The sequence below is a fragment of the Hesperophylax consimilis genome, chromosome 15 (assembly GCF_061612785.1).
Source record: "Hesperophylax consimilis isolate HC1 chromosome 15, BYU_Hcon_1.0, whole genome shotgun sequence".
Lineage (NCBI taxonomy): Eukaryota > Metazoa > Arthropoda > Insecta > Trichoptera > Limnephilidae > Hesperophylax > Hesperophylax consimilis.
The window spans coordinates 6,811,626-6,883,714 of record NC_142850.1 but is presented as its reverse complement, the minus strand read 5'-3'; the positions used below and the strand labels follow the sequence as shown (position 1 = coordinate 6,883,714).

General features: G+C 34.3%; 2 protein-coding genes across 2 annotated transcripts; both read left to right on the top strand.

Annotated features, from left to right (window-relative positions):
* The first annotated feature begins 19,433 nt into the window (after positions 1-19,433).
* On the top strand, positions 19,434-31,528 carry LOC149417241 (B2 protein-like). The gene is made up of 2 exons (XM_089640173.1): positions 19,434-19,584; positions 31,070-31,528. Exons 1-2 carry the CDS (start codon positions 19,534-19,536, stop codon positions 31,421-31,423), a joined length of 405 nt encoding a protein of 134 aa, XP_089496299.1. The 5' UTR covers positions 19,434-19,533; the 3' UTR covers positions 31,424-31,528.
* A 3,400-nt stretch (positions 31,529-34,928) lies between these two features.
* On the top strand, positions 34,929-62,548 carry LOC149417240 (small G protein signaling modulator 3 homolog). The gene is made up of 14 exons (XM_089639966.1): positions 34,929-35,086; positions 35,237-35,395; positions 37,218-37,348; positions 37,765-37,922; positions 38,918-39,128; positions 42,801-42,931; positions 44,918-45,150; positions 45,784-46,031; positions 49,011-49,143; positions 49,248-49,395; positions 50,510-50,788; positions 51,608-51,750; positions 59,869-60,029; positions 61,051-62,548. The coding sequence occupies exons 1-14, from the start codon at positions 35,018-35,020 to the stop codon at positions 61,244-61,246; spliced, it is 2,400 nt and encodes a 799-aa protein (XP_089496092.1). The 5' UTR covers positions 34,929-35,017; the 3' UTR covers positions 61,247-62,548.
* Positions 62,549-72,089: the final 9,541 nt, after the last annotated feature.

The window sequence follows — 72,089 nt, the reverse complement described above, 5'->3', positions numbered from 1 at the left end:
GGGTAACCGGATAAATCATCACAATGATAATTCATCACATCTTCAAAAAGTTATATAAAGTCATGATCATCGTTATATCATAGTTATATAAAGTCATGATCATCGTTTCATCACTTTCCATGGAAAGTGATGAAACAAAAACTTTATTATCTGGGTTATGTAGGTTAGGTTAGATTAGGTTAGGTTAAGTAAAAAAAAAAATTTCATCGTTTCTAATGACTTTATATCACTTTTTAAAAGTGTGTTGAATTGTCACTGTATTGAGTTATCATGGAACCCTTATAAGTATAGTTATCGCACTTGTATCCTGGAGTAAACAGTTCAAAACATTCGAGTATATTCGAGAGCACTCCACAACATTCCATAACACCCCGGAACATTCTAAAATGTAATTTTCGGGAATAGTCTGGAACGTTCAGGAATCATCCTGGAACATCCCAGATCATAATGAACTAAAAACGGGATTACAGGCCGTTTCCTAATAAACTTTTAGTAAATTTGTAATCGCGACAATACATTGTTTTCTGTAAATAGTATAAAACAAAGTCACTATCCGCGTCTGTCTGTTTGTGCCCTTAGTTATTCTAAACTATGCAACGGAGTTTGATAGGGTTTTCTAAAGTTTATAAATATAATACATTGATATTATGTTTATTGAAAGTAGAGAAAAGTCTAGCAACACCGGGTACACGTCAGCTAGTTAATAAAGCATCTTATTTTTGGACAGTATAGATTCTTCAAACGAAATGAAGTAGCGAGCTCTAATCCACTGTGGTGACCTGAAAATTTCAGACAGAAAAATATATTTAAATGACGGCTTCGTACAAACATTGCTGTAACTATCGATGTTTTTCTAATGGGTTGAACGTTTGGAAGCATATCATTAGGTTGTTGTAACTGTTGAAATGTTATTGTTTTTACAAAACTTGTCAACTCAACTTATAACAACAATGCGTTAAACCAATGATCGTGGCAAACTCAAAAGAAGCTTCGTGCAACAAACAAGTCGCACATAGTCAACGAGCCATTACAAAAACCAATTTTTAGAGTGCTTGGTAAATAACATTAAAATATATCTTTAACAGTGGCGTTAAAGTTACCAGCACGCCTGCCTGGGCAATCGTCGGGTGGTTCGACCCAGGGCCAAAAATATGAATATATGCCCAGGCCGTGAAAATTATTCATGACGTAAATTGAGTCTTGAAGTGTAAACCGATAGAGCAACCCACCAGTGTATCTAGCAAGGTGGATCGGTAAAGGATTTATCGATAACTTGTCACCGTTCCCGAGCACGACCGAAGATCGCTAACATACAAACAACAGTTCACGTCGAATAAATTGTGAACACTTAGTCGTTGTGAACGGTTTTTTTGTTTATTGGCGATCTGCAGTCATGCTCGGGAATGATGACAAGTTACCGACATTATCGATAAACCTTTTTTATTGTATCGCGTTACCCTGGTCCTTAAGACGGTTTTGGGAAGCTCAACTTCCCATGTCTCTGAAACCTGGACACCTAAAATAAGTCAAGGAAACTAGAACAAGATTGGGAGACCTACAACAGAATTGAGAGACCGAGGATAAGGTAAGGAGACCTACGTCAGAGATGAGACCTGGAATTGGGTCAGGAGTCGGGAGACCTATACCAGAGTCAATAGACCTAGAACAGGGTCGTTAAAACTATAATGATATTATTTTTATAGTTGCTTTTCGTATCACCATTAGATAACGTGATGACATTTGTTTGAATGCAGTTATACAGTAGGTAAGTACTTGCCTGTACAGAGTTGAAACATTTTTTTGTAAAACAGACTTTTATTGAAACAATAGACATAATAATATTATGATAGATTCAGTCACGGTTCAGAAGACTACTGGTTTAGTTAACTCATTCATCAAAGCTAATTGTTTATTCATGCATGTCTTCCATTCGAACCAACACTGACTTATCCATATATTATTATTAAGTGGCATTATAAATAAAAAAATATTGAAATAAGTGTAAATGCAGGAAAATTAATTATTGCATTAATGGACTAGCAGTCCACAAAGGAGTGCTGGTACCTACCCTGATGTATGGCAGTGAGGCATTGAAATGGCAGAGGGAGGATGAAAGCAGATTGAATGCTACAGAAATGCGAAATGTGGACATCCGCAGAGAATGCAAGGACATATAATATATGACACAAATCTGAATGGTAGAAGAAGTAAGTGACGCCTGAGGAAGGCATCGCAGGATCAAGTGAATCAGATATTTAATACAATGTTAGGAGTCAGAATAATACAATAGTTTCTATGAAACGATGTATGAATGTGAATGAGGCAAGGCCGAGTTGTTTGGCCGCCCCTCCTCTCTGCCTACCGCTGTGGAGAAATGGCGTGATGGTTAGTTAGTTAGTCTAATGATCCATCGCTACACCACTGATAATAATTGGGTTCACTTGTGTCACGAGTGTAATTTAAATGATTCCCATTTTTTGCTTTAAAAAATAGCGCGTCATGTTGTGGCTGTGAACGCTTCCTTGTGCATAAGTAGGTAGGTAGATACTGGTTTATTATTATTTTTTTTAAATATATTGACTTGACGACAATATAAGTGATATTGCATCGTTATAAAGCAATAAGCCATGAGGGAACAACTACATATTGTACACGGTGCAATTAGTTTTATTGTACCTACGTGCAAATTATGTCGGTGTAGTGGATGGTTTAAAAAATATATTATTTAATAATCACATATATCGTTTTTATTAGGAAGCTGATTAAAAACATAAAATAATAGACATCCACGTGAAACGAACGTTGTCGAATTGAATCGCTACACAACCAATATATTTAGGTATTATAGTGTAGACATAGATTAAAAAAACTAACACTGATTAAACTTAAAGTAATTCTTGTGCTGTATTGTGTTTGATACAGCACAAGAATTCAACTGCCAGGAGCAAGTGAATCCATGGTCTCCTCGTTATACGAATGTTGTGGGGCTGAAGGAAGTGGAAAATTAAGAATGATAGCTAAAGCCATTTTAAGAAAAGCTATTAATTAATTGGCCTCCGTGGATAGGTGGTTACGATCCTTGGCTACGAATCCTCAGGTCACGGTATCAAATCCCGACGTGCACAAAAAACTTTTTTGAATAATTTGTGTTGTTTCGATTTTTATTCATTTTTAATAATACATTTGTGGCACATTCCAGAGCATTTGATACTTTCAGTATCGGCCTAGTGAAACCACCATTTAGAATCTAAACATTGCTTGAAATGGATTTAGCCGTGTTTGGTGACCAGATCTGTATAGCCAGGTAGGTACTTCTCCACCTTCCTCTTCGCCAAGTTCTTCCCCACCCCTCTACCTTCATGCCTTCTGCCTCACAACATACCCCAATTTGGGAATGCCACAGTCTTACTGGATCAAGACGTTTGTGAGTAGTTGGGACTCTTTTACGGTACTACCCACATAAAACAAAAAAATACATTAAAATCGAAAATACAATTCTGATTATGGGTCTCTAACCATGGCAAAAAATCTCGAACGATAGCTTAGGGGTCATGAAATTTTACAGCGTTTTCTGTCTCGAATTTCTAGGTCAAAGCAACTTTTTTCCATCATAAGCTAAAGAGCTCTGAAATTTCGATTCTTCTCTGCCAGTTTTCTTAGATATTCAAACTGAAAAATATAGTACCTTCCTAACTACTTATCAAATAAAATCGGCTTCCTTTGTTAAAAAAAAAAACATTAAAAAAACAGGTACAGACGTTAATTGATCAATGTTTGTTCATCTCACAGTTGCTTCGTTTGTTCAGAACGTTGGATAACTTCAATGACTTTAACAAATCAAATAGCATATTTTTCACTAAATAACATTCGGTCACTGAAAACGTATAAAATAACATATTGTTTCGATTTCGCAGGACTATATAGGAGTTGTTTATCTCCGATACATATAGAAAGATTACTGGTTGTAATTGTAAATTTTTCGATATATTAAAAAAAAATTTACGGTTAAAAAATATAAGATAAATAATGATTATTTTTAAAGATAAACTAATGTGTAAGAGACAATTTTTTTTCATAGCACAAAGGATAACATTGAAGCAATAATTATTAGCCTAAAATATGTATAAAAATTGAAAAAATCTTCCAAGAGATAATATATGTCGCTGACGGGAATTGAATCCGCAGCTATGATTGCCAGTCAGGTGCTCTACTAATTGCACCACGTCGGCTTATTCAAAACCCGCAAAAGTATTCAATGTATTTCTCATTCAACAATTATTACATTTTTTCACTAGAAAACAAGCAAGTTTATTTTTGTAGGAAAGGCATTGATAACGCTAAATGGGCCACTAGATGGCGCCGAGACATATTGCATCTTCATTTATTGGTGAAATTTTTTGACTTTTAATGTTAAACTAATGTTTAAGAGATGAGTTTTTTTTGCGTAGCACAAAGGATAACATATTATTTTTAAAAATATATTAGCCTAAAACAACTATATAAATTGAAAAATGTTTATTACTATAATATGTACATCCATTTTCATTTTTTGACCTAGTTGCGCTATCTCTTAGGACGGCTAGTAGCCAATTTCAAATATTTTTATTAGTCTGACTGAGGATTGAACCGTCCTCCCCAGAGACTGGCTCTTAAATGTATTTATTTATTTTTTTATAATATAATATTGATTACATTTTATGATTTTGACTGTCCAACTAGGAAGGATTCCCGTTTCAGGACAGTCAAATTTACAGGTTTCAAGTTATCCTAGACGAATACAGGATTTAAGACTAGCTAAAATAAGTATGTTAAAACGAAGATACATAAAAAGATACATAGAGGCGTTCGTGATTTCAAATTACATTTTTTAGTATCATTTCGGAATCAGTCCTGCCTAGATCCAACAACCATTTTGTCACTCTTGGACCGAAGGATGACAATTCACACAGTTTCAGCTGAGAGGGGATTTTATTATATATTTTAGGACCGAGATATGGGAATATTTTTTAATAAGCCGCTCTGTTGCTTGTTGGAACGGAAAGGTCATTCCTTCCCTTACTGTTTGTTTGATGTTTGTGTTCGGCTGTTTTCATTTTGTTTTTATTTGATGTGTACTTTTAAAACGTTAAAAAACGTCTATTTGAACTAAGAATTGAAACTTCCTACATAGAGATTGGATTCAACCGCTCTAACTGCGCCAAATCACGATTGGATAGGACCGACATTTATTTCGTGTATTAACTGCTGTAATGTCATCCAATTTCAGTGAAATTCGTATGTGTACGTGTGTGTGTGATTGCCACCATTGATAGAATGCATTGTCATCAACAAAGAGTCGATTTTCAGCTCGATCAGGTGTCGGCAAGTGGGTAGGTTTTCAGCTCCAAAATTATTAAAAAATACTCCCAACGGACATTACCATTCATTTATTTTTCTGGGAAATTAAAAGTTTACAATGTGGTTGTTTAATACGTGTGCAATTTACTTAACTAAATAACCAATTATAGATTTCTTCATTATAAATTAAACAATTAAACAGTATATTTCACAATGAGCAGGTATGTAAAATTATATAATTACATCAAGAGAAACTAAATAATATACGAGTACATCAATTCATGATAATATATAATTATACAATTTGTAGTTTGGTTTAGTTGGGACATGAATACTTTTTTAATACATTTTAAATATATATTTTTTTGTAATTTATGTGAAACCTCACAAGAGGTCCAACCGTCTGGAACATGTGAGACTATAGCATCCCCAATTGGTGCATGGATGAAGGTAGTGGGGAGGGGGAGGAGATAGACAAAATGAAAGTGGGGAAGTACCTGGATATTCAGATCTGGTCACCAAACACGGCCAAAGCCATTTCAAGCAACGTTTCAATTCTTAATGGTGGTCTAACACCATGGCGATACTGAGAGTATTTCCCATTCTGGAATGTGCCGAAAATATACAATGTATTAATTTAAATGAATAATTTGTGAAATAACACAAATTAATCAAATAAAATAAGATTGACCTGCGACTTCCAGCTTGCTAGTCGAGAGCCTTACCCTTCGACCACGGAGGCTGTCTTATTATATATTCTTATTAATTTATTTTTTTATATCAGCCTTAATGGCAAAAACACAGTTAACAAAAATATTATAATTTATAGACCTATGGCTGTAAAAAAATGATATATTTATCTAATTTGCTTTGAATTTCAATGTCATTTTCATGATTCGATCTGTGCTAGTGTTACGATAATTATATTTTCTAAAAATTGATATTTAATTTCTTAGTGATTGTTCACGGATACGAGCTATTAAATTTCTTGGAAGGGAGATATGAAAGTAAAAAATATAAATTTAATAATAAATTTGAATAAATGCACGTAGGAACTGGGATAGAGGTTATCGAGAAATATTCTCAACTTTCATAACATATTTTCAGGATTTCAGTCTCATATTTAGATAGTGTAATATCAAGTGCATTCACCCATATTTTTAAGATAATCCCAAGTTTATTTTGTCTCCGCTTGGAATGTTTAAAATTAATTGATTTTGTTGTTTCCTTTGATGAACGGATAACTCATCAAAATGACAATTCGACACACATATAAAAAGTGTTATAAAGTTATGAAAAGGGATGAAACAAAAACTACTTTCAATAGTTACATGTGTAACCTATTTAACCAATTTTTTGTTTCATCACTTTTAATGACTTTATATCACATTTTAAAGGTGTATTGAATTGTCATTTTCAGGAGTTATTATGGAACCGTTTCCTTTGTAGAATGCTTTATTTGACTAAAATGACTAGTCCTCTAAATTCACCAAATATAATGGTTCCATGATAACTCAACACAGTGACTATTCAACACACCTTTAAAAAGTGATATAAAGTCATTAAAAACGATGAAAAAAAATTTAAACCTAACCTAACCTAACGTAACCTACTTAACCCAGTTAATGAAGTTTATGTTTCATCACTTTCCATGACTTTATATAACTTTTTAAAGATGTGATGAATTATTATGTTGATGATTTATCCGGTCATTAATATAATATTATGCATATTGGTACAAAATATACAAAATGAATTACATTGGTATTTTTATTATTACAAAAATCCGTGTTCCAATTAAACAAAATTGGTAAATTATTGGTGATCATTCTACGGCAAAACTGACCGGAATCATTTTTTCTTACTAACCAGAGAGGAAGATGCTCTCAGTGTTAGTTTCATGATAACTCCTCAAAATGACAATTCAACACACCTTAAAAAGGTGATATAAAGTCATTAAAGGGGATGAAACAAAAACTAGGTTAAATATTTACATATGTAACATATTTAACCTAGTTTTGGTTTTATCACTTTTCATAACTTTATAACACTTTTTATAGGTGTGTTGAATTGTCATTTTGATGAGTTATCCGTTCACCCTTAGTATTATCGTGTAAAAACACCATTCAGAATTGAAAAGTTGCTTGAAATGGCTTTGGCCGTGTTTGGTGAACGGATCTGAATAGCCAAGTATTTCCCAACTTTCCTCTTCCCATCTCTTTCCCCCCATTATCTTCAGCTTCACAGCATACCCAATCGGGGATGATACAGTTTCGCTGGCTCCAGATGGTTGGGAGCAGTTGGGACCTAAAATTTCATAGATACAATAAGTAAGATTTTTGTATTATATATTTTAACATACATAATTTGACACATATTTGACTTATATTATTTAACCTACCAGTTAACATTTACTATATATGAATCTCATGTATATGACATGTGTATATATATTTATTTAACCTACCGGTTAAAATTTACTGTTTATGTATCTCATTTATATGTGTATATATATATTTATTTAAATATATATTTATATTTTATTTATACGTATCTCAATTATTTTATGTGTATATATATATTTATTTAACTATATATTTATTTAACCTACCGGTAAACATTTATCATATATGTACCTCCTCTATATGTTAAGTTAGTTACATATTATTTTCATAAATCATTTCTTTTTTTTCATCACAATAATGCATTCATTACAAGACCTAATTGTTTGCTTTGTTATTTATAGATGTTCTTAACTTATATTTTCGATAAACTTGTCGAATTCCGCCTCACGCTTATACTTATTAGCAAAACAAATATAAGTAGCATATAATATAAGTGGTTTCCACTTAATTACTACAGAAACAACTACCTATTTGGCATGTTTACATCTCCTCCGACTTAAGTGATTGTTTCCATTAGTACCTAATGAAGTTTAAATCAAGTGTCTTTTTTTATATACGTGTGTGAAGCAGAATTCGACAACTATACCATATTTTCTATTCTTTGCTCTTTTACATACTCATAAGGGCTGTTTATTAACTAAACAATTCTCATTCAGATATCTTTTCAACTTGAAATATACTTTACTTATATCATATAACTACCCATAATTATTTACTATGTACCCCATATTTTTCTTTATTAAACTACATATATATATTTTTTACATATAAGTATATATATTTTTGGCACTCCAATACTGTGTTACTTAAACAGGATCTCATTTTGTTTTGTTGATTACATAAGCTTTTAACTTATATTTACTATCCTCTTAGCTCTTTATTACTTTGACAATTCAAATTTATCATGTTATAGATTAAGTCTTATACTATAAGTTATATTATGTTAAAGCCGAAAGGCATTAATTATACAAATAAATAATTAATATTCTTTAGTTAGACTACTCATCACGTTCAACTTTGATTCAAGTCGTGTCAAAGGTCAGAACAAAAGAGTATTATTTATTTATATTTTAATATGATTAATAGATCGAGGGTGTTCTAAGACATAGTTTATGTCTTTTGCAAAAAAACAGTATATAACCAAAACATTGCAAAAGCGATAAATAAAACTACATAAAATTGGATGGCATAATAAATAGTATTTAAGGTTAAAGGTTCAATACTGCTTGGTTCATTAGCTTGTTGAAGGACATGTGGAAAGTATCCACATTTTAAATCTTCCCAGGAGCATTATCATTGGTAAGTTAGTTCTGCACCTGGGAAGAAACAGAAGCCTGTGTTGGCGGCCTCGCGTAAAATTTTCCGGTACATAGAATTCTATTTCAGCCAGAATGTCTAGTATTGATAAGAATTCATAAGCTAATAAGCTATCAGCAGCAACCAAGGCTGTAGATACCCAGCATTCCCGAGATAAATGGCGTTAGAAATAGTCATGGGTAAAAACCGTACTCTCTCATGGTATCGTAAAAATTTATATTGTTTCATTATTGTAGATAATATTAGCGATTCTTAAACGAAAATCTGAAACAGAAAAATCTTAAAAAGATACGGTTACATCTAGAACTCGAACCTAGATGTGACCGTATCTTTTTTTGGTATTTGTTTTTGGGGTGTTATGCCGTGTTGCGCTAACTCCTTCTTTAGCCAACGTTTCGGACAGCATTGCAGTGTCCATCATCAGGGCAGATGTGTTATTTGAGGTTGTGTTAAAATGAAAGGAGCTGGCAACACGGTATCACAACCTCATACATAAGCTTACATTTTACACTAAACACGGCATAACACCCCAAAAACAAATAACAAAAATACTTTTGGCCGTGAATATCTTAAATCATATGTATCTTTTTCTGATTTTTCTGTTTCAGATTTTAGTTCAGGAACTGCTAATATTGTCTTCAATAATTAAATATTACAATTTGAGGTTTTACTCACTAAGTTATTCCAAAAACCAAAAATTATTTTGTTTTATCTCGAACATTAGTACATACATAGACTGTGTCTTGGTTTGTATAGCGTTCCATCCCCATTGCTCATACCTACGGATAAATGGCGTGATTGCTAGAAATAAATGTAAATGCACATCTTTTGTTAATTTCAACAAGTATTTAAAAAAATCTATTCTGGAAGAGCTAGGCATTCACAAGTAATATGTTATCAACATCTGCCTGCAACGTATTCTAAAATAATTTGGTCATGTTGCTTGCCAAACTAAGAACTCAAACCAAGAAGCAGAGGAAGATCACCAGTGTGTTGGAGTAACCAAGTCGGTGTCTTCTACTCTCCATGCAACGCAGGACCACGAGGAGTGGAGGAAACTTATCCACCATGGAAATTGGAGTAGAGGTTACGATCCTCAGTAATAAAAAAAGACTCAAGAAAAATTTAAAAAATAGCTTCAGAGACATCTCAGTAAACAAAGCTCCAGGATTTCTCCAGTAAGATCACAATCAAACTAGAAGCTGTGTAAAAAATATTAGTGATGATATTCGTAAGCCTACAGAATGTGGAAGAAAGTATGAAGGAATGCTCTATTTCCTTACAGAATAGGGTGTTTGGGGTTTTTCTCGTGGTAGCTCTTGAAGTAATTACAGGCCGACTGTTCCCCTTGTTGGCCAAGCAGGCATCGATAACTCTCTCCACTTGGACCTTGTCCGCCTCAACGGGCACCTTGACGAGGGCCACGTTGGATTTGGAGACGCATTCTCTTGGTGCTTCATCAGCTTCTCTTTTTACTCCTCGGTTAAACCCTGGAAACAAACAGAAGAACATAAATTTAACATAAAGAACTGAAGAAAAAGCAGGAAGTTGGCAAAAGTTTTTCCCAGGGGTGGATAAAACTCCCCAGAGAAGCGATTCCGGTCGTACTTAAGGAAAGTCATCCGAGAGAATTCGCTAATTTTAAGGTTAAGGATAATAATGCTGTCATCCGAAAGAATTGAAGTCAACGTAAATGGAGTTTATAACTTTATTTGAGCGTTGGCATAAACTAGAGCAATTGAGATAGATCACTCGCTCTGGTTTATGCCAAACATAAAATAAGGGGGGAAAGGTGTATTCGTTTGGTAAGGATAATGAATGAGAATCCGCCCTTTTTAGTCCGGTTTTAGCACCACTGATATGCTCGAACGTGTGTAAGGATTACGGTAGATTATCCTTAAATCTGTGTGAGAAATATTTAGGATGCAGGTGAATTCTTCAATAATTAATGTTTTTACTGTCTGTATCCGTATTTTCTCCAGTAAAAACAAAATAAATAAAAAAGCTTTTATAATTCGGTATGCAGGACCCCAGGTTAAAATGACCTCTTTATAATGATGAAACCTGATAACGGATGTCATCATCACGGCGCTACTTCTTTGTCTGGTTGGAATTTTGGCGTTCACCACAAATTTTCTCTATCGAAACCAGTCGACAACCATTCGTCTCCAATCATCGGGTCTTCCCATCTTGCTCTAATCTTCTTCCACTAACTTGGTCAGACGACTTTTCCTCGACTAGGCACACAATGTCAAAATTTTAATTGGAGGAATTTGTTTATTTTATTCTGTAAAAGGGCTGCTAACTTGACAATAGGGCAAGATGTGTTATATTTATATTTATTTTATGTTATATCAATATTCTTTCATATTTAGTTTAACAGTTTTACATAATTTCATGCTATAAAAACTTTTTGTAAGTTTTGCTAGCTCACTAGGATATTCTGTTCTTATAATTTGTGTAAAAGCCCAGTTGGGCGTAAAACCAAATCAAATATATATTCTAATGGCTTTGTAGCTGAATAATTTACTATCGATATTCCTAGAGATATCGATGTCGATCCTAGGCACTTTTTTTAGTTTAGTATAAACACTGAAGTTTTTTTGGCCAAATTGAAAAGATATATATTTTTTTTAATATTTTGGTTTTATTATAAAAGTTCCAGCATGTTGTGAGATGATGATCATAAGGCTAACGTCGTTGTTTCACAAGAGATGTCTTAAATCTTTTTTTAATTATTTGTCGTTGACTTTCCGCGAACCGACATTATTGAAATATTTTTCCTTACAAACTGCATGATTATCAACAAAGTAGGTACCACATACGCCAATTTTAAAGTAAATAATACCCAGAATAATAAATTGTTTTTTTTATTAATCCTAAAAATATTGGATGTAACACTAAGCAGTTTGCACATCTCATTATGAAAATTTTAAAGTTTTTTTTTTAATGAGGGTGAGAAATTTCCAAACCGAACTCTTAAAAATTTCCTAGCGCTCAATGCTAAAATTGATCATATTGCGGAACTCTTCGTTGGATGAACCTATTCAGTGAGTAAAATTAATTTATTTTTGACCAATATTATCATATAATATTATAAATATAATGTTTAGTTTATAATTATAATATTATACTAATATGATAATTATTAACAAAACATTATTATATTTTATGAATTTTGTTGTCAATCCAATTTACTCTAGGAATTAAACACTAAACAACAGTGATGATTACTAAACTACGTAAAAATGTTATTAATCATGGAAAAGTATCAATTAAGATAATAAGAACTTGGCTTATACATAATGTGGTATGTTTACTGTAATTATTAATAACGGAAGGTATGTAGATTATACAACATCGCAAACAACTTTGCCATTAGCATTTTAGTGAGGCACTTATTCGCACTTTGAAGATTACGGTTATTTATTCATTCATTTATTTATATATTATACGCCCATAGGGGCATTTACAAACATGTGATAGTATGTACATAATAATTCAGAAAACAAAAGTAATATTTACATTTAAAATTAGATAGAACCCATGCAGAAGAGTGGTATTTTGTTAAACTTAATTGTTGTTATTAATGAGGTATGTTATTATAGCCTTCTTCCAACTATATTACGAAAGTATTGTCAACTTCGTACAATGTAAGCACAAGTGAGTATGTAGGTATATAACGATTCAGTCCTGATATTATTGTTGGAATTATAAATAATTTTTGATCGAGTTGAGACGGAAGTGGCGACCTCTGTTATTTTCAAAAAGAACCGTTGAAGTTTTCAAACAGCCTATCCGAAGAGAAATGGTAAAAAAACACTCTTGCACAATTTTCCGACCAATTTTCCCGCAAGATTTTTTTTCATAAAATAAAAATTGAAATGGAAATGGAAAATTTACAAACTAACCAATGAGTTTGTGTAAAAATTTCGCGACCAAAATTTTTCCGATTTTATTAAAATTTTCCAAGATTTTTTTTTCAGAAAAATAAAAATTTCTGAACATTGATAATTTTCAAACTTCAAATAATATTTCATAAAAATTTCAGCACCTATTACTAGCGCAAATAGAAGCCAACTTCATGTACGACGATTTTCCTGATTTGCTACCAACGGATTGCCCGACATTATTTGTCGAAGGAACCGGCTATTTTTGGAATCTGTTCGTTCGGAAAATTGTCCAAAGAAGCGAATCTAGCTGTCCATATTGGATTCCTGGTACCTATCCTGATGTATGACAGTGAGGCATGGAACTGGCAGAAAAATGATGAAATTAGATTGAATGTTGTAGAAATGAAATCTATGAGACGTACGTGTGGTAAAACCATGTATGATCGTATGAGAAATGTGGAGATCCGCAAGGCTGTTGTAAGCGTAATAAGTAATACCAAGAAAAAGACGCTTAGATGATTTGGGCATGTAGAGCGAATGAGCGAAGAGAGGAGTGTAAAGAGAATATTATATGATGCAAATGTGAATGGTAGCCGAAGTCGGGGACGCCCGAGGAAGACATGGTACCATCAAGTGAATCAGATACTTGAGTCGGGCCATGTCAAGAGTCAGAATAATAAAATAGTTAAATATTGAAGACAATATTAGTGATTTTTAAACGAAAATCTGAAACAGAAAAATCAGAAAAGGAAACGGTCACATCTGGGACTCGAACCCAGGACCCTTGTCTTTCCGGGACAATGCTCTACCAACTGCGCTAATGGGACCCTATTCCCCTCGGTCACTTTTAACTGTATCATACTTCGAATAAGAACTACCAACATTGTCTTCATTTTTTCACCGCACATTTTTATTGGCAACTATCTTTATGTATGATCGCAAGATTCAACCCGAACTAAATGCAATCCAGACAGCGTCTTTTAGATAAACCTATCTTATTTTTTATTTTTAATGTGCGACATCTGTTGACTTTTCTGCAAGTCTAGAATGAATATTTATTTTTCGGAATAACTTTATTGAGTAAAACCTCAAATTGTAATATTTAAATATTGAAGACAATATTAGTGATTTTTAAACGAAAATCTGAAACAGAAATTGTCCCGGAAAGACAAGGGTCCTGGGTTCGAGTCCCAGATGTGACCGTTTCCTTTTCTGATTTTTCTGTTTCAGATTTTCGTTTAAAAATCACTAATATTGTCTTCAATATTTAAATATTACAATTTGAGGTTTTACTCAATAAAGTTATTCCGAAAAATAAATAATAAAAGAGTATTTATGAGACGATGTATTCATGTGAATGAGGCAAGAAGTGTATGATGAGTTGTTTGGCAGTCCGTTCTCTCTGCCTACCCCTACGGGGAAACGGCGTGATGGTTAGTTAGTTAGCGTTCGTTCGGCATTTATAAAATTCAAAAATTTGAGCTTTACCTATGAACAAAAAAATTATCTAAAATGATGTATTATATAATAGAGGTTATCTTAAAATTTTAGAGCTCTCAAATCGATTTGGTTAAAAATTGCTACTAAAATGCACAAATGATGCTCAATTTCGGTAAGCTATCGACATAAACCTAATGCTGTAAGATACTGCGCAGAAAAGTTCCACACTGAACTGCGCTGCAGACCGTTACCTTCCTATAACGAACTTCATTTTCTGCGCAGGGTCTTGCAGCACTCGATTTATGTCGATTGCTTACCGACCCGTGGAATAACTGGCTTAGTAGAAATTAGTTTTAATTCTTCCATTGAATTTCAAATGAACGAAGTTATACAACATGCGTATATTATATAGGCATTCACAAATGTTTTTTTTTTAATTTTGAATAGAATAATATTTAAATAAAAAAGTATTTTTTCCACAAAATAATTGCTGTTGTAAATACAAAAGGGCAAAACTCTACGATCAGAGAACTTGACTAAATTAAAACTCTACGATCAGAGAACTTGACTAAATTGGACGAAGCCCTTCATAAAGCCGCCTGCAGAGCCAAGCAACAAACATATTTTTCTGAATGTTTCGACATTGAGATAAAAAATATTATTAATATTTGGATATAAGGGAACATTTGCACAGATAATAAAAAAACATTTTACATATTGTATTATGTACCTACCTTTAAATCATTCCATTGCTGAAAAAATGCTTTTCTATGCAGGGTGCACGGAGAAAAATGAGTATTATTAATGTATTAAGAATCTCTTCATATTGAAAATGGGATTGCAGGCGTTAATGAATAAATTAACAGGTTTTCTGATTTTTAGTAAATTATAAATGAATTATGAAAATCGTAATATTTTTGCATTTCGTCATTATGCATCGGTATGGTTTAAGGACAAATTTAAAATAGAAATGCGTTCCATGTAGATTAGAATTGAAACCAATGTCGGACCATTAGATCGAGACAGCCAATCAACATTGCTTACTTTTTATCTCTTACACTGCCTGACTCGTATTTGTAATTCCGTTTGACTTTGAATTGAACTGAGAGACCTAATTTACATATTTTAAATTTAAAACGATCACGAAACACATCCACATCGCATTTATTGTGTTCTTAATAATTATAATAATTTTATTATTTTTATAGCGCCTTTTTCACCTAAAATCTTCTTTGTTCCATAGTTCTAGCCCATTTAGCACGCGCTCTGTCTCTCTTACACTAAACTTGTCTGACATCGTTTAACGCCATCCATTGGAATTTCAAAATGATTATGAAACACATTTTTTTATCGGAAATTTAATTGGCCTAATTGATCAGACTTTTGGATAACGAAACATGCCCACATCGCCTGTCTTGTGTTCTTCTTCACTCTATGGTTTTTGTAAAGACAATAATAATAGTTATTAACCCAGTTACAATAAAACAGAATACACGGTGGTCAAGAAATTTGATCGCTTCTTCAAGATCTTCCTCATCTTCCTCTTCTTCCTCATCTATTTCATATCTATGTTCTTTAATGCTGTCTTTGTCTTTTTGTAACATTGCCGGAGCATTCGGGTCTAATTCACGAGACATAACTAATTCTGTTTGGCGTGCTGGAACGTCAACACATTTAAAACACTCGTAAAATGGTTTTATTAACAAGCAACAAGCAACAGATTAATGTTCCGTCTGCAGCGGAATGTAGAAAAAGACGGAATAAGTGCCAAAGATTGTACGGAATTGGCCACAACAACAAATCCTATGCGTTATAATATTATAGCTCAAGTTCATTCTATAAATCAATACTTTGCAGCGTGGTGCAATGCATTTGCTTCCATATTGTCACCATGCTTTGAAAAGGTACCAAGAGTTCAACGTGTTGAAGAAGTCTGGAATGGTACAAGAGATGTTGGGTTTTATTTTCAATAATTTCAAGGTTTAAAGCACTTGCGATTTAAATGTTTATTTTGTGTACCGGAAAAGTCGAGACACTAGTTTTATTAACAGAACTGTTAACATTTAACTTAATAGCCGACATTCATTCACAACATTACCACGATATTCAATAAATGAAATTTAACAATCACCAGTGACAAATTTACAATGTTTTCAAACAATCAAAATTGACAACGAGCAACAGATTAATGTTACGTCTGCGGCGGAACGTGGAAAATGATGGAATAAGTGCGCAAGTTTGTACGGAATTGGCCAAAACAACAAATCCCAGGAGTTATAATATTATAGCTCAAGTTCATTCTATAAATCAATACTTTGCAGCGTGGTGCAATGCATTTGCTTCCATATTGTCGTCATGTTTTGAAAAGGTAACGAGAGTTTAATGTATTCAATAAGTCTGGAATGGTACAAGAGATGTTGCGTTGTATTTTCAAACATTTCAAGATTTAAAGTACTTGCGATTTGAAGGTTTATTTTGTTATTTTTACGGCTTGTTGCCTTGGTTGCTTTGGAAGGAGTGGCAGGGTCTGCGCATGCGTAGAGTCCTTTTGATTGTAAAATGCAATCTGCGCATCATTCAGGGAATGACCATGAAATTACAAAGTCCAGCGGAAAATGTACTAACTATGAAGCGAAAGTTCCAGAGATTTCTCTTCCAGACGGTGACAAAAAGAATTTTAAATGTAAGTTTTATAATATCTTGTGAAGCTTTGGTGGTGTCTATAATGTCACATCGAAGTACGTATCTCCAACCCTCAACCGATATGGAAAAAACACTGACAATTTTAGCGACGTGCGATTGATTTATCTACTTTTCGTAGAAAGAAGTCACATTTTATAGTTAGGTTCAAAGTTACTTGTTAATGGCATGAGACATTATTTTAAGGTTAAAATAAAAAAGAGGGAGAATTATCATTTCTCTATTCAAAACCGGAATGGGCGTATATTAAAAGGGAATAATAATAAAATTAATTTTATCAAATACTTTGAGTCCATACTCATGCTCACAATCTCACCAAGCCAAAACAACAAATTTTCACCATTCTCACCTAACAAAACACAATCTCACCAAACCAAAGGAAATCATTATCGAATAATAAAACCCTTATTGAAAATTATGCCCAGCAGGGACGGACTGTCATACAAAATTAAACCGATGCGATCGAAGTTATTGACCGTCGGAAAGTATTATTTTTGCAATAGTGTTTTAAATATGTTTTTTTCTTTCCTAAAACCATACAATGAAGAAGAACACAAGAAATGTTATATGGGCATCGTGATCCAAAAGTCTGGCCAGTTAAATTTCCAATACAAAACTGTGTTTATCATCGTTTTTAAATTCCAGTGGATGGCGATAAACGATGTCGGACAAGTTAAGTGTAAGAGAGACAGAGCGCGTGCTAAATGGGCTAGAACTATGGAATAAAGAAGACTTTAAAATTATCAAATTATTATTATTATTAAAAACACAAGAAATACGATGTGGACGTGTATCGTGATCGCTTGCCTAGTGTCGTTTGCTAAAATTTCAAGTATGTAAATTCGGTCTCTTATATCCCGTTCACACAGGGCTAATTTAGTTGATCAAGTCTATGTTGAATGACACTTGAAAGCTAATCGACAAGTGTGAACAGCCTTTCAACAGAGTTGATCAAGTTTTTAGTTGAGCGATGAAAGTTGAATGCCCGTCTACTTTTGTTGTTCAAGTATGAGTCATCGTTCGATTTTCTTGCTGAATTGATATATAATAGTGTTAGAAGCACCCAATTCGTTTTTCATTATAATCCATTTTTTAGCCCACATTCGAAGTTTTTTGCGCTTTTTCATATTCTAAAGTTCGTTCCGTTAATGGTCCGAAATCATAGAGATGCACGCAGCGATAACTTCACTTGACGTCATCCTGATTGATAATATCGGTTCGAGTTAAATTGAAACGTCTGAACGATATCTTGTTCAATTTTCGTCGTTCAATAAAAGCCCTTCAACTAAAATCGCTCTGTCTGAACCGGGCATTAATAAAATTCAAAGTCTAATGGAATGGCGAATACGAGTCAGAAATATGCGAATACAGGCAGTTTAAGAGATAAACAGTACGTAATGTTGATTGGCTGTATCGATCTAATGGTCAAAAGGTAACATGTCTTTGGCGACATTTGTTTCCATTCAAATCAATATGGAAGGCATTTCTATTAGAAAATGTGTATGTATTTCTATTCAGTGGCCTTAAATCATAACTCAAATGGAAATCCGTAGTTTTCAGGAGGCCCTGAAGAAAATAATTTCCCTTGGGCCCTGTGTCATTTTGTGGATGCTGTGAGGAGGGTCTTTTTAAGGAGAGGATGTTCTGGAAGAAAAAGGGATGAGGGGTGGATACGAATCTAGGGGTCAGTGTTTCCAAGAGTTACGGACGAATTATCTATCCCTTCCGATGCGGTGCAAGGCAATGGGTCAAGAGAGAAGAGTTGGAGACGTCAAAGGATCTCCCCAAACCAGCCTCTCCCGATCCGTCACCCCACGCAGCTAATGGGCAGGTGCATCCTGATCACACCTCACCCGACGAACCCGGGCACCCCTGCTAAATCACCAAACGTAACGAACCACTTTGGGTGACCTATGACAGGGGAGTTTGCTATCAAATAAAGGGCGGCGGTACCCAAAACCGCCTCCCAAATTGAAGATTTCTACTGACTCTAAATATCACTCATCTCATATTTTTAAAATTTATTAGACCAGTTGTTTCTGGATTCTCCCCTGACGAAATGTTGTAAATATTTACTTCGTATGATATACAATAGGTCGCCCTTTACATCTGAAGCCCAAGTTCCTAATTAAACTAACATACATTCAACCCATAATCATTATCCTCCAGCACGAGACAGTATGTTCCCTACCATAATTGGCCCCAAATGGTCTGGTCATCCGATCTCTGAACGCATTAGGCATTCAATGAATGACAAATTGCTTAACGACGCCAATTTGCCGGGCTTCACATTGTCCATCGCCTCAAGCGGCTGTTGATCTGGCTTAGAGATTTACACCACTTTATTCCTGGAGGATATAAAAGGATTGGGTTACTGGTTGATGGTTGTCATTTGATTCTCTTGTGTTTGAAGTGTTGTTCTTGAAACCAATTCCATCAACATGAAGTCGATCGTCTTTGTTATTGCTGCCTGCTACCTGATCGCTGTTCAGGTATTTTGTTTATTTTTATGAAGTCAAGTATTATACAATTCACACTGTCCAAGACTTTGACAAATCGATTTTTCATTGCTAATGTAACTGAATGCATACTTGGCCAAGTAGCTTCATCATAGCTAATAGAACTAAATTAATTCTTGGTCAGGTAGCTTTTTCATTACTAATGGAACTGAACGCATTCTTGGCCAAGAAGATTTTTCATTGTTTGTGCAAAAATCTATTACCGGAACTTTGTTGGAACTAAATATAAATTATGATTGCATCTTTGACTTGAAATTTAGGATTTCTTATTTTGTTTGGCTGATTATTGCATTTTTTATCTAAATCTTGTGCTCAACGTGAGTAACTAAAAAAAGGTTATTTGTTTTTAAAATTCTTCTTTAATATTACTGGCTCAAATAAGTGATGTCATAATTAGGTACAGAAACGTTGCATCGTAATTGCCAGTTCTAAGAATTGTTTTTGGCTATCATAATTGCATAATTAACATTAATGAAAGATTCCCTAATATTTTATGATTGATGACTTTGAATAAATATACCTAATGATTCCATACATTATAATCTTTATTTATTATAGATTTAATATATAAAATTGAAAGCTTGTTTGTTTGTCCCCTATAGACTCAAAAACTACTCGACTGATTTCGCTGAAAATTTCATTGTTTGTTCTCATTATTGTCAGGATTGTTTAGAGAGTTTGAATGGTAGAAATAGTCGGGGACGTCCGGGGAAGACTTAACGCATTATCTCTGCAATGGAATAAGATACTTAGTCGAATAAAAGTCGACATATTGTAGTTTTTTTAACAGTAACAGTGTGGTATACGGTAGAAAGAGTTAGGGACACCCGAGGAAGACTGACTTAAGGCATAATATCTGCACTTAAATGAGGTACGGAGTCAATATAATGATTTTTTTGTGGTGACAATGTGGTATACAGAAGTGAATGGTGGAAGTCAGGTACGCTCGATGAAAACGTGGCACGATCAAGTAAAACAAAAACTTATAAAAAGTAAACTTTTCAATTCTTTAGAATAATATTATTTTCACCTTCAAAATATTAAATAAAAGATTAACAAAATCAAACCTTTACTTCAAACCATTCATAACCCCGAGCGACTCCGGGTACACGTCAGCCAGTTATTCAATATTTTTTTTAAGGCGAAGCTTAATGCCAAATCACAATTTTGATTAAAATATGCTTTAGATAAATTTAAGGTTTACCTATCGCTTTGCTTGAGTAGAATACAAATAAAATTAAAAAATATAAAATTTAACTACTAAAAAATCTTTTTTTTAGATGGAAATGTATGAACGCATAAAGGAAACTACTTTTAAAAATTACAGTATTATAGCTAAGATTATCTGTGACAGTTTCACTTGATTTACTTTTTTGCTTTCTTATAAAATTATTTACAAAATAAATAAAAACCAGTTTTGTGTTTGAAATCGAACGTTTCTAGACTCCGTCTGCCAAGCGATTTTAATGCCTATTACCTACTATACACGGTGTCCGGAAACTCGTAGTACAAGCGGGAAACTGGAGAATCTACACCACATGGGGAACCCAAAAAAACATAAAGTTTTTTGATATGAGCATTTTAAAAAAAAAAAAACAAAAAAAAACCAAAAAAAAATATTTTTCGGCTATTTTAGGGTTAAAGTTTTTTCTGGTGTTTAGGGTTGAATAACAGATGTTTTAACCCTGCAGAGCAGAAATATTTTATGATTACACCGGGTTAAATGAAGGGTGATTTCAAAATAATGCTTCAAATCCGAGTTTCTTCATTTGTTTTACTTTCAAATAGTTTTAATTAGTAGGGTACTTTGATCTTCAGTAATAATTTATAAGAATTTGATTAAAAAAAAAAAAAAAATTAAAAAAAAATCAACTTCAAACTCGATTTACTCGATAACGAAAGCTCAAATAAAAAAAAAATATACTACAAAATCGACTCCAAATGTGATGTAGATTCACCAGTTTCCCGCTTGTACTACGAGTTTCCGGACACCCTGTATAATATATCAAGAATATACACATTTTTGGCTTGTAGCTTCCTCTTAAACATTCACGTCGCTGGATAAAGACTAAATATAAATACGAACTTTACAGACTAAAATCAATGTCACCGGTCAATGGCTGAGTTGGCATCGCATCTGGCGGACCCATATGCGACCCAGGCATCGTGAGTTCAATTCCTTGGCTGGCTAAATCCTTTATCACGCAGCGAGCAACATTTTCCGCTGTTAGGCTTAGCACGCAGTATGGTTTCATGGTAGTACTGAAATAGAATTAAGTTAAAATGCCAGTCTCGGTACGTGTTTGTACGTGGTTTGGCTACTTACTGTGGGATAATTTCCAATTACTGTCAGGTTATTTGTTACCCTGGAATGTTTTTAATTCTATTAAAAAAATGTCCTGTTTAATTTTGAACGTCAACATTGACGATGATTATAACGTCAACTTGAACGCAAAAAGCTACACGGACAAGGCTCTGCAGAATTAACCTTAAATATTTATAATCATATTTTCACGGTTTTATCCACGTTTTGCGTAATCAATAACATTTTGTTAGGATTTAACGAAATTATTTCACCAACTATATATATAATCTGTCAACGTTTATTGGCATCTTGAAAAACGACTAGGGCCCGTTCCCACTTCCGTTTTCAAATCGGAGGCGGGTCCCGTTTTAAAAACGGATGGCCAATGGCCCTGTTCACACTACCGTTTTAAAAACGGACCATACTCTACGAAAAAAAATAATTGTCGATTCAACAAAAACATGTTATTTGCTCATTCTTCAGTAATGGTGCGCAATGGACGACGATGAAGCTCTTGTTGTCATGTTGTACTTATTAAAAAGAAGGAAAAAAGTGAAAAGAAAATTTTGGGTATACCCAATCATAGCCGAATGATTTTCTGTAGGAATTTTCCAAGTGTTAATTGGTGAGTTGAGAAGTGATGAACTAAAGTTCTTTAATTATTTTAGAATAATAATGATTGGATTATTTATATAGCGCCGTTTTCACCATGAAAAATCACCTCAAGGGCGCTTAATGGCTTAAGAGAATGTCTATCACTTCCTTTAACCATCTACTGGAATGAGTTTCAGAGAGCTTAACATATCAAAATACAAAATTGAGAAAGTGCATTTGTCCTGAAGAAAGGCTATCGATATTTTAAAGTAAGAAAACAATAACAACTCAAATATTTTTTATTATGTGTTTATTAAACTAATACGCTCTTCCGTGCATCTCATTAAAGCTTTAAAATTTAAAAAAATTAAACTTAAAAAAATAAAAATAAAAATTTTGATGTACAAAAGTTGTGTACACCAAGTGTTTTGTTTTTATTTAGTTAAAGATAAAATATTACCATACTCTTTCTTCGACCAGTGGTATTAAATTTTCGGGATTTATATCTTTATCCATTATTGTAGTTTTGATTTATTTACTTAACAAAATAACCAAATACAAGCCCGCAGCGTGCCTGCTTACTTGCGACAGGGAGCGGGCGGGGAGGGGTCGGGGTTTGGCGGGGACTCTGCCGGAACGACTGGACGACAAGTGTGAACAGCTCCATACAACACTATGAGCGAGCGTGTTCCGACATGATTTGAAAACGGACGCGCTGCGTAGGCGAGCCATCCGACAAAAAATGTCGGATCCGTTTTCAAATCGTGTCGGACAAGTGTGAACAGCTCCATACATCCACTACAGCCACTAGGGCATCCGTTTTTAAAACGGGACCCGCCTCCGATTTGAAAACGGAAGTGGGAACGGGCCCTAAGTGTGTTTTTCTGTCTGTTCGTAAACTGAACCACGGAACCCACTTTTGAACATTTGAATTTTTAAATCAAAAATGATCAAAATATAAATTAGAAAGCGCAAAACACCCCCACCAAAAACTAAATAAATTCAATTTGCTGCCATTGAAAGGAATGTCAAAGTCAAGATGCTACAATAGTTCGCTCTAGCGGCTAGAGTTGAAATTGCCACTATTTCACTGGTGTGGACGTATTATTAATATTAAAAGGTTATTTGCTTAAATCAATCTGTTAATTGAGGTACATATTCGGAAAGAACTGTTAAAATACCTTATTTATTTGTAAGTAAATACGAGTATTAGTGTCAACTTTTATTTGTAGGTATTTATTAGTGTGATCTTTATATTTGTGGGAATATAATTTTTTTTTCTTTTTTTTTAACTTCCGATTTTGTTGTCCGGGTTAAATCTTCCCCAAAGGAAAAACTAAACCCTTCCACACACTTTTCCACAAATGATCATCTAGTCAATCAACACTATCTAAGTGCATTATATAAGCAAAATAAATACAAAACAATACAAGAACAACACGTCAACTCACCAGAGATCAAATGGGAAAATAATTCACCGACTCCAGATATTTTCATATCAGAGGGTTCTGCTCGGTAGAACTTCTAACAGGGCCTACAAATCCTACTGATCCCTCAACATAAATATTAAAAAAATCTTTCGTTATTCTACATGTATTCAAAATGACCGACTTTTGCATCTTTATATATAATTTTTTTGATAGATCTAATACGCCTAAATTTTTAATGAGAGAGCTAGGTATAATGCCAGTAGCCGAAATAACGAATGGTAATATTTTTATAGTCTGAGAATGCCAAATTCTTTTTATTTCATTTCCTAAATCTAAATAGTGTGATCTTTATATTTGTGGGTATATAATTATCAGTGTGAACTTTTAAAATCTCTTATTACGCTTCTTGTTTAATCTTCTGTCTTAAAGGGTAAACTTACTTATACCATTTAAGGGATGTAAATTATAATTTTAATGATAATGTAAATATTATACAACAAAATTGCATTTACATTTTTTACTTCAAATAATATCAGGAATCACTGGTTAAAGGAAGTCAAGCACATCCCTTAACACCCTGTATATAAAAATAAATTATTTATGTAAAATATAAGTTTTATTGTCCGTGGAAATGTACCTTTTATAAAATAAGATTTTTTCCAAATAAATGTTTCATGTCACAATCGAAACTTTCAGAAAAAAATACCTTTTTCTGTACTTATTAAAATAAATAAGTAGATTTTAACTGTTAAATAGAACCACTAGCACTACTCATTATTGCAACAATAATATCACTACTGAGTCATTTAGATACTCGCTTGTACGTAGATTGCATGCAGTTGGTAACGTTTTCTCAGAAGTAGTAGATGTGTTCAACTGCACGGAATATAGTTACAAGAAGGCTATAATAACATACCTCAATAATAACAATAATTAAGGTTAGTAAAATACTATTCTTCTGCATGGTGTCTAAATAATTTTCATGTTTGTAAAAGCCGATAAATAAATAATTAATTATTGAAGAAGAAGATAATATTAATAAGTCTAAATGAAAGATGAAAAAGAACAAGACACAGAAAAATAAAAAAATGACGGTCAGAGCTAGGAATCGAACGCAGAATCTATTGTCTTAAATCTCTTCTTGATTCCTAGTTGTGACCGTTATATTTGTCTGCGTCTTATTATTTTTCATGCATCTTTTAGATTTATTAATATTATCGTCTTCTTCAGTGATATATTAAATTCAAAATAATTTATAACGAAAAAGATGTTCCTAAATAAATAAACTTGTGTCAAAGGAACTGAAAAGAAAAATAAATTACAATAACGAGATACACGGACACGGGACGAGAAATTCTAAGCAAATTAGATTGCCAACAAGAAAAAAAACAAGCACCCAAAAATCTCTGATGTACCAGGCCGTTCAACTCTATAACAAAATCCCGAAGGAAATTGCTGTGATAGAAAATATTAATAAGTTCAAAAATGAATTAAGAAAATATGTCTATCTCAATTATTAATGTTTCTTTTTTTTGTGACTTTATTGAAATATTTAAAGAAAGATTATGTTTGCCAAACAATGTACATGTTTATATGTTTATAAAACTATTAGCACACACGAAGATGTGAGCTAACTTAAGATTAATAAATAAATAGATTAATAAATAAATAAAGTACGAATACGTGTATCACTAAAATTCTAATGGCAGACTAGTTTTCAATTTTGTATAATTTATGTACCTACCGTTATTAATAATTACAGTAAACATACTACATTTATAAGTCAAGTTCTTATCACCTTAATTGATACGTTTCCGTGAACTAATAACATATTTAAGTAGTTTAGTAATCATTACTGTTGTTAAATGTTAGATTCCTCGAATAAAATGGCGTTACAAGAAAAAAGCATAAATAATATTAATATTTATTTTATAAATATATTTATTTTTGGGGGTTATCCTTAGGAGATAGACGTATACCATTGCGGACTTTTCTGTAGACCTGTTCAATAGGGTGGATCGATTTTTTGTTTTTTTGTTTTTCTTAGCAGCGGGTGTGGAATGAATGCTCTATGGGGATACTTTTAAAAGTCATTATGACAGCATTAAGATATTTCTAGTGCAAGTACTGCCCCAAGTCAATTCAAAATTAAAAAAACAGCGAGAAACTAGAAAAAGAAGGGTTTAATCTTTGCTCAATAAAAGTAGTCAAAATATTTAAAAAAATTAACTTTTCACTTACTCATAATATTATCTACTAATCAAGAAACCATAAAAGTACCATTGCCATACAAAAAAACCCAAAAAAATGTTAAAAAATAAAGTCAAAAATCATAAGAGTTATTGTGTTTTATAGTCCTTCTTCGAATTGAATACTACGTATAGTACGACAAGATTCTAGCTTATTTTGTATCCACCCTTCACGTCTTTCAGGGCCGCAAACAGCAGAGCATGATGCCGTTACCACTTTGATGCATCTTTCCGTGGCTTGCGTGTGACAGGGTATCAATTGAAACTTACACAAAAAGGTTGTATTCGATAATTTCGTGGTCTGCAATGACATCAATTATTGTCTCGCTAGATATCAGTTTTGTGAGAGGTGGTTCTGATGGTTTTTCCCAGTAGATCAAGTCAATATAGTCTGCGTTGAAATTCAAAGTAGGTAGCTTAAATACTCTTATTGGAGAGAACCCTAACGTATGTTCTCGGATACTTAGAATCCGTTTCAGAGCCAACTTTCTAATTTGTCTTCGTTCATCGTTTAACATACTAATAAGTATTTTTTCGCTGTGGCCAAAATACCCGTTGCATTGAATTACGGGATCTACCACCTTTTTCAAATGCTCTGGAAGGTAACGAGATAATTTTATGGTTTTGTGGAGGTGTCTCGCCCCATAAACACACGAAGGTTGTGTTTTTATTTTAAACCACATCGGAGCATACACTCTTAGCACAAATTCAGTCAATATCACCAGATTTTCTGTCGGATTCTTGGTTGAAATGTAAAGTCGAAGAATAGTATTGGCTGTTGTTAACCAACGCGAATGACAGATTTTACCCGGGTTTCTTTTCGCTAAGTTTTCGTTTCATTGTCCTTCGGCGATTGCTCGGCACATTTCCAATAAATAAAGCTGGTCTGTGCTAAGGTCGTCACGGGATTTTGTAGTGTCCGCTAAGTTGCATTCTATTGCTTGAAATTCTATCACAGGAAGATGTTCACATTTCTTGAGCAACTTTCCTAGTTGGCTGCTAAAGCTTCTGGTGTCTTCTGTTGTCGTTCCGCCAAGGTTTTCAAAAAGTTGTCTCAAACTTAACTCGTTAGCATGTAACTGACAGACCAACCACTGAAGTGGACGATGGAGCCACGATGGATAGCCACGATGCACGCTAAATCAATGGATTTGGCCACAAAATATGCTAACAATTTCTGAGCTATTGTTTTAGCGTCACCGAACTTAACGCCTATGTGGCCAATGTATTGTGAGCCAGGTTCTTTCAAAAGACTGATATGTTCTTCTATCACAACTTTTCTGCGTCCATCCTAGGTCTTAGTTTTGGCACGAGCACTATCTTATTACGATCGATCACATTTGTTAGATTATCTGTTGTCACTAATCCAATATCTTGCAATGTAGCGCAGACGATGGCTGCACCTGCCCGATCAGAAATACTGTATCGATCCATTGTTCTGGATACAACAGATAGTCTACTGTCTGTTGGATTTATTACATAACAAGAAGAAGTAGATGAAACAAAGTATTGTTGGTCAGTTGGAAGATCAACGTTAGTAAAACTTGAAAGATGTGGACGGTTGATCTAAAGATGCGCGGTGCGCGAGCCAGGTGCGAAAGTGGACTCAGCGATTTGTCAAATTTTCGCGGGAAAATAAATATTATCAAATTTTTTTAATATTATTATGTAAGACGCGGCAATTTTTTTTCATTATAAAATGTAAAATTAAAAAATAAAGTATTAATATTGACACAAAACTGTTTTATAAAGGGACAATTTTTTACCAGATTTTAAATAATTCAACTGCTTTGGGGTAGTACTTGTTATCAAAATTTTAAATTGATATTTTGTATGCTTAATTGTATGTACCTAGAGCACCTATTCCGCACCCCGCGAAAACTGATTTATAAAAAATTAAAAATTCCATACAATGGCGATCCACCCTACTCTTCAAGATATACTATTCCGTGGTACATTATTTTGATGTATCTCGTATGGTTTAGCCAGCGCTAGCAATGAAAGTGCCCGAAAATATTTTTTTACGACTTGATTACAAAACATCGACTTTTCTCTACTTTCTGTAAATATAATTTACACTTATTACATATATACAACCTTCCGGAAGAAATTCTCTAAATGATAGTATAAACTATTTTGATATCCGTTGCGTAGTTTAGATCAACTAAGTGCACAAACAGACAGACACGGATAGCGACTTTATTTTATACTATTTAGAGATTATAATATTATCAAATCAAATCAAATCAAATCAAATCAAAAATTATTTATTGTAAAATTAAAATTACAAAAGGTATAATATATTATAATAAAACAAATAAAAAACTTTATTCCACTTAATTTTATTTTGACCGTAACCGGTTAACCAGTCTGTTAACCGGTGTTTGGTTAACAGACTGGTTAACCAGTCTGTTAACCAGTCTGTTAACCAGTCTGTTAACCAGTCTGTTAACCAGTCTGTTAACCAGTCTGTTAACCAGTCTGTTAACCTTGTTAACCGTAACCAGTCTGAAGATGGCTTTGACGAGCTGAAACCGGTTACGGTCAAAATAAAATTAAGTGGAATAAAGTTTTTTATTTGTTTTATTATAATATATTATAATGGAATTCCACCACGAATTATCGGTCTCAAAAATAGAAATATTACAAAAGGTATAGCTTATGGGTAGACCCCATTTCTTCCAGCTAACCACATTTATTTAATTACAATGTTTATACAGAAAATAATAACAATATACCAATGAAAAAATAAAAAAATACAAATATATATACCAATAAAAATAGGTGTTTCATTTACGTGAGGTATTCACTCAACGTGTAGTGACATTTATTAACAAGGAAAGTGTTTAGTAACGTTTTGAATTTGTGTGTATCTTGTATTTGTTTAATGTTATGTGGAAGGTTGTTATATACTTTAATGGCCATGTAGTATGGTCCTTTTTGGAATATTGTTTTGTTTGCTTTTGGTATTAGTAAGTTTTCTGTGAGCCGTGTAGCGTATTTATGTGTTGAGTTTTTTAGTGGGAACTTGTCTGTAGATGATCGCACTAACATGCATAACTCCAATATATATATGTCTGTGACTGTCAGAATTTTCAGATTTTTAAACATAGGTCTACATGAATCTAAACGATCAGAGTTTGTAATTTTTCTTATGCATCTCTTTTGTATGATGAAAACATCTTTAGCGTTTACCGAGTTTCCCCAAAAAATAATACCGTATTTTATTATTGAGTATACATAACCATAGTATGCGGCTATTACTGATTCGGTGTTTAATATTTTTCTTAAGGTACCCAGAACATAAGAAAAACTACTGATTTTTGCTACAATTTTTGAGACATGTTCTTTCCAGTTTATGTTTATATCTAATTCCATTCCCAGTAGTGAACAGGTTTGGGAAGGTTCGATAATATTATTATTAATGTTTACATTTATATTTATAGATGTAGCTTGCACTGGACAAAATTTTAAAATTTGGGTTTTGTTTGTGTTGAGTGATAGATGTTGCGATAACAGACAGTTTGCTATTAATTGGCAAGTCTCGTTAACTTGTTTGTTAAATTCGTCAACGTCTCCATTACATTCAAACAACAAAGCGGTGTCATCAGCAAACATTGAACATTCTGTGCCAGCAATTATTGGAAGTTCGTTTATATAGATAAGGAAGAGGAGAGGCCCAAGAATGCTTCCTTGTGGCACACCCTTGTTTATTGTTCTCCATTTGGATTCTACCATGTACTGGACCATTTTTTCATTGATATTTGTATCATAATATGATTAGGTCGAAAATGAATTAACGAATGATTGGTATTGTTTGAGTAGGTAAACCGTTCTGGTTATTATACTAAACCAAAATAAGTGCCTAGAATCGATATTGATATTTCTAGGAAAATCGCGAGTAAATTATTCATCTACAAAGCCATTAGAATTTTAATTTATTTGGTTTTACGCCCAGACGGGCTATTACAAAGATCGTAAAAACAGAACGTACCTGGTGAGCTATCGAAAATTGCAAAAAAGTTTTGAAGGCACGAAGTAACGTAAAACTAAATATGAAAGAATAACATGAAATAAAAAATATGAAACACAGATGGCCAGAAGAAATCGGTTGTATACAGCCCGCTTTAAGGGGTTAAGGTGCTCCAATTCCTCCAATTTAAAGTTTGACAAAATGTGTGTCTAAAGAAAAAATGGTCTGACCAAGAGGAAGAAGATTATATCAGGATGGGAAGACCCAATGATTGGAGACGAAAGATTGTCGATAGAGAAAATTTGTGGAGAATGTCAAATTCCAGCCTGGCACACGTAGCGCCGTAATGATAACATCCATTATCAGGTTTCAATATTCTAAAGAGATCATTTTAACCTGGCGCCAAAACCCTAGAGGCGGATTCTCTTTCTTTATCCTCAGCGAAGGAATAACCTTTGCCTCTCATTTTATGTTTGGCATAAACTAGGGCGAGTGATCTATCTCAATCGCTCTAGTTTATGCAAAAGCTAAGGATAAATTACAGGAATCCGCCTACTGAGGGGGACATTCCGGTTCTACAAGAAGGAATTGTCCTTAACCTCAACGTTGTAAACTTTTACGTTAACTGCGATTTTCTCGGGTGACAGCAGAATTTTTCTTAACATTAAAATTAATGAATTCTCTTGGATGACAGTAAAAACGAGGTTAATTTTAAGGTTTAGGACAATACCTTATCCTTGGGAATAGGATTCGCTCCTCTGGAGAGTCTTAGCCGCCTCTAGGAGAGCTCCTGCCAATCCTCTGTTTTTTTCTTTAGTCCCTCGTATGACGTATCTAAAACTACCCCTACCCAAGCTTTGGCCTGTAAAGGTGTACTTAATTAAATGTATCTTTTCTTTATTTCCAGGGTTTAACTGAGGAGCAAAAAGAGAAGCTGAAGAAGCACCAGGGAGAATGTGTCTCCGAATCCGACGTCGAGTTAGCCGTCATCCAGAAGCTGAGAGCTGGGGACTACAAGGTAGATAACGATGGCCTCAAACGATTCGCCCTCTGCATGCTCATCAAGTCCGAGCTGATGACCAAGGAAGGCAAGTTCAAGAAGGACGTGGCCCTCGCCAAGGTGCCCGTTGAGGCGGACAAAGCCCAGGTGGAGAGAGTTATCGATGCCTGCTTGGCCAACAAGGGCAACTCCCCCGAACAGTCAGCCTGGAATTACGTCAAGTGCTACCACGAGAAGAACCCCAAACACTCTATTCTGTAAGGAAATTAGACTATTCCTTCATATTATCGTCCACATTCCATAGTCTTACGAATATCATCACTAATCATTCAATAATATCATATTGTGAATAAATATATTTTTTAAACAGCTTGTGGTTTGATTGTGGTCTTCCTGGAGAAACCCTGTAGCGTTGCTTACTTGTTTACCGAGGTTTCACGATATCTGTGAAGCTATTTTACTACACATTTTGGTTTAGAAATTTATTCTCGTGATTCAGATGGAGAGTAATAATAAAAAAGAATTATTGGATGATTTGTAAAGTGCCGTTTTTGTGAAAAATCACCTCAAGCGCGCTCTACAATTTATTAGTTCCACGGTTTTATCTAATTTGATTATTTGTAAACAGATTCAGAGAAACGTACTTATTATTTACAAACAGATACAGAAAAACATACTTACCCTGGCTGGTCACTTCAGATAAACACACTTTTATTAAGAATTTGCACACAGAGGACACCAAATATTACCCTCCACTATTATTGACATTAGATAGAATGCTGTTGAAATGAGATCCCTGAGGCGTATGTGTAGTAAAACCATGTATGATCGTGTGAGGAATGTAGAGATCCGCAAAGAGTGCAAGGGGGATATAAGCGTAGTGAGTAAGATTAAGAAAGGGGCGCTTAGATGGTTTGGGCATATAGAGAGAATGAGCGAAGAAAGGAGTGTAAGGAGGAAATATGATGCAAATGCGAATGGTAGCAGAAGTTGGGGACGCTCGAGGAAGACATGGCACGATCAAGTGAATCAGATACTCGAGTCGGGCTATGTCAAGAGTCAGAATAATAGAAGACGATGTATGAATGTGAATGAGGCAAGAAGTGTGTGCCAAGACCGAATTGTTTGGCGGTCCGTCTTCTCTGCCTACCCCTGCGGGGAAACGGCGTGATGGTTAATTAGTTACATTTATAAGAAGATTAGTGGAAAAAGGAGACATTTCTTTTAAAAGACCGGAGAAATTATAGACTCTTTAGGACTGGAGATTTTTTTCTGAAATATCCTTATGAATTCTTAGTTATTTTCATTTTTTACACATTTATTTATTTACAGTGTCGCAGACTGTGAAGATGAAAGGTTTTTGACTTTAAGCATATGAAGCGAGTTTTAAGTTTAGCTCTGAATTCTGTCGAGTCTGTGATCATTCTTAAATCATGTAAAGTAGTTCCATTACAGTTTTAATATAAATTAAATAATGGGCCACGTAAAAAAAGGAAAATATTGTAAATAAAATATAAAGTCATATACTTAACAATAAATCAATAATTTGTAAAATACATTTGCAAACCGAAACGCGAACCGAGCCACGAATTACGGGAAAGGAACTGCAAGCGGCGATTCGCGCCATTTGCGGTTGCTTCGTTCCTGTCCTATGTTGAGGTACAGTTTGGCAGTTCGGCTCGCGTATGTATACGAAGCATATTATGAAATTGAATATAAGATTTTTAGAGGATGTGTCTTTTTAACTTTATGTAAATATAATGATCGGTGTGACGTAATTTCGAGAGGATTTATTGACGTTACAATAAATAGTTATCTAAATTATGACTTTATCTGCATTTTAAATTACTGTTCATACTTAATTTGTTATTTTAGTTTGTTTATTATTAGATAATAAATTATTGTGTCATTTTAAAACTAAAAAATGATAATGATGTTGACCCGAAGTGCTTCTCAACATTGGAATGGTGGATTTTAAAAAAAAAGTAATTATTTAATTTAATTTAATAATAAAAACTGAATGATATATTTTTTAATACTTGTTGGATTTATTATCAGATTAACATAAATTTCATACTAAAAATTTAAAACTAAAGTTATGTTAGGTTAGGTTTTTTGATGTTTATAATTCTAGCATTCCAGGCTGAATTCTATGGAAATGAGAACCTTGAGGCGTACGTGTGATAAAACCATGTATGATCGTGTGAGAAATGCAGACATTCGCAAAGAATGGAAGGCCAATATAAGCGTAATGAGTAAGATTAAGAAATGGACGTTTAGATGGATTGGGCAAGCAGAGCGAATGAACGAAGAAATGATTGTAAGGAGAATATAGTCGTAGGAGATTTTCAAATATTGTCAGTTTATTAACCCATTATAAAAATGCGTTATCCGGGAATGTTTGTCTATCTTTAAAAAAATAAAATAAATATTTTTTTTTTAAATCTACACAGCTAGACTGAGCCACAGCAACGCGTGGCGGGATACAGAATAAAAGGTAAACAATAGAATTTGGGCCTTACTAATAGAATATGGTATATCAACCCTTAATATAAAATAAATGGTTGTTTCTCAGCTGCACATTATCTAAAACACGCCCATTAGTGAGGGCCAAAAATATAAATAGAAGATTATGTAGTTTTTAATTTCTTCATAAAAAACGCCTTTCTTCAAAATTAAAGGGGTAGAATATTATCTAATATATATTATCTACTAAATGAAATTTTAAATTAAAATGTATTTGTTTCCTTTTTTTGGACTACAATGCTCAAAAAATGATTAGCATTTATAAAACTAATAGGTGAATGTAATAATTATACAAGAACAAGATCCCCTTTTTTGGACTACAGTGCTCAAAAAAATATTAGCATTTATAAAACGAATAGGTGAATGTAATAATTATACAAGAACAAGATAAGTAATTATGCTGGAAAGAGATTAATGCAAATAATATGTTAAAATAAAATTTAATGATATCTGAAGTATACAAAAAATGAGTTCAAAACCGAGCATTAGCACTCCAGTAAAAAAATATAAGTCTTCCATAGAATTTAAAGAAATACATCAAGGTGCTGCAGGTAAACCTCGAATGAAAATACATTTACAAATGCTGGTGAGGAATATTTGTATGAGTAAAAAATATGTTGATTGCTTATATGATGAGAATATTGAATATTGCACACATAATTATAATGCTTTAAGGGTGTTTTTTTAATGTAAGCATAGGTCATGCCCAAGGTTTGTAGAAAATATTTCGCTCATCAAAGGGGTTGAGCGGTGATTAGTTAGAAAGTTGTGACGTTGCTTGAAGTTCATTTTCCACCGGGAGATATGAATTTACAGCAATACAAGTGGCGTCAAGCGACTATTAATGCATTTACAAATGATTTAATTATAATACGTGCGTAATATTGTACTAAAAATTATATTAAAACTAATATTCGGAACGTAAGGGACAAATCCCAGGAATCTTATTGTAGGTTATTAGCGCCTTGTTTAATGCCTTTGTAGAAATTAAAATTGAAAGACTTATTAAGCAAACTATCTTAACAAGGATATGACAGAGAACAAATCATGGAAGGGAACATAAATAAACCATTCACGAAGGGATTAAGAATAAGTTGAATTACCACTTTCCTGAGTTGTCATTTTTTCAAATAATGTTGAATTTTCGCTTAGGCACCTACTTGTGTATACAATATTTTTCCATAGAATGGCAACATTATTTCATGACGTTCGCCATAACTGTCAGCTGTCAGATGTTGGTTTGGGCACAGATCTGATTATTTGTGTTTATGTAAACCACTATGACCCTGTAAATCCTGTTATTTTATCGACAGTACTCACTAATCAACAATGGAGATCGCAAAATCCTTATTCACGTCCAGGGATCACGAAGGATACGTGGGTAAAGTGGATCATGATGTAAGTTGATACCAATATGGTGAATCGAACCAACATATAATCGCCAAACTTGCACAATATACCCAATCGTGTTCGTTTATGGATATCGACAATTCAAGGCAGTTTTTGTGTGAATGATTTAACACGCTTCAATGCATTGTTTGTTTGCAGCGTAAAATGTTGAATGATGATGAGCCGGAAGACTTTGCGGACATGGTTGAAGGTTTGCAGATCTCTGAGAAGCTCCATCCTGCTCCTGGGGGGCCCTTCTCGGCCCTGACTGCGAGTATGTGGCCACAGAATCTCCTTGCCAAGCTTGGCCAACCCGAGGTATTGATTGTTGACGTTTTATGTCGATAACTAACTAATTTTAGCAACTATAGATCTTATTGTGAAGGTTAGATAGCTCAATGCCGTTTTTATCATTATATGGTAATTTACGTGTTTTTTAATTGGAGCATAATTTGTAAATAATAATGGACCAAAACTTGTGATAAATTATCTGTTTAGATTTTAATGTTTTATTTCCTGCATTAAAAATGTGACTAATTACAATGTCCCACGTGCCTACTCCAATCTACATCCAAATCTTAATTTGTACTGTGTTTGTACTTTTCATTGCGCAACGCAAAATATAATCTTCGCAGTTTAAATATTATATTATTTCTGACAAATGTAAACATTATGTTTTTTACTTTCTTACTAATTAGGTAGATGACATGTCATTTGTTTTAATGTGAATACCACACAAAAGTCCCGACTGCTCCCGTATGGAGCCAGTGAGACTATGGCATCCCCAATTGGTGTATGTTACGAAGCTGAAGGTAGTGAGAGAAGGAGATGGATAAGTACCTGGTTATTGAGATGTGATCAACAAACACGGCTAAAACCATTTCAAGCAATATTTCGATTCTGAACGGTGGTCTTTCACCAGGGCAATGCTGAAGGTATCTACCACTCCGGAATATGCTGCAAAAAATATTAAATTGTTTAAATTAATCAATTGCAAAATACAAAAAATGAATCAAATAAAATTTACTTGCCTGCGCCAGGATTCGAACCCGCAATCTTCGGATTCGTGGCCAAAGATAGTAACTGCTCTACCATGGAGGCCGTCCTTTTTAATTACATGACATATCTAATCTGGAAGGTATATTTTGCATATTTTGGAGTGTCTGTCTTCCCATCTATCTAGTGGTTAAGAGTTGAATAGCCTGCAATGTGGTCACATTACAGGTTCACTAAGCAGCAGTGGCGGCTATCGCTAAGGAGCATTGGTGCAACGCTCTTCCAAAATTTAGGTCAATCTAAAAATAATTATTATCAACTGATAATAATACCACATAAATATAACGATATAAAAGTATTAACTTAAATTCAATCGGCTCGAATTTTCGTTCTTTATATCACGTGTCATAAGTTATGTGGTGCGAGCGAATTCCACATCGCTCATCGAGAAACGTCACTTGGGAACATCAATTATCTATACGCGCAGAGCATGGGTGTTGACTATTGTATTGAAATTTCTCCGAAACATAAACGGCGCTCACCAATGCCTCTTGAACTCTTTGTTCACAGTTTGCATACCGATAATTTCAGCAGGTCGGTACAAGTTTCAAAATTGCTAGTTGCTAGTATCCTTTACCTGACCTGATGTAGGGATAGACTAGCAATATTTTTAGCGCACCACACATTTATGTGAGTACAAGCCACCACTGCTAAGCGGGACTTTTGAATCATTCTAATAACACCCAAAATAAAAATAAATCCCATGCACTCCTATATGCTCCGAAAGCGAGGACTTCTGCCTATCAGAACGCGCCAATAAACAGAGCGACTCAACTGCTTAACGATTCTGCATTAGCCATCGACATTTTCAATGTCACCTACAGACAATTCAGTAACTATCTTTTAACATATGTCACAAAATAGTAAAACTGCCTCTGTAAAATTTTTAATTTGTAATCTTCTCCGTGATATATTGGTGTATAACCGTTTTATATAGAACATGAAAAAATAAATAAATAAATAAAAGTTTTTATTTTTCATTTACCCTTTCAAACAACTGTATAATTTTCTACTGAGAAAAGTGACCAGCTATTGTAAATTATCACCACACTAATATTTACTTACATTATTGTTTTCCTTTCAGTCCGAAGGCGCCAATGAACAGCCTGATTACCAGTTTGACGAGTTTGGTTTCCGAGTTGAAGAGGAAGACGGCCCAGAACAGAACTCCAGTAAACTTCTAGCCAGTTCTTTCACAGAAGATGATCAGCACAGGTATGTGTAATAATATGTTCATTAACAAATGAAATAAGACAATAAGCAACGAGGTTTACAACAACTTTTTAACGGCTGAAAAAACCCGTTTGGATTAAGTATTAAATTTCCTGAACACTTAAGTTCTCATATAATAGGTCTTGTATGGTAATGCCACTTTGGGCCCCGTTATAAGGTTACTTTCTTTTACATGCATCGATAATGAGAAAGTGGTTAAGGTAATTATGAAGCCATCAGTGATGCCTTTAGTACATATCTATTATTTAACTCTTTCGCAGCCAGCTTTTTTGTTACTGTTAAAAGTAAATTGGATTGATCCATCCGTGGGAGTGATCAATCCTATTTACTTAGTTTATCCCTAATCTTTGCAGAAAGTATATTTTTTAATTTACTAAAATATGTATTTTTGTTGACAGATTACAATGGGTAGCCCATGTGGAGTTCTCCAATAAGGAAATAGATATCACATCTGAAAATGCAGACGGTCGCTTGCCCCGGACAGAGAAATTAAGGAGCATGGTAAAGCAAGGAATCCCACATTCACTCAGACCTCAAATTTGGATGAGATTATCAGGTAAACTATCAGGTTCATAAAAATAAAAATAAAATGAAAACAGCCGAACACAATCATCAAACCAGAAGTAAGAGAAGGAATGACCTTTCCTTTCCAACAAGCAACAGAGCGGCTTATCAAAAAATATTCTCATATCTCGGTCCTAAAATATATAATAAAATCCCCTCTCAGCTGAAACTGTGTGAATTGTCATCCTTCGGTCCAAGAGTGACAAAATGGTTGTTGGATCTAGGCAGGACTGATTCCGAAATGATACTAAAAAATGTAATTTGAAATCACGAACGCCTCTATGTATCTTTATGTCATTTTAACATACTTATTTTAGCTAGTCTTAAATCCTGTATTCGTCTAGGATAACTTGAAACCTGTAAATTTGACTGTCCTGAAACAGGAATCCTTCCTAGTTGGACAGTCAAAATCATAAAATGTAATCAATATTATAAAAAAATAAAATAAATAAATAACCTCAAACTACTCAGAAGTTACAAAATACTCGCATAAATAACCATGATAAAAATGAATGACTGCATAAAATGCTCTCACAACCGTTGTGCCCACGTGATGCTTAGGTGAGGCCTTAAAGAGTCGGCCCTGTGTAAGGGCGGTGTGGTGCAGACCACCGAAGATATGGTCAACGAATCAATTCATTAATTCCCCAATGGGATCCACAGGGCAAAGCTGAGGCTCTAGACTGGTTTGCAAACCTAGATGATCCCCTCTGACTCCCCACCATACGAAAGAAGAAGAACATGAATAATACGTCTAGGAGTGTTAAAAAGCCTGAAATAAGTGTCAAAAAGCATCTTTCTGATATAAGCCCAGGATCCAAAAGCACAGTAAATTTTTGTTCGGGAACTATTTATTAAAAATCATCGTACACATAATGATATGTATAATCATTTTTTTTTTTTCAAATTGCTCTAGATTACTAGATTGCATGTATTTTTTTTGTCCAGTTGTTATTAAATGAGCTAATACGTAATCTTATTCAACAGGAGCACTTCAAAAGAAACACCAGTCAGACGTAACCTACAAAGACATAGAAAAGGCTTCTAGCGACGATGGGCTGATGACTTCTAAACAGATTGAAAAAGACCTCGTCAGGACATTGCCCGCTAATGCTTGCTTCTCACACCTCACCAGCACTGGAGTTCCAAGACTCCGAAGGGTTCTCAGGGGTTTAGCTTGGCTGTATCCAGAAATCGGGTGAGTGAAAAATGCAAAACAATAATTACTGTGAATCTCTCTAATAAGATTTTTCAAGGGACCAAAAACCAACCTCCTTATATGGGAAAACCAATTTATGGGTTTCAATTTAGGCCACTTTATAATTCCTGCTTTCAAAGGACCGAAAAAATTTTAAGGTAGGCAGTGTCGGACACTGCTGCAGTTATTTTCGTGAAAATATCTAGTTGCGCGTGAGGTTTTAAAATTGAATAGCCCTAAAATGTGTACCCTTCACCCCCCCCCTTTTCCCCTTGTCCCCTCTCCTTGACCCGGGCCAAATGACAGGAGCATTATTATCGCTGCATCTTGGTCACCGCGAACATTCGTGTCATTTTGTGAATACCCGCATATGTTGAACTCGGCTGTGATTGTTCTGGAGCATCACATCGTCCAGTGAAACGTTTTACCCGGGTCAGTGAATGTCACTGTTTTTTTGTGTTGAGTGAGCGAGTGTTAAAGGGAATTGCCCTTAATTGTATGCAAACTGAACCAGCGGCTACGGAGGACTAGACCAGGGTAAGTCTTTGGCCTTTCCCACTCATTTCCTCTTGCAAACACTAAGGCAAATTCAATTCGTTTTTGTTTTGTCTAAAGTCTTTATCGCACTTACCGCAACCAACCCCGCACAATTGCGAACGAAGGATTTGTGCATCACCAATATCAATGATGTATAGTCTACATAGCCTAGAATGAGTTGTAACAAACACCCGTTTTCAAAAAAAACATTTTTACTCGGATCGAATAATTAGGTTCTGAAATATGATCCCTTTTATGGACACGTGTCGAAGTCCACGCAGTTCTTGGTGTCCGGTCGCCACGAATATTGGGGTGGTACTGCCACTGATTCTCATCCTTCTTCTTTAAAACGAGACTATGATGGTGGTGCTATGTCTAATTCATCTAATTGATGAGTTGAAGTGAACTTTTTTCAACAGAAACTATCGCTCATTTGGGTGCGATTGTTTCCCCACACCCGGCTTCGATAACTTCTTATGTGGGAATCTCATATTTTATTTGTAAACCTGAATTATTTTAGCTGCTAAATATTTATGAGATCTTATGTAGATAAAATTATGAAAATCATAATGGTTTACCATATTGTCAGAATGTACCATTGATTGACTTGTCTTTATATGTAGGATCTATAATAGGAAGTAGATCTGTATCTCATACAGCAATGTAATTTCACATATCGTCGCATTAATTCGTATAATGCGTAACTCCCAAATGTAAAATTTTACAGGAGGCACAAAAAACCTCGTAGTGAAAAAAAATTAAAGACGGCTTATTCTTTTTATTTATGTTTCGAACATATAATATATTTGGAAATTTATTTTCAGTCATTAAACTTTTGTAAGTTAAGGCTTTCTATTTCAAATCGGAGTTACGAAGTTTACGTAAAAACCGAGAATGGAGATACGCATTTTACAAAAGATACATACTTTTCTGCGAACAGTTTTATGAACAACCTAGCGGAAAATTTGGGAGATAGGAATTTTACATTTACAAAATAAAACACAACAATGTATGTGTATGTCGAGGCAGTCTATTTAGATGCATTTTAATGATTTTAATGATGCGGAAGGTTATCGTTAAAGGAGTGGTAATCCTTTTCTAATGTCTGTTTTAAGTCTTGTAAATGCTGGTACTTTTCCTTCCTTAAGGGATTAAATCTGACTCTCAAGTGAAATCTTCAAACTCTGGAGATCATTACAGATTCGGCGACGGTTTTGTGCTGGGTGAGATCTACACTGACCGGGAGTAGTCGTGTCAGAGATGATCGTTAAGTGACGCTTGGAGTTGATGAAGGAGATTGTAGAAGAATTTGATCTGACATTGTCGATCACCCTTGTTGTCCTGTAGAAATAAAACTGATGTACTTACCTAGGGTTTGCAAGACCCGGGCAAAGAGTAGCCATGACAGGAAACGTTGTGAAAGAGACTCCTCAGAGTGTGAAGATAGGTGGGAGAGACTTGAAAGTGGAACTGGTGAGCAAACATGTGCTTTAAGCGTAGAAACTCTTCATGCTCAGCATCACTTTGGAGTAAAGTGAACGCTTCATCTTGCCCGGCTGGTCGATCCCGAGGCGAGAAGAAAGGACGTCGATAGATGCGTGCGTTCCTGCGTACAATGCAGGACAATTGACCCTCCACCATCATCCCATGAAGCGGGTAATCTTAATGTTGTGACAACCTGGAGTCGCTTGGCAGTTGATGTTACTCATTTCGGTAGGAAATGTTTACTCACATTTATCGATTGCGGTCCAAGTAGATTTGCCGTGTGGCGGGAAATCGAGTCAGATAATGCAGCTTCGATTATCAGACATTTGGAAGAAGTGTTTCGGGAAAGAGGCCCGCCCAAAGTAGTTCTCATGGACAATGGTACTGCATTTTGTTCCTACAGTGTTACAGATAAGTGTAAGAGATGGAATGTTCGTCAAAGATTTTGCGCGGCATACCGACCAGCTGGAAACGGTATAGTTGAACGACATCATCAAACAATAAAGAGAACTGCAGCCAGAAGTGGAAGCGATCCCCTGCAGGCAGTGTTTCGGTACAATCTTTGGCTGCAAAAAGTCAGGATGATCGAGGTATTGCGCTGTCTAGTATAGTTCACACTTCACACTCGTGGAGACACCCTTCTGCGCAAGTGAATATAGAAGAGGAAGTATTGACTGAGCTCTAAGTGGGCGATCTTCTTGCGGTTAAACCAGTAGATGGGAGATGCACATTGTGCATGGAAGGGTGACAGGACTTACTTCAGTCAACAACATCGAAGTAGATGGCATACCAAGACATGTGCTTGACCCGCGGAAGATGCATGACAGAGAACGGACTGTGTCTGAGGAGAGACGAGATGGAATTGCCGCACGTTCCACCGTAAATATTTTGGGTTTGTTTGAAGAGGACAGTGAAGAACCGGATCCGGATATGCATCAGGAGGAGATCCACTTGCAAAGAGATGGTGACCTTGAAGAAGAGATAATCACAGAACAAGGACCTATTAGGTATTTACAAAACCGCAGAAGCACATAAAACAAGAGAGCTACGGCAGAGCGTCACACGGTGCAGAAGACGTCAGTTTAGACTACAGATACAAAACACTATTCGTGACTTCACAATTAAAATTAAGGTTATAAAATGTTCAAAATTGATTAATCAACTTATCTCAGTTAATTTCACGGTAAAACTATTACACCGTAAATAAATTTCCTCAGTCAAAAACACAACAAGCGTGCACGGCTCACCGGCCAATACTGAATTAAGGAGTTACGAAGTATTCGCGAGTAAAAATGGCACCATAATTTTACGCAGTTTTCTAATTTGTGTTTATCTAAAAGGTTAATTTTTTTTTTAATTTTTGAGTTTTACTAGTCGATGCGGGTCTAATTTTAACACCAGATGGCATTTAAAACGTATTTTCGAAAAATTTGGAGTTACGCAGTCTACGAATTAATGCGACGATATGAAAGCATTCTAAGTACTTTATCTTCAAATCTGTTAATTTGCAGTAGTGAGCCTTTGTAGGCTTGTCATAAATTATTCAGATAAAAATAAATTGTAGGAGATGCTTAGTTTTGATATTATCATTAGCGGCGTACAAAAATACCCGCATATTTTAATTACTTGATGTTTTATGAAATGTTCCAGGTATTGCCAGGGCACAGGGATGATAGCAGCATCATTATTGCTGATGATGGAAGAAGAAGATGCGTTTTGGATGATGGCGACGATAGTAGAAGATCTATTACCCGCATCCTACTATTCTTCTACTCTTATAGGTAACTTTCACTAATTTCTAAGCAATAATCTGCAACAATTATAATAAATAAAAGTATTGTCCTGGTGAGAGATCACCAATGGCATGCACTCATCAATATTATATATCAACTTTTGTATTTGGAGTGTCATACAAATTATATATCAACTTCTGTATTTGGAGTGTCTTTCAAAATTAAATATCAACTTCTGTATTTGGAGTGTTATACAAATTATATATCAACTTCTGTATTTGGAGTGTTATACAAATTATATATCAACTTCTGTATTTGGAGTGTTATACAAATTATATATCAACTTCTGTATTTGGAGTGTCTTACAAAATTAAATATCAACTTCTGTATTTGGAGTGTTATACAAATTATATATCAACTTCTGTATTTGTAGTGTCTTACAAAATTATATATCAACTTCTGTATTTGGAGTGTTATACAAATTATATATCAACTTCTGTATTTGGAGTGTCTTACAAAATTGTATATCAACTTCTGTATTTGGAGTGTTATACAAATTATATATCAACTTCTGTATTTGGAGTGTCTTACAAAATTATATATCAACTTCTGTATTTGGCGTGTGAAACAAATTTGCAAGACGAATAATTTCATAATACAACTCCCTGTCAAATTCCGTTGCCTCACTTGGAAAGATTAGCACATCGCTCCAAAATAACACGTTACTCAAAGTTAACCCTAAATCGCTGGATGTAATTTGTTAATGCAGATGTTCATTTGGTGGGCCAATAGGAAGCCAAAAAACCGTACCTCCCAAGTTTCAAGTTGAAACTTAAGAACCCAATGTCATGTAAAACTCTGTCACCACGCCGTACGCAAAGTGTGCAACAAAACTACCGTTGTGACTTGAATACATTCACACGTCATGAAACGATACATCTGCATACAATAACGACTTGGAAGATTTAACGCTTTTGCCAATTGTTAGTTTTTGGAAAAGCTCACTCAATATGATCTGTGACGTATACTCTATAATCCAATCAATAAAAAAAAGAGCCTGTTTGGTTTAATGAATGTTCAGATTACATGAATCTTTAAGACACAGCTGGATTTTCAGAACATATCTGAGAGTTTGACGTTTTCTAAAACCTTTCAACGTAGTTGTTGCATTTCAAAATTATTATTTTTTTTACCTTTCAAATCTGATACTGTGGATTTACCAATGTTATATTATTAGCTCGCTAACTCTGTACAACTCTATCCACTAAGGCTCGATATATCAGTGCTTTTAAGCTTGGCTTGGTCGTAATCCATATCACCAATATTACATGTTTTGTCTTTGATTTTAATAGAGAAATGTGTTTCTTTACAACACCAAACTACTGTGATTGGAATGTTTCGGAATACATAACTTAAATTTTTTTTTTTTACCCAAATTACAAATCACACACAGGTACAATGTGACCGGAGAACTGGGTACCCCAGTAAAGTCGCATTCTTTTCAACAATTGTAAAAATTAATTAACAAAAAAATAATAATGTCAAAAATATAAATATTTTTACGCAGGTTTAATTTACGAGTCGATCTTTCATATAATGCGATGATACTAATTATAAATATTATAATATCCCTTGAGGTAATTTTTCACGAAAACGGCGCTATATAAATTAGCCAAAAATTATTTGTTTTGCTGGAGTCGATGCAATATTTATGAAATTATAACGAACTAACCGCTGAGAGCACACTTTTTTCTTCAATGGTTGACATCTTATGTTTCCAGGATTATGGTGGATTCGGACTAAACTGAATGTTTTTCTTAAGTATTCATATAACTGGTTAAATTGACAAGGATAAAGTCCGCAATAGCCCCTATCTATAATCTATATAAGCCCCTATCTATAATCGCAATAGCCCCTATCTATCTATAATCAATAGTCCGCAATAGCCCCATCCATGAACTACCCAACCTTCCCCCTTCTCATTCCCTTCAGCTTCCCACCATTCCCCAATAATATTATTGTTTTAAATTCCAGGTATACAAGCCGACCAAAGGGTACTTCGCACCCTGATAACCAGCTACCTGCCCGCTGTGGACCAGGTCCTTTGCAGCCACGACATTGAGCTGTCTCTCATCACGCTGCACTGGTTCCTCACACTCTTCGCCAACGTGGTGCATATGAAGCTGTTGCTAAGGATCTGGGACATGTTCTTCCTGGACGGGTCTATCGTGCTATTTCAGATTACGCTGGCTATGCTAAAGATAAAGGTACAGAAACATTTATGTTAAAGGGCAGGTTTGTTTATAACAGTAACCAGTATATTTTGGCCTTTCGCTCTGGTTGATTATTTATATTGGGCAGTGGAGTATTTAGATATATAATAATAATTAATAATGTAGGCGTTATTTTAAGACCATCTCCGATCGTTGAACTTTGCTCAATTTCATTATGTAACTCCTGCTGCTCTTCGTAGATAAGGAATTCTTTCTTCTGGCAAACTTAATAAGTGACTAATGATGGGTTGTTTCACAGAATTTGAACAATTCTTCAAATTTCAAATTTAATTTTCAAGTTCTGTTTATTATTTCAGTTTTGTCAAGCAACTAGCCTATAATGATATAATAACAGAACTTGATTAGGACTTTCACAGAACCCGAAAATGAATTTTGAAATTTAATGAATTGTTCAAATTCTGTAAAACAACCCATCATTAGTCACTTATTAAGTTTGCCAGAAGAAAGAAATCCACTGAAAATATTGATTGTGATTCCAGAGGGGAAAAGTGTGGTGGATCGCCCCAGAAAAGGTTGGGAGAAGTAATTAGATGTTAGAATTTACCTATTTTAAGTTGAACAACTGAACCATTCACTTGTTATTCACTAATCTCTAATCTTCCCTAGGAGCCGAGTCTTGAAGAGTTCACAAACTCAGCTCAGATCTTCAACGCTCTGTCGGATCTGCCCGGGCGGCTGGACGATGTGGAGCAGCTGATTGCGCTGGCTGAGGAGATGGGCGACGGCACCCTGACGCAGGTGCTGGTAGACACGCAGCGCCGAAGACACCTGGCTTACCTGATGGCCGATCAGGGTGCGCTGCTAGGGGGCGACCCGGGCAATGCGGCTAATCTGCCTAAACAGCATTTGGCAAGGTAAAAGAAAATCAGACATTCCTAGAATACGAATACATAACAAGAAACTGTCTGTAATCTCCCCATTCTCATTGTAAAGAGCTGAAATTGTTGCTTGTGTAATAATGGAGAAGCTTGTAGAAGATTGAACACACTACACTTATTAGCAATGTCATATTTTAATGAAAGGGAAAATATTTGGATGAATCATTTCTAGCTGATAAAATGTAAGGTAAGTGACCCCTGTTAATAATTTAGAACTCCAATGACATAAAAAAAATAGACATCTGTATAAATTTCAAAGTGGCAAGCAAAAAGTACGTTAATTGTGGTGCTTTTGATTTCGTAGTTTTAATACTAAACTGTCATGCGTCGCGTAAACTCTCGCGTACCTGCCTTAAAAAGTAAATTATGCAGTAAATTGCCTTAAAAAGGTGCCAAAATATCCTTGTGTGTTATGAGAAAGTGTTTAAATTACCTGGAAAACATTAATACAAGCCAAGGAATTACACTCCATTCGTAAATATCTGCAAATTATTTATTATTATAAAAAATACAATTATTTCAATTGTTTCTTGAAGATTTACAGTGCCATTAGAGACAGTGAAATAGCGAATGTAGCAAAGCCTGGACTCTCGGCGCTCTCAGCGCTAGGATCTCGTATTTCGTTTATTATTTAGTTCGTCCTCCAACAATTTCAATACATCTTGGTATAAAACACCTAATATTTTTCGTGAACTTGGCATTATACTTATTGATTTAGCAGAGCGAAGTCCTGTTTTAACTCAACCGTTTGACATTTCTTCTCTCTGTACATTTGTTTGTAAGTTCCGTTTCTGGTTTCGAAAATCTGCTGCATCCACTTTATTGTTCAAGCAAGCCTTACTTTGACCAAATGGCTAACTTTGACTAGGTGGCTAACTTTGAATGAGCTTTTCAATAATATGGTACCTACCTGAAGAATGTTAAAAAAAAAGAATTGTCATTGAGATTCCTTATTTGAAATAAAAATGGGCTATCAATAAAGTAAAACATACATGGTTTATAATTAAATAGGTAAGTATTTGATAATTACGAGGGTAATTAAAAAATTATGAAAGATAGAAAAAAATTCTATCGCTGTCCGATAGATGGATTTGACATAATGTAAACCGTAAAAATTGCAAGTCATTCTGATCATTACTTTGTCTAAGCAACTCTTCCAAAGTTGTCAGCTGACATTGTCTGTCAACAATGGAGTGTCGCGCAGAGATAAGACTCAAAATAAAAGATGACTTAGACTCTGTATACGGTGAAGCCTCCCCTTCATTTACAACGGTCAAACATTGTGTGGCCGAGTACAAACTTGGTTGTACGAGCATTTTAGACAAGGAATGTTCCGGGCACCCGAAAACCACTACAACTTACGAAATGGCCGATTTAGTGCATCAAACTGGGACGGAAGATTGTCAATTGAGTGTTAACCTCTCAGACATAGAATTTTATTTATTATGTGTCCCTTTGAGAACTATCAGAATGTGATAATTTTTGTGTTATTTACGAGTTTTACTAAAATCTTCATAACTCACGTTTTGGGAAACGTAGCCTCATTCTAAAAAATGTTTTGGAAAGATTATGAAATCCACTATCGCATTGAGTTGTTATACGTAAATATTTGCGTATGAAAACGTCAAAAATATGTAAAAATCGCTTACCATTATTTCAAAGCCTTGAAAAATGTACTTTTTTCTGAGTAGCATAATGGAATAACACTTTATACACGGTGTCCGGAAACTCGTAGTACAAGCGGGAAACTGGAGAATCTACACCACATGGGGAACCCAAAAAAACATAAAGTTTTTTGATTTGAGCATTTTCACAAAAAAAAAAAAAAAAACAAAAAAATATATTTTTCGGCTATTTTAGGGTTAAAGTTTTTTCTGGTGTTTAGGGTTGAACAACAGATGTTTTAACCCTGCAGAGCAGAAATATTTTATGATTACACCGGGTTAAATGAAGGGTGATTTCAAAATAATGCTTCAAATCCGAGTTTCTTCATTTGTTTTACTTTCAAATAGTTTTAATTAGTTGGGTACTTTGATCTTCAGTAATATTTTATAAGAATTTGATTAAAAAAAAAAAAAAAAAAAAAAAATCAACTTCAAACTCGATTTACTCGATAACGAAAGCTCAAATCAAAAAAAAAAATACTACAAAATCGACTCCAAATGTGATGTAGATTCACCAGTTTCCCGCTTGTACTACGAGTTTCCGGACACCCTGTATATTGAAGAAATAGATTTAAAAACTATAAGTCACCTCAAAATATTAACCGTCCAAACTAAAATATTTTTAATAAATTATTTAGAAACGCAATAAATTATTAACAAACATCTTGACAGTTTCAATCGGCTTATATTCTTGAATACAGACGCGTAGCGTTATTCATTACCGATACTCTGTTTTTTAAATCATGGCAATCCGTATACTAGTGATGGAAATAAATCAATTTTTGTAAAATCTCGCGTGTTTACGTGAAAAGACGTTCTAATGTCTTGACCGCTATAATCATATTTACGTCTTTTGACGTTCTAATGTTCTGAGTGGTTAAGGATATTGCTAAAGCTTGTGGGGATATCATCTGAATGGGTGCACAAGATTTTACATCAAGATTTGGATATGAGAATATTATCCGCGTGCTCGGTGCCGCGCTTATTGACATATCAAACAAAAGCGCATACGGACGGACATGTCGCGTGAATGTCTTAGCCTGTATCAAAAAAATCCGATGAGATCTTTGTATGTGTTTATGTACGGTGGTGTATAAAAAATATGTGTTTTTCTTAAAAAGGCCGGAAACTTTTCAAATTACCCTTGTATGTACTTAAAAATCTTACGATTTCAGAGGACATTTTGTTTTAGATTTATTAAATAAGAGAAAATTAAAAAACATTTTATTTTTATTGTGTTGTCTGCTGTTCACAAATTTATTGATATGTTTGTATGCGTTTAATGTTGCAGGAGACAAGTAAAGAAAAATAAATCAATGATTCAGATGCTATTATTTGGAGATGAAGATGGCGATGACGATGCCAAATGTAAAAACGTTAAGCAGACGGAAGTTCTTGTTGACCTCAGAGAAGCAATTTTACAGGTAAAACTCTCTAAGTAACAATATTAACTCCAATTGAAATTGTGTTTTATTCTCTCTCATTATATAAACATTCTGAATGTTGGTTTTATTTTTTTATCTTACAGGTTTCAAGGCATTTCTTGACAGTAGAGCCGCAGCTCAATACACAAGTGTCCTTGGTAGCTGACTACAATATGCACAGCCATGCTAAGGATCATGACAATTTCATCAATGTTTCACGGAATAGAAAACGAAGAGCCAAAGCCTTACTAGGTAAGTCTTCTTATGTGTGCTTTATTCTTCAACATGTCCATCCTGCCATCTTCTCGCTTTCGACACCACGTAGATGAAAAGGTCTTTCTGCATCCCCTTTTCACATTTCCTACATATTTTTCAAGAATTTCTGGTTTGTGATTGTGACCATTCAAACAGCTTTTATAAGGTAATTTTTAGCAAAACAGTATGCAGTAAGACTGTTACTACCCAGCATACCAGAAAGGCTCGGAGATAGATATTACCTAAAATTTCTTTGTCTGTGTAGTGGTACGCCACTAATGCTCGAGTCAGACGGTGTCGTGTATTACTGTAGTACATAGTACCAAGCGCTAACGTGCTATGGTACCTAGGCAGTCGTAGATCCTACTGGATACTTTGGCCATTGCCTAGAGGTCATGTCGGACGGTACTAGAAACTACCGCGCTATTCCTAGAGGTACTGGGCGACCGCTAGAATCTTTGGCGTAACGGGCTGCAACATATAAAAGGCAGCGACGCGCGCTTCGCAGTCAGTCTACTATTTACATATTTTCAACGCGCTAATCAAGATAACTTAATCATTTCGCGCCGCGATTACTTAGATATTGCTATTTCTGTTGTGATTAATTACTTGTGTGGTATATAAAATATTGTAAAAATTTATTCACGGCTGGTTTAACCCGGCAACAGAATAAACCTATTATGAAATATTACATAGTTTGATTTCAACACCGAACATATCTTCAACCTTCGCAACAACTGTGTTGTTTTGGCCAAGGTGTAGTTTTACAGCCGAGGTTTTGCTGTATTTATGCTGAGTATAATATCTAGCCAAAACTTTATATTTTTATCGTCATTCTTTCATTTACAATAATAATTATTTGAAACAGTTTGGAACATGTAACCATTGCTTCAGTTCAAATTTCAAGGTTTGGTATTATCTTTAATATCTTCCTCTATAATCGCAGAGCTGCACTATAAAACACGCTGACATGTGCACCAAGCAAAAAGCAGTGTTTAAAAAAAATAGAGTTTTGAACAAATGTTTATTTTTTTATACCTACTTTATCACTAAAGTGTTTGCCATAAAAAAGCTACTCTAGAATCTACTAGATCGTCCTTATTAATTCCAGATTTTGAGCGCCACGATGACGACGAGCTGGGCTTCCGCAAGAATGACGTTATCACGGTGCTGTCCCACCGCGACGAGCACTGTTGGGTGGGTGAACTGAATGGCCTGCGCGGCTGGTTCCCCGCGCGCTTTGTGCAACCGCTGGATGAGCGCAGCAAGCGCTACTGCACGGCCGGGGACGACGCCGTGTCGCAACGGGTCACGCACCTGGTGCGCGGGGGTTTGGCGCCGGCCTTTCGCAAGGTGCTGTTGCACGGTATAAGGCGACCCAGCTTTCTAGGTGAGATTCTTGCACCTAATTGACTAAATTAAAAGGTTTAATTTTCCCGGGCAGAAAAATACCACATTACTGAACAGATTATTAGTTTTAGTTTTCGAGTAAATACAGTCTGAAGTTGGAATTTTCTAGGACAATTTTGAAAAAATTCTCACTATGGGGTTAATATCAGCTCTTTAAAATGTCTTTTTAAAATATGTCGAAACGTAGACCTGGCTCCAAAAGTTTTTTTTAACCCTTTGTCAAAAAAAAGGAATGAGTTTGAATATTTTTTAAATGTAAAGTTTTTTGTAGTAGATTCACCAGTTTCCTGCTTGTACTAAGAGTTCCTGGACACCGTGTATAAGAGTTTTTGGAAATGATGCCTCAAGAACTTGTTATAATCTATCAAAATATTTCAAGATACTTTAAAATTGACAAGAGTTTTATCGAATTCTTATATACGCCCAGTCAAGCATCCAAGATGGCAGCCAATTTTATTTCATTTCGGACAGCATTACAATGTCGATCATGAGGGCAGATGTCAAAAAAAAAGGAAAAATAAAAGCACTCACAATTTTCTACACGTCTTTCCTGATGATGGACTATGTAATGCTGTCCGATGTTGGCTAAAGGAGGTAATGCAACACGGCATAATACCCCAAAAATAAACCACTATAATCCAATTAATTGTTTATTTTTTGGCCAGGAATTGAGTTTTATGGTTTTTATTTTTAGTTTATTTAATAGTAAACAATCCAAAATTTCAGTCTTGAAGAACAGATAGTTATTTCCGGTGTTTTATTACCTGGTGAAGTTATTACAACTATTTTCTTATTCTAGGCGGCCCCTGCCATCCCTGGCTCTTCATAGAGGAGGCAGCTTCCCGGGAAGTTGAGAAAGACTTCAACTCCGTCTACAGCAGACTGGTGTTGTGTAAAACATATCGCTTGGATGAGGATGGCAAGGTTCTCACTCCTGAAGAGGTATGTTATAACTACCGGATTGTTTCTGATTTGGACGACAAACTTTCCTGACCTAAAAAATATAAATAATGTCTTCACTATGCATAAATGCTTACACGTAAATTGAGTTTATTATATTGTGCTGAACACTAAATAATTATTTTCACTTTTCTTACTTAAGGTGAACTGCTGCACTGCCCTTTTCATACAAAAATTTTATTCTAAGCAACAAATATGTAGTACGAATATGTGCTACTTTATTTATTTGTTTTTAATTATAAAATACAGCCCATATATCAATATTGAAAAACTCATAAATAAAATAGCACGTATCCGTACTAGAAATTTGCTAAACCTTTGGACAAAAAAATAAATTTTTCAGTTTTCTTTGGTATTATGGCGTCAAATTTAAATTTAAGTTGTCTTTTTACTTTTAACTTTTTCCTGGATCTTTTTGATAGATCACAACCATCTGATACTATTATTATCTTAATAACCGTACCGTTTAGAATTGTTGTAAACGCAAGTGGCGTCCTCTGTTATTTTCAAAAAGAACTGTTGAAGTTTACAAACTGCGGCATCGGGTTTTTATCTGCCAGTTTACAATGTTAATCTTTTTGTAGCCGTGTTACCTGCCTGAAGTGAGTTAAGGTCTTTTTTTATAGGTCTACTTGCGAATTTCTCTTTTGAGTGAGTTTTCTTACCCCCAACTCATAATAAAAATATATATGTATGTAATGCAAATGGAAGAGCTACATATTTTTAAAAAAATGTGATTAGATTCTTACTTCATTACTGTCATTCTTGAACTGTGCATGTTGTACCTGTTTGTTTTCATTGTAGCAGAATTCAATTATTAATGAATGCCCTTGTGTATACGCGGTGTCCGGAAACTAGTAGTACAAGCGGAAAACTGGTGAATCTACATCTAAAAACTTCTCATTTTTCAATATGAGCATGCCGATTTGAAAAAAAAAATTATCCACTTTTATCAGCAACTAAAGGGTTAAAAAAACTTTTGGAGCTGGATCTATGCTTCCACCCATTTTAAATTTATTTATTTTTTAACTTTGTTTTAAACAATGTTTTGTTTTAACCTTTCCTTATCTGTGGTGTGTATTTACTACACATTGCTTCTAATAACTTTAATAACTCTATAAATATAATAAATTCTGGGTTCAGATTTTAGGTATTCCTCCGTTATACATTTATGCACTGAATTAAAAAATAATATTTTACATAGTTTTCAAATTCAATTAAAAATCAGAGATTTTTGTTAAAAATCGGAAACAAATACACCAATACAATCAACCGTGTGACACTGCTACGCAAAGAGTGTGCGAGGAAATGACACGCTATTGATGTCCCGTTTTAGTTCGCTACGCGGGAACATGAGAAATCCACACATCCGCAGTTGTATTTTGATTTAGACCATCGATACCTGCGACCGCACAGCTCTGTGTGTGCCAGCCGCCAGCCAGTCGGAAGCGGACTGTCGTTAGATGTTGTAATGATCTGCCCTTTCTTACTTCAACTTTTTCTTCTCTTCTTTCTACGATAAATTTTCTTTAAGTCCCATAGGTAACTTTTCCATAAGGCTTTGGTTATGTATATATCCGGGGTAGGAAGGTCCTCCCTGCCGTCTTTCAATCCCTTGCCTCTCTCTTTATTACACACCCCTTCAAGTGTGTACATCCTAGTTTGTCTACGTGACGTACGACCTTGAACGTACTCATTTCACGTGACGGATCTGTATAAAAAGGCTTCACCGAACGTTGTGTTGGTTTTTTGTTTCTCGGTTTAGAAACCTAGTTATCTATGTATGTGTGGTATCCCTTGGTTCTTTTGAGATAGAGTGAGTTGAATTCATTACCGCTGTGTTTTAAAGCCATCTCATAAACCTGATTTTTCTGAGTCGCCTGCTCTTCAAACTAGCTACGTGAGTCTACCTGTCATAGGATTATGTGAGTATAATAAAGTGTTAGATTTTATATATGTGATATACATACGATAAATTTATGGTGTTAGTTGTCGGCGCCATCCATGTATATATTTTGGGAGGGAAAGGAGAGGAAAGGGAATGAATTTTTTTTCAAGCTAAGATTGGCTCCTCCTCTTTACCAAACAAAACCGATGGATGATAATTTGAGCAAGGCGATCGATATCTGCGTGTCTGGATATCACAACCGGCCGGGTCTCCCCTTGTTCCAAATCGGCAACCGTCACGCCAGAATAAAGAAAACCAGGTCTCATCACCAATTTCAGAATTGCCCCAACCTCAAACACCTCCAGGATAATCTACTTTACTGAGTGTAGAAGGGGAAAACCATGACATCCCTTGTCACGAATCTAGTCGCGAAAATGTGACACGTAAGGTCCTAAGTTACGTGCCACCTCTAGAAAACGTTGTAACTCCCTCGTCGTCGGGGATTTACATCCCTTTCTAGGTCAATAACATAGATAACACACGACAATCTTGTCGACATTTAGCCTGCTTTTTAGCGATAGGTTGTGTGCCTACCCATTAGGGTGTATCGATTTTTAACTTTTTTTTTGTTTTCAAATTCCAAGTTGAAATAAAGTTGCTACTAGGTACCACAACTTACCACAATTTTTTTTGGATTTTTAAAAAAATGTGTAGGTCTCCCGCACAAGGCCTAAAGTTTTAATTTTTTTCAAAAAATATCAATTTTTTTTTAAATTTAAAAAAATTAATTCATAACTTTTGTGTTTATTCCAAGTTAAAAAACAGTAATATTAGGGCATAAAAATAAGTAAGAAACGGTTTTTTTTTATAAAATATGGTATTTTGGTCTCCCGCACAAGCCCTAAAGTTTGTTAATTTTGATGAAATTTTGTAATTTTGTGTACATATATGAACCATGTTTTTTTAAAGTTTAAGCCACCGGAATTAATTGTACTTTTCTTACAGAAGGCATAAAATGAGACAATATATATACATAATTCTTATATACATACACTAAAAATATATAGCACATATATACTATATATATATAATATGTTTTATACCTGAAAAAAGATAGTTGGACGGTGTAAATTGTATGAGAAAGGTGTTGAAAGAAACTGATGTTATTTGCTATTACTGTTGTTTATTACAAAAGTATAAAAGGTTATAACATGTCATAAAATGTAGTATAAAAACTAAGTACAAAATGTTGCTGATTACTTTCCATACGACATAAGTGGCAGTTTTCTTGTTCTACTGCAAATTTACTGACTTGTTTAAGTATTCGTCCTTTCATCTTGGCTTCAAAACCTTAAATCAAAGTTATGTATAGTATTTACATAGGCCTAGTGAAAATTTTATAAATGTTATTACAGTTCCCAAATGAAATTTCAATTTAATATGGAAGACAATTCTATTGCAGAAGAGTTGGCCAAACGAAACCCTGGCAACATCTCGCACGCCAGGTGGCTTACTCTGGCAAATCGAGTCCTTCGTTTGTATGTAGCCACCGATGATCCGACCCCTCAGCTAAGAAAGCTTGCAGAGTTCATGATGAAGGTCTACATACCATCATGGTTCTCAATTAAGTGCAATCCCCAAATCCCGCAACCTTCCATTCATTTTTTTAAAATGATTCTTTTCAGCAATTACTTGGTAGATGAGCTAAGAAAAGTCGTCCATGCAACGTTACAGATAAATGCTTTCATGGCTCACCCAGAGCATGTTTTGATAGCTATGCTGTTCGATGAACGAAAACATATCAGAGCCTTGGCTTATAAGAGAATCCAGAAAGCTCGCTCAACCGTAAGGAAAGGGGTAAGGGTATTTAAACCCCCTCAGATCAATTTTGATGCCGAAGACTATATAGATATGATTGATTGGAAATCCACTTCAGTAACCGAACCCCCTCTTGTTACTGATATGAGCCTTGAAAAGTTGGAGTCAATTGCGGAAACTGGCAGAAGTGGAAGGGTTGAATTTAGAATTCCTTCTCACACTCAAGCGGTGGAACGAATTGTCAAGGAAGTCACAGAAGCTTTGAAGCGAGTATGTGGGCTAATCGAAAGAGATAGTTTTATCCGTGCCAGACTGGAAGACCGTAAAGAGTTACCTACGTTCGAGACCAAGAGCCAGTACAAAACCTCTGCAAAGGATTAGAATTTAAGTAAGTTTTTTTCGACTATTTTGTAGTTATAATGTTTCTAAATAACGTCTTTATCATACTGTCTTCCATATTAAATTGAAATTTTATTTGGGAACTGTAATAACATTTATAAAATTTTCACTAGGCCTATGTAAATACTATACATAATTTTGATTTAAGGTTTTGAAGCCAAGATGAAAGGACGAATACTTAAACAAGTCAGTAAATTTGCAGTAGAACAAGAAAACTGCCACTTATGTCGTATGGAAAGTAATCAGCAACATTTTGTACTTAGTTTTTATACTACATTTTATGACATGTTATAACCTTTTATACTTTTGTAATAAACAACAGTAATAGCAAATAACATCAGTTTCTTTCAACACCTTTCTCATACAATTTACACCGTCCAACTATCTTTTTTCAGGTATAAAACATATTATATATATATAGTATATATGTGCTATATATTTTTAGTGTATGTATATAAGAATTATGTATATATATATTGTCTCATTTTATGCCTTCTGTAAGAAAAGTACAATTAAGTCCGGTGGCTTAAACTTTTAAAAAATATGGTTCATATATGTACACAAAATTACAAAATTTCATCAAAATTAACAAACTTTAGGGCTTGTGCGGGAGACCAAAATACCATATTTTATAAAAAAAAACCGTTTCTTACTTATTTTTATGCCCTAATATTACTGTTTTTTAACTTGGAATAAACACAAAAGTTATGAATTAATTTTTTTAAATTTAAAAAAAAATTGATATTTTTTGAAAAAAATTAAAATTTTGGCCTTGTGCGGGAGACCTACACATTTTTTTAAAAATCCAAAAAAAATTGTGGTAAGTTGTGGTACCTAGTAGCAACTTTATTTCAACTTGGAATTTGAAAACAAAAAAAAAGTTAAAAATCGATACACCCTACTACCCATTCAGCCAATTATCATGTGAGATATATGTAAGGTCTACTCGAAATGCCAAATTTAGGATGAGGACTGTCTGTATTTTAATATTTGGTTCCAGTATTTATTTTATGAGGTTACTAGCACCCTCGTGTATTAGGTATGGGTAACTTCTACTGAATACCTATCCTCTCAGGTAGGTATAAACGGATAATTGGTTTGATTTTTGCATTTAATTTAAAGAGGCTGCCTACCTCTCGAAAGGTACCTGTTGAGAAAAGTTGTTCGGTTGGTAGTTTTATTTCGGAGATTACCATCTCCCTCTTTTGCCTCTAGATATGTTTTTGTGCATCCCAATTCGTAATTTAGAAAGTCAAACAATAGATGAAAAGTATTAAATTAGAAAGTCAAATAACAGAAGAAAAGTTTTCATTTTGTTCCGTCTGGTTGCATCCGATCGCTTTCAATTCGGGAGGGCATACGCTAGCAAAACTTCCCCTTTGACTGACTGTACACCGCGCCTCTCAGCCTATATATGAAAAAGTCATTGGCCTGTCTCTCACTCACAGCTGATTGACAATCCGTCTAGGGTATTCCTTTTAATGATAACATTATTTGGGCGGCAGGTGTCGTAAACTTAGTTCCTGTACCTCGGTTGTATCCGTCTTTTAAAAGGGGTCCTCTGGAATTTAATAAATAATATAAAAAAACTCACCCAGTTAGTCACCTCTCATTCTCAGCGTGAAGCTTACCTGGTTACACTATATAGCTAAATCACTTTAATTTTCGACCTCCTCCCTACGCTTATAAAAGGGTAATTAAATATTCCTGTAAATAAAATTGTACCTCCCTAATCTGTCAGGATTCGAACCCACAGTTAATAATCTATTTGATTCTCTGGTTTTCGGTCTCCGCGGATAGAATGCCATCTCGCCAAATCAATAACCTAGCCCGATTAAACACTTCCTGCCTTTATATGTTCACTCTGTTTTAAAACGCAATCATTATTTTTATCATTTCCATGTTTTTAAGACAAGTCACTTAGTTTGAACTACATATTTACGAAATCACGTTTAATTTAACACATTTTATATTATAATCGCGATCGCCCAACCCTTAGCGCCCCTGGGGTGATTTTTCACAAAACGGCGCTCTACAAATTATCCAATTATTATTATTGTCATTATTATTAATTGTATTCTCACTGAGTCGAGCCACTTTCACTTCACACAAACACTGGTTCAATAATCTTTCACTTTAATTCAAAACCCAACAAAGCTTTCTAACACCATCTGAATTCACTAATTAACTCTAATTTCACACAACACTTCTGATTTGTATTGATTTCTCGGAGCTGCCAACGTATCTAAGTTCAAGACTCGACTGTTTCATCGATCTCTGCTCCTTTCCCGTGGGAACATGGCACTTCTAGCCCGCCTGTCAACAAATCCCATCCATAACCCAAACAAAAAATTTTTAGAGCACGTTCGTTTATTATTTATCGTTTATTTATGTGGATGTTCAAAACATCACAATATGGACCCCTCCTCCTTTTTTTTAACATCTGCCGATGGTTTTTTCATGTTTTCAGCAATTAAATTACAATTATTTTCACTTTTGATATAAAATATGATGAACATAAGCGATTAGCTATGAATATTCATATTTTTCCGAAATTAAATCGCTTATTTTGAGATGTTTATTGACTACACAGCACCGGAACGCGTGGATTTTTTTAGCACAGTCAGGGAAAGGTTAATGACAATGGAAATATAATTAGTTTATATTTTCATTGTCCCGAAGAAGGTTGAGTGCAACCGAAACCGGTCGACCTATATAACTCAAATAAAGTGGTTTAAAACAAAGTAATTTTGTTTTCATTTATATAATGTCAAGCCACAAAGTGTTTCGATCTTCTATCATTTTAAAGGACATCAAAGAGCTGATGCTAAACTCCAGCGAGCCATTTTTTCAATATTTGACTGAAAAGTTACAATTTTGGACTCGATTTACTCAAAAAAGGAAAGCCAAAAAAACATTATTTATTTATTTATATAAACGCCTAAAAAGGCTTTTACATAAAAGTGATACATGATGCAGTGTACACAGGAGAATATTTGTATTATACAGGAGATACTGACAGTAAATAGATATAATCCATTGTAAAGTAGGTACAAAATACACAGTTGTAAAATTGTGATTACAAGTATAATGAGAAAATATTAAGAAATGATTAAAAAAAAAAGAAAACCAAATTCAAAAAAAAAAAACTAAATATGAAGCAATATTAGTAAAACGTAAGAGTAACATAAAGTAAAAAAAGAAATTACAACAACACTACATATAAGACAAATCATTAAAACTAATTTACCAACGCTACTCTAATTTGTAGGATTCGACAAAGTGTTGGTATAGATTATGCTTAATTCTATAAATGGACTCAATAAATAAATCAATAGCACACCCATACTTGTTGCCCAGATCATGCATCCTATTGGTCAGTGAGTGTGTCTGATAGTTGGTTGTGTATGTATTGCAGAAATATTTTGTCTTGTATTCCTTGTCGGCACATGGAGTTTAATAGTGGCAACGATGGCAGGACTATCAATTAAGTTGTTAATGACTCTGTGTAACACAACCGGATCTGAAATAATTCTCCTGTCAAACAGTGTATAACCAACTACAATTGTGTTGTAGTTTCACCGGTTTCCTGCTTGTACTGCGAGTTTCCAGACACTGTAAGGCTCATTAAAAAGAGAAATCTCTTGCGAAAATCTGGAATTCTTTTTTTTATACATACACAAATAATGAAACTTAGTATGTTTCTTCATTCCTATAAATAGAATGAATTGTTTTAATTAATTTTGATTTTCCTGTAGCCAATATTTTATTTTTGCCAAATCTTCCTTTATTCCATTATAATTTAGTAGACTGTTCAAGGTCTAGATCCGCCTACATCTTTTTAAAATATCTTTTAGAAATGCTTGGCTCATCTTCATTATAATGTACATTATCTAATAAGACATCAATTTAACATAACTAGCTTCGAAGTTACGGAGGAAGTTATAAATCATTTAGAATAAGAAATTAATTATCTTTGATGTTTTATTTTTCAGTTGCTCTACAGATGTGTGCAATCAATCAACCTTTCTCATGACAATGCTCACGCACAAATGGATGTTAAATTAAGATCTCTGGTTTGCCTGGGACTTAATGAACAAGCTCTGCATTTATGGCTGGAGGTCCTGTGTTCATGCGTAGATGTTGTTCAGAAATGGTAATAACTTCTTATCTATTTGGATTGTACGAGATCCTCACATTATGCAATATACTTTACATTACAGAAATTTAAATGTCATTAAATGGCCAATCGGCGCCGTTTTGTTTATTGACATTTGAAAGCTTTCCGTTGCCATTTCTAGGTCTGTTTCTGCTTTCTGCAAAATTGTGATCAACTGACAGGCTTGACAATATGACAGTTGTGCTTTTCTGGATCACAAACTGTTCAAAAGCTAAAAAAATGACCAAGAATCGGTGTTCAACGGGGACCTTTCAGATTTCATGACAATGTTACATTTGAATTTTTGGTAGGTATCTGGTTATTAAATATAAGTTTGGTGACTTAGCCGGGGTGCCCGGGTTCATAGAGTGAAATTTCTCCGGGTCTTGGTGGGAGATGCATCTGTCCACCAATTGCGTGGTGAACCGTCAGGAGCGGCAGACCTTGACTTCTCCAGCCTGACTCTCTCGACCCATCGCCTTGTAACGCTGTGAGAGGAATGGATTTAAACGTCTGTAACTCCTGGATACACTAACTCTCAGATTCCTACCCATACCTTTTCTTTTCCTCCACACTGCATCCCGAGAGATGACATAGGCTCTAAGGAAAATTATTTTCCTCTGTGGAGTTAATGAAAAAAAAATGTAGCTAAGACCATTACAAGTATCAGTTCGATTCTCACCAGAGCAATACTAAGGACGGGTTGTTTCGGAGTATTTGAACAATTCATCGAATTTCAATGCTGATTTCCGGGTTCTGTGAAAGTCTTATTCAAGTTCTGTTATTATATTAGCATCGGGTAGTTGCTTGACAGAACTGAAATAAAAACAGAACTTGAAAAAATCTTTCACAGAACCTGAAAATTAACATTGAAATTTGAAGAATTGTTCAAATTCTCCGAAACAACCCATCCTAAGAGTCTCAGGCCAATACTTTTTTTACGAGAGGCACAAATTTCAATTGTATCCTAAATTAAATCATATTTTCAACCTTCAATATCAACATATTTCTTCTCCAGGTACCACCCCTGGTCCTTCATGAACTCTCCCGGCTGGGTGCAGATAAAATGCGAACTCCGCATCCTCTCCCAGTTCGCCTTCAATCTGAACCCTGACTGGGAACTCCCCGCCAAGAAAGAAACCCAGAGTCAGCCCCTCAAGGACGGGGTCCGAGACATGCTGGTCAAACACCACCTTTTCTCCTGGGACCTGTAGACCTGTACACCTGTACACCTGAACACCTGTACACCATCTGTATACCTGCTAACCAAATATTTGTTTAATTAAAGCTGCAGTCAAAATAATATGTTAAGATCATGGTTGAATCTTTTTGTCAGAGGTCAGTTTTAATAGATTTTAATCCTATCAATGATCCATGAGGTACCACTAAAACATGTGCATTGCGTCAAAACGTGTCACGTGATGGGAAAGATAACGTTGAAGTAAAGGTTAAAACTGTCAAACTTAGTCTTAAAAAATAATTCTTCGTCAATCTTGAAAATGTTAACCTTTTCCATTAACTGTAATATTTACTAATTTATTGTATTTTGTGATTGCAGCCTTTAAATTTGTTTATTTTAGTATTTCATCTCATAAATTGTAACTGGCTGTCTCAAAATAAATAAATAAAAATATTTATCTTTTTTAAACTGGCTTTTCGAGCCATTTGACTGATGTTAATTTTCCAGTCATTTTGTACATCATAATAATAAATTAGAATATATTTAAAATGTAAGTATAAAAACCTTTGATTTACAAAATGCAGCCTTATTTCATGCTATGTACATACATATAAAAATAAACGCATTTTTGTCTTTCCTGAACAATTTGCAATTTTTTAATGTTTTTATTTTGGGACAGCCATAATTCTGATCTATTAATTATTAATTAATTTAGGATTAATGTTCTGACAAGCTACAGAGTACTAAAATTTTGTTAAAAATCCAAATTGTTTACTAATTTTGATTGTTTGAACTATCTGCAATGGCTTTACAATACATATAGACTTGTTATTGCCTCACAATGTTATGACAAAATGTGGCAAGCAAGAAACACTCTTATGTTTCCAGTAAATTCTTAATTCTAAGGTTGTTATGTATGACAAAAGATATGTACTAAAAATATGTGTGTATGTATTAACGAAATAAACAATAAGACCGGGTAACGTTTTTGTATTTAAAAGTTGCTTCGAATACTACATTCTGCATCACAGGTGGGACTGAGATGACATGATATGCTTACTCACTTACACTAAAAAACTACAAAATTGAAAGCATGACAATTAGTGTTTCTTTTGCTTGCCACTTTGAGAGCTATACAACACATCTATACTGTAACATCATTGATTATCTGTATGGCTTTGTAAAGTTTATTTAAAATAGAGTTAAATATGTATTACAACACTGTTTACGCAATGTTCATTTTTGTGTGAATAATGTTAATTTTTATGAATTTGAATATTATTTTTATTAGTTTTATATTAAATTGTACTTAATGTTGATTCTTTAACCCAATACTTTTCCGTTTTAAAAATTCATATTAAATGGTTTAGTTATTAACTTGTAAAAAAAAAATTATTTCAATTCTGTTGGTTGTAATACAACATAAAATAATAATAAAAAAACACCAATTTAATCAGCATAACACCGAATCATTAATTTAAAATTTTCAAGTTATTCAAACTAAACAGAAAAACAATGTGGTTCTACATATTATTAAATGAAACAAACACATTATTACACTTTCCTAATATGAAAAACAATGCTTATGAAAAAAGTTAAAAAATGTGTTTTGGATAAAATTAGCTTTTTCACTTCATTCCATTAAATTTTCAAATTACATAAATATTCACGATTTTATAAAATTGTAAGGATACAAGAGAGTTGCCATCATGTGTGTTGCCCATAGACATATGAATATTAGTAGACCTGCCCTAAGTGATTAAAAGCGTATTATCCCCACTCCCCATACCGGTTCCATTGGAGCCGGCTGGGCTCGCGTATGGCCTCAAGTGAAATTTGAAAACGTGACGTCATCATTCTTGTGCGAACTATGGTCGAGGCATCATCGGTTCATTTTACGAAATAACACGGCAAAATGTTGACTTGTACTATGAAAACTTGTAAAAATAGATGTGAAAAAGAGAATAAACCCAATTGTCGTATTACATTCCATATATAAGCATTATTTTACTTTATTTTAAGCATATTCACATCGTATAATATGAATCAGTTGTTACTATCACATCGAGAAACGTCTGGACGCGAAACACAAAGCTGGTTGGTTGCTGGGAAGTAAATTATGAACATTTATAAAAGTGTCTTAACTAAATACTTAAACGAAATATTCGACTCTGAAAATAGAACCGAATTTTTTTGCCGAATTTGAACTTCGCAAATTTGTTCATAACGTGGTGAGTAATTTGCGCTCCCATGTAAAAATGTCTATTCATTCAAAAGCAGATTTTACTTTTAAGAAGTAAATGGTGATATTATAATGCGAGATGCCTATTTACTGTCAGATTGATTTATTGACGAATCACAGTCAGCCTTACTCCCTTCGTTCTTCAACAGTTGATTTTACCCCTCGCCATTATCTTCTCGTCTATTAATTCCTATGTCTGTGGTGTTGCCACTCCGAAAAATGATGAGGAATAAAAAAGTATGAATCAATGCAAAAAGTAATGAGGTAGGCTCTCTCTTTTAATTAATTCCAAGCATTGATGGAACATAATTGTTTTTTTAGGGGTAAAAGTATTTTTTGTAAATTCCAAGAGTATCTAATAATATTTTTAGACCTAAATATTGATGATGATACGGGTCTGGTAAATATAACAAAATGAATTAAAAAACATAATCAAATTCAAAATCAACAATCGTGATGAGCGTGGCAAGTGACCATAGATGTATAAATTTTGTAGATTGGGCGTCTCGAATCTTCTTCTCATGACAGAAATAGAGATAGTAGATCTGAAACTGGAATAAGCTGTAAATACAATTCCAGCCTGGAACTGCATAGACGCCCAGTCTACATAATCTCGAGACAACCGGTCTACACAATTTATATATCTATGGTCAATGTCAACACGGCGGCGGAGCATCGATCTATCGATGGCATTTTTCTATGTTTAAAATCTGATATTTTCAACTGATCACTTTGCTTTCCTCCAACCGCACAACACTCACCCAGTTTGTGGATGGAATATAGGCCCACTTGCTATGGTGTAAAATAAAGTATTATATTTTTATTTAATGTTATTTTGTATAATATTGTTTATAAAAAGATTTTTTTATATATTTACTAAACTTCTCTATTTCATTGACTTTAAATGAATTTTGGGAATCAATGAATTTCAATAGTTTAGTTGTATTTTAATTTTGTCATTTTAAACAATCAAATGTATTCAATTAGGTATCATTTGGATATCTAGTTTGTTTTATAGTAAATATTGAAAGAGTGAAAACCTGCATATTTTATTTTCTATGGTGAAAAAGCTAAACATTTTTACATTCAGAAGTTATGTTATTTTTGAAAATACTTCCTGGATACTTGTAAATATAACTTGTCTTATTTCAAATTACAAAAATTCGTTAAGAGTTGGGATTTTATTTAAGAATTGAAATTTATTATTCAAAATTCATTTGAAAGATTTATTTTTTCTTGTACCATATTCGAAACACTAATCATAAAAATGAGAGTTATAAATGAATTAAACGTGATTGAATTTTGGATTATTATGCCGTATTGCGCTTCCACCTCTTTTAGCCATCATTTCTTCCTTCAGCCTTCTGCTATGATGATAGACACTGTAAGGCTGTCCAAAACGTTTGGTTAAAGAAGGAAGTGCAACACGGCGAAATACCCTAAAAATCAATTATGACGATTTAACCTTGAAAATCTCCAATTATGCATGCATATAAATGGGTGTACAGTAAATTATTAAAATAATGTTTTGTATTTTCTCATTGCTGGTATTCAGTACGTATAAATTAAATACTTATATTTAATTATTGAAGATATAAAAAAAATCAGAAAAAGGTACGGTCGCATCTAGGATTTGAAGCTAGGACCCTCGCCTGGGCGCAGCTATACCAACTGAGCTAATGAGATCCTATCACCTTCGGTCATATTTAACCTTATCATACTTCGAATAAGAACTACCAACATTATCTTCATTTTCTCATTGCACATTTTTATTGGCTGCTACCTTTATGTGTAATCGCAAGATTCAACTCGAACTAAATTCAATGTAGACAGTGTCTAAATATATCCTATTTTTAATGTGCAACATATATTGGTAGAGTGGCACCCCGGCAAGGCGAGGTTCCTAGGCTTAAGTCCTAGATACGACCGTTTCTTTTTGTGATATTCGTTTAAGAAATGCTAATTTTTTCTTCAATAATTAAATATTACAGTATTTGAGGTCATACTCATTAAGCTATTCCAAAAAATGTATAAATGCTAATATTTGTCAATGATCTGTTAATAATTAAAACTCCACTTATATTGTAATTATTATTTTTTAAATAAGTTGTCTAAATACCACACAAAATATTATTTTTTGCATCCATTATAAATAAATATCTGATTGGGATTGTGGTGATCATTGCAATGGAAATTTTCATAACAAATTTCCATTATTAGTATTTCTATTTATTGATTTATTTTTACATTGCAGATTTGAATTACTATACTTACACAGTGCAAAATATTATTTAACACCATGCTGTGTCCTGCCTTATCTTTTTTTACAAAAAAGATTTACGTTTTGTATTTCTTGCCAACCTTTTGTGATATAATATTGTCTTCTCTGCCTCATTATAAGTACCTACCTTAATTTATTAAAATATCACATTTTTCTCATTCTGACATATAGTTATTTAATATTTATATAATGACATATTTTGCAAATAGGATAGAAAATTTTATTCGAATTTGCACATATTAATTAAAGCTTGGCAAATTTATGCACTAGGGGAACAAACATTTATTCAAAGTCTTTATCATTGTAAAAATCTATAAAAATTAAAAGGTTAATGTTCGATTGTTCAAAATCTTAAATCTACCAGAGTTCTTCACCGATTGCTTTAAAATTTTGACAAAACGTTGCATTCGAATACGCAAGTGTTTTTGGTAAATTTTGGATAGGGCCTGACACACTTATTACGAATATTTTTTAGAAAAAAACTTTATATTCGCCTTCCTATAAAAGAAAACTTTTTGCATTTCGGGCGGCGGAAAATTATGCATTTTGATTTTCAATTGCGTAAAACCAAAATTCACTTCGCGAATTGATGTGGCGACAATGCGCCGCCATTAGGAACGCACTGTTATGTTGGTATCACTGATGCATTAACAAAAGCTAAATACGACCGTTGCTATCTTCGTGCGATACACATGAAAGGCGCTTAATTATGAAGTGCCCATTTATAACGCCTGCTCGCGTCAAGGCAAGAAAAACATCCCAGTTTTCAAGTAGTTTAACGGCTACGCTAGGTTTGTGTAACATGGTTTGTGATACAAAAAAAAGTGCCCGTTTATAACGCCTGCTCGCGTCAAGGCAAGAAAAACATCCCAGTTTTCAAGTAGTTTAACGGCTACGCTAGGTTTGTGTAACATGGTTTGTGATACAAAAGAAAGTGCCCGTTTATAACGCCTGCTCGCGTCAAGGCAAGAAAAACATCCCAGTTTTCAAGTAGTTTACCGGCTACGCTAGGTTTGTGTAACATGGTTTGTGATACAAAAGAAAGGGCTATATCTCCCTCAATTTTAGAAAAATTAAAGTTTGTTAACATTATAATTCTGTTGTGTTTTCATAAATTCGCGCCAATCCATTTGTATTCCACGAAGTTAGCCATAGTCGTATCTACGCAATGTATCAGGGATACCAACATAACAGTGACGTACCTAATGGCAGCTGATTGCCACCGCATCGATTCGCGAAGTGAATTTTGGTTAACGCAATTGAAAATTTAAATTCATAATTTTCCGCCGCCCGAAATGCAAAAAGTTTTCTTTTATAGTAATTAAGGCGAATATAAAGTTTTTTTCTAAAAAATATTCGTAATAAGCGTGTCAGGCCCTATCCAAAAATTACCGTGTTTTTATATACCTATGTTATATAGATGTCACCTGTGACAGGTAAAAACATGCTTTTTTGAAAAACTTGTTTGACATAAAAGCAACACGCGCTATTGTTTCTCTATCTGCACAGACAGACTGACCCACAGCAACACGTGGCAGGGTACTGCTAGTACCTTAAATATTTCTCATATATTTGTGTAACAGAAAAATTGTCTACATATTTTTCAATTTGACTTGTGTGTTTGCTCCCCATAATTAATATAAGAATATTATTTAAAACAAACAGTATTTTGCTATAAATGACATACTTATATAAAATCATTATTTATTTTTCTTGAATTGTTATTTTTATCAATATTTTTCCAGTTTGTCTTTTATGAATTTATTCCATCTTTTGCTATCTTTTTTTCTAAATTTTGATATTTCTGCTTTTGTCTTTTTCATATTGTTTCTGTATCTGATAAGTATTTAAAAAATTGTATATATAATTGTATTTTTGTCTTCAAACCTACACTGATTATATTATACAAAAGTATTTTGTCTTCAAACCTACACTGATTATAGTATACAAAAGTATTTAGTCTTCAAACCTACACTGATTATATTATACAAAAGTATTTTTGCCGTCCAAAATTCTCGTTGTGACTTATGTGAAAAGGGTTTTCATTCTTTATTTTAACTGTAAATTACATACATAATAATTCTTATTTTTTTAAAGACAATAATACAATAATTATTTTTCCTACCACTGAGTGTCTGTCTGTTGCTCATCATTCCATAAGGTTTTTTTTTGTTCATAATCATTTTTATTACTCTAAAAATAAACTAATATACATTCAGTAAACCAGTTATTTTATTTTTAAATACATTGTTGCTTTAGCAATACATAGTATAAAATCCCTCCTACATAATATACATATTTTATATTCTCTAAATAAATTGTGAAATATAAATAATTAACATTAATATTGAGCATACCTTGAAATGGTATTTTTTATCTAGATACAGTAATGCTAGTCTCACACATTGCTTGGCCTAATTTGCCATAATGCCTGCCATACATTCTCATTGACAAGCGTAGCATACGTATGGCGAGGGATATGGTGAAACAGATCAAGCCATGAGAATATAACGGATGTATGAGACTAGCTGAACTCGTAGTTTTTTTTCCATTAAGTCCACACAGGACCAAACCAGCCTCTGCCGATCTGGCACGCCATGCAGGTGGTGGGCTGATGCATCCTGAACACACCTCACCCAATGAACCTAGGCAACCTTGCTAAATCACCTTGATCCTAAATCCTTTTGCTGCATATAAATAGTAGAATCTCTTTTTTTTTTTTTTTTTTTTTTTTTTTTTTTTTTTTTTTTTTTTTTTTTTTTTTTTTAAATTTATTCTTTAATATATTTGTTATACAATGGTATAGTATATTGTCCTCCACGCTAGGAGTTCACCTGTATTGTGGAGGACTTTTTCAATTGTAAAGTTATATAATTCTAAAACAATACAGTGGAGTTGGTTACACAGAGAAACATTAAAAATTAAAATATAAAATCGATTTTTCCATAGTTATTAACGCAGCTTAACGTTCATACGAATCCTATTAAACATAACCATTAGTCTATTAGATGAAAGATTTTTGGGGTAGATATTTTAAATTAAATAGGTACATATGTTTTTGTCATGTTTATTAGACACGTATATGAGGCAAAGGTTATATAGATAAATGAAACAATTTATTTAATTTTGTCATATACACATTTTTTAATATTTTTTAGTAACTCACTTGTTTTTATAAGATCATAAGTGACACTATCTTAACCGTATCCTGCTTGGACCATCTCTTAGCTTTAGAGATTGACTGAGCACCAGTATAAATGGAAGCAAGATTACTATCGGGTCACTCTTATATTGGATCGCGACGTTGCGAGAGAAATAGAAAGAACCTCTAGGCATTTTCTTAATTTATTTAATTTAGTAGCCACACCAACCAACCTTTTATATCTATTAAGCTGACGCTTGGATATGCAATCTCTTTGCGACTTTTCGATGGTGGTGAAAAAAGACTGTTGTTTTTTTCTGTGCACTGATTCACACATTATCAGGATAACATCACCCAAAGATCGTCAGCCAGTCCACAAAAAATTTCATCGTCGGAATCATTGGGAAGAGCAAGCAGAGTCAAAATTAGACCTTCGTCGAGATTACAATCCTTGTGAATTCATAAACTCATTTTAGGTCTGTATTGTAGAAATCATTTAAAAAATAAATAAAAATAACATACCCTCAAATATTATCCCTTGGAACATATAGAAATCATATGAGGTCGAATGGTTTTTGCAAAGATATCAACATAAAACTAAAAAAATAATGGTCTAATAGTTTCACTCCTAAGACGCAAATACAGAGCACATAGATAAATTTACTTACAGTTTATAATAGTCAAATTTCAATACTTTATTTTATGTTATACAAACGAGAAACAGAAATCAAAGAATAAATGTCAAAAACTTTGACAATGAAATTTAAAATTAACACGGCATAAAATTTTTATATAGTGGTATGAAAACATATCAATGTATCTCAAGCAAGGTCTAAAGTGGTCTATGGCACAGTTGTATTTGAAAATATCATTGGAATTACGAAATGGCAACTTGTCAAAGATGCCTAATTTTGGGGCCTCATATGAGTATCTCATGTTCGAGAGGGTTAACATCACCATAAATTGTGGTGTTTGAGCAGTGAGTCCTTCGTCGTGGGCCTTTTTTATATGAACTAAGACCACAAACTTTTATTATTCTCACATTTGGTGCCTGTGAGGGTTTAGAATCATTGCTGGACGTTGACAGTCCTTCGATTTGACTCTCATCTTTCTAAGAAGAACCACAACTAGTTACCAAAATGTACACAATCTGTAACCATTCTTCGAAATGACAAGTATCTCCCAAACATTGTGTACTTAACGGCTGGGCACTACTGCCGCCTGAGCCTCCCGAGTGCTCCCGAGGGACCGTGGCAAGCACATAGTTTTTTTTTTACTAGGCCCTTAGGAAAATAATGTCCCTCAAGGCCTATGTCATCTTTGGGGATGCTGTGTGGAGGGTTTTTTTAAGGAAAGGAAGGAGAAGAAGAAGATGAACATCTGGGAAGGTAAATGGTAAACTATAAAGAGCGGTGGGTAGGAATCTGGGGTCAGTGTGTCCGCTAGTAATGGGCGTTTGAATTCACCTCTCCCACTGTGCTGCAAGTCAACGGGTCGAGAGAGTTCTGCTGGAGATGTAAAAAAATCTACCTCATCCAGTCTATCCAAATCCGGCCCGCCTCAAAGTAGGTGGGCAGGCGCATCCGTCGCCAGGACCTAGACAATCCTCACCCCATGATCCCGGGTGCCCCTGCTAAGTCACTGGTAGTGAACCACTTGGGGTGGCCTATAGCAGAGGTGTTAGTTATCCAATGAATGATTTCCGGGGCAGCAGAACCCCATCCCGCCTCCCAAATCGAAAAACCTTAAGTTGACAAGCGAAAAGACGCTCAGCGTACGCGGCCAACAAAGCTTATTTGGTATTGAGTAACATGGATGAAAAATGCCAAAACCTACTTAAATTTTTTAATGACGATATCCACTGATGTATTTATGACGTATCCCATTCCTTGTCTCTTCAAATACCCTAAAAAAATCATTAGCGGTTATAACTGCCTTAAAGACACAAAAATAAAATAATAATTGTTTGACGGCCTCCGTGATCGGAGGGTATGGCTCTCGACTAGCAAGCCGGAGGTCGCGGGTTCAAATCCCGGAATGCGCAAGTAAATTTTATTTGATTAATTTTTGTTATTTTACAATTTATTGATAATAAATTATTTATAGTATACTTGCGGCACGTTCCAGAGTGGACGATACTCTCAGTATCTCTCTGGTTATTATCGACCGCCATTCAAAATTGAAATGGCTTTAGCCTTGTTTGGTGACCATATCTGAATTTCCAGGTACTCTCCCAAATTTCTCTTCCCCATCTTCTTCCCCTCCCCAATACCTTCAGCCTCACAACATGCCCCAATTGGGGATGCCATAGTCTCACTGGCAAGACTTTTGAATAATGTAATGAGAATTTGTGCTATTTTATTGATTTAATTTAAAATAGTACAGCGGTTACATACGCGCTAATTTAAAAAAAAATCATGTCATATGCAACAATAAAGTCACAAACTTAGCAGGTACAATAAGTTGTGGTGTATAAAAATAAATGCTTTGAAAATAACATTGCTTTTGCCTTCTCATGTAATATTCGTAATGTTATTCTTTTTTTTATTATTCTGCTCTTAGTTGAAAAATCATAAAGTATTATGTTATTAGGAAAAATATTTTTTTTGTAAAAGTCAACCCACGTTTTTTCATATTTCGCGTAGGTACTTTTCAGAATTTTTGGTGACTTGTGAGTTGGCAATCTATTTTCACAAATGACAAGTGTCTACACGTCTGAAAGGCTGAAAATGGGCTGAAATGTCAACTTTACAATGTATTTTTCACAAAGCACTCTTTTCAGGGTGAAATGCCTAAAACCAAAAAAAAAACAATGCATTTTTTATGAGTAGGCCAATCTTTAAACCATAAATAAAAGAATCACCTTTAAACACTCCCGGCGTTGCTGGGGAGAAATACTAATTCTATTCACGCAATTGAAAAAAGTAAAAAGGATCGTAACTTTATTAGCACGCGCCAAAACTTGCTTTCCATTTTACTTTATATTACTTACAATTACTAAACGTGTTTTAAGATTATTTTAGTATTTCAATAACGTAATCTGTTTTACCCGGTCCTACCATTAATTTTTTTCGAGTAATGAATGGAGCCATGCGTGATTTTACTTGTTTCGAAGACTGTTTTAATTTTTTTTAATAAATTAAATAAGGTGCTTAACTATTTGAATAAAATAAATGTTAACATTTATTTTAAAACAATTGAATAGTAAAACA

Excerpts from the sequence above, each read along its gene's own strand:
- LOC149417241 (XM_089640173.1), top strand. The coding sequence starts at position 19,534 with ATGAAGTCGATCGTCTTTGTTATTGCTGCCTGCTACCTGATCGCTGTT. Across the intron at positions 19,585-31,069 it reads GCTACCTGATCGCTGTTCAG|GGTTTAACTGAGGAGCAAAA; the intron begins GTATTTTGTTTA and ends CTTTATTTCCAG.
- LOC149417240 (XM_089639966.1), top strand. The coding sequence starts at position 35,018 with ATGGAGATCGCAAAATCCTTATTCACGTCCAGGGATCACGAAGGATAC. Across the intron at positions 37,349-37,764 it reads ACAGAAGATGATCAGCACAG|ATTACAATGGGTAGCCCATG; the intron begins GTATGTGTAATA and ends TTTTGTTGACAG. Across the intron at positions 45,151-45,783 it reads TGGCTATGCTAAAGATAAAG|GAGCCGAGTCTTGAAGAGTT; the intron begins GTACAGAAACAT and ends AATCTTCCCTAG.